Source organism: Epinephelus moara, chromosome 22 (genome assembly GCF_006386435.1).
Source record: "Epinephelus moara isolate mb chromosome 22, YSFRI_EMoa_1.0, whole genome shotgun sequence".
In the NCBI taxonomy this organism is placed as follows: Eukaryota; Metazoa; Chordata; class Actinopteri; order Perciformes; family Serranidae; genus Epinephelus; species Epinephelus moara.
This window is the reverse complement of record NC_065527.1, coordinates 17,220,132-17,292,220: the sequence shown is the minus strand read 5'-3', so window position 1 is coordinate 17,292,220 and position 72,089 is coordinate 17,220,132. Positions and strand designations below refer to the sequence as shown.

Below are 72,089 nucleotides of genomic sequence, written 5' to 3'. Positions count from 1 at the left end.
TCCCCTTTCGAGGAGGAAATTGAAGGCGCTGAGGAAAATGAGAAAACGGATTGTTTTTTCCTCACAGCTGCGTGGAGGGAACTCTCGCAGGAAAACCTTCGAGGCATGCAGTGAGGCTGTGTAACGTGCAGGTGTTTGCATAGGTGTGTATGTGTGTGTCAAGCAGTTAATGAAACAAACAAGCCATGTGAATATGAAAAAATGTGATCTTTATTCAACATCTCCACACATACTTCAAATATACATATTTACACCTTTTGTACAATGAATATATCTCATGTGTAACCTGTCTGGACCAGTAATAGCCTCTAGGTTGTGTCACAAATACATAATTCACAGTGCAATATGAAGTTTGTGCACCCGTGTCAGTTTACTCTACGTGTCACATGAATGTGTGACTCACTCTACATGTATAAACCAGGAACAAAAAAATCATAAATTACTCTTCTGTGAGGAACAATTCAGATTGTCATGAGTCTGTTCCCATCTGGTATCTCGAGCAGATGAGAGAAAATAATTAAAGAACTGCAACAGACGTTTTATTAGCCTGCTGCGTGACCCAAAAATTTAATGCACAGCGCTTCTCAGACATGCCAGATTTAGTACCGTCGTCGAAATTATTTCTGCCAGAGCGAAATAGCTGGCTGCAGATCTACAGTAGCCTGTAAGGATAAACGTCACTGAAGCGCCGCATGTGCTGTCACAATCCAAGATGAAACATCTTTTTAAATGTGGTACATCATGTCACTAACTATGATGAGTAGTCTCCATGGATCCACAGCTTTTAACGGGAAAAAAAAGAAGAAAAAAAAGGAAAGGGATGAAAAAATACCATTAAAGAGGTGAAACAGTCAGAACAGATTCTTCCAGCCAAGGTCAGGACCATTCTCTACAGACACGCTCAAGTGTTGAGTCATCATCAGACAACCAACATCAAATATCGCCTGACTGTGACTGATTCAGAGCCGTTCAGTTTATGAAACACAGTGATACGGGCACAACACTCGGCACGGCTCAGCTTTGTTAAAGCAACACAGCGTGACATAATGTTCCAACAGAAATGACCAAAAAGGGCTTTGCTGAGAAAGTCTTCATTTTTCTGTGAGTTTCTTTCTAACGTGACGGCTCCTTAACTGGATATTTGACACATTTCTTTAAAAAATACAAACATTGTTGGATTAAGAGAGAACTCAAATTGCGTCAGTAGGAAGGATCATTTGATTTCTTTGTGTGTTTTTACTTCTTTGGCTGAAATCCTGCTTTAGCATGCCTTTGGGCGTAAGATTTATCCAACCATCTCTGATGCTGCAAAGGCATGTGACCACGTGTTTGAAACTAGAGTTCCTTTCAGCGGTTTACCTTACACCAGAAGCATTAGTGTTTAGCTGTGGCTAATTGCACACACGGCATTTCAGAACAGATGGATCACAGTCAAATTTGCAAGGTCACATCTATTAAAAGACTTTTCCTGTTCTGATGCAACCTGTATATGATACATCAAGGTTTCACATCTTTAAAACAAAAAGGCAAATGCTTTAGTTTCAACCCTTAAAATTGAGAAAATAACTGAGATTCTGTTTTAGTCATTTACAATGACTTCTGTTAGGCCAGTGCCACTGCTCATTGTTGAGTGTGTGTGTGTGTGTGTGTGTGTGTGTGTGACAAACTCTCCCTACTTTTCTGTGAGTGTTGCACCAGTAACACCCTGCCTTTCTCAACCTTCTGTGCATGGTGTGAGATTTGTAAATGCTCTCCATTTGCTGAGACGTTGCCAGATTGGCAGCGAGACACCTCCGTAGCGTCCCCGCTGAGTGTGACACATCAGTCCTCGGCTAAGCATCTTTCTCACTCTATGACACCGCCTGCTGCGAGACGTCGAGCTTGTGCTAGGCCTTCCTCGAAGCCGGTCGGTGAGTCAGCCGCCGGAGCCTCCAGCCTGGTCAGAGAGTGAGAGGAACAACATCACATCTCTTCGCCTCCTGTGCAGGATTTGTCTCATGCTTTCTGAAGCCTTGTGAGTCCAGACTGAGAGCAAGTATCGGTGACAAGTGTTTGCCGGGGGTTCGTTTTGTGTGATACACTCATAGTAGCCTGCAGAGATTATTTTGTGAACATTGTCTGGCAAAATCTGAGTCTGTGTTATTTCTTTTAGCACCAAATAATTTCAAAAATGTACATATAGAAACACAATGAGTGATCATTGTGAAAAATGCCCTTAGCAAGTAACACATATACAACAACAAAATACAGTACAGTAAGTTTTTGTAGAAAGCTTGAGGGTGTATGTACACTCGACAGTACACAAATGGGGTTCTAAAAAGTGCCAATGTAAAAAAACAAAACCAAAACAACAATGGATCCCTCATAGCGATTTCTGTTTTGGTCCCTCAGCCAGAATCAGCTGAATCGAGTCCGTCAGCAGAACAAATCATCGTCCTCTTCCACGTCAAAGGATGGCACCATCTGTTCTGCCGAGCTCACTTCCTGTTCACCCAGCGCCATTTCCTGCGACGACGGCGGCTGGTGGAACCATGGGTGAGTGAGCAGCTCATTCGCCGTGAGTCTCTCCCAGGGTTCTTTCCTCAGCAGGCTCTGGAGCAGACACTTGGCCCTGGGCGACAAGCCCTCTGGCAAGCAGCACTGGCCTCGGCGGATTTTGGAAAACAGCATGGCCGGGTCCGGGTCGTGGAAGGGGTAGCGGCCAACCAGCATGGTGTACAGCATGACCCCTAAGCTCCACATGTCGGCCATCTTGCCGGAGTAAGGCGCGGAGCCGCTGAGGATCTCGGGGCTGACGTAGGCCGGGCAGCCGTGGGTGTCTGACATGGAGTCGTCGTTTGGGTCTTCTAGGACTCGACAGTCCTCGAGGCTTTCTAGTCTCACCTGTGTCCTGTGAAGAAAAAGTCAAAATAAGGTCAGGACAATTCAAAGGACTGTTAAGAGCATTGACAAAACTGAAAAATGACTTGCTTAGTACACTTCTTCCTGGTACTGTAGCTGCACGTTTACTCACTCCTTAAAATATGTGAGAGTACCATTTGTACAAGAACAGCAGGTACTAGTGAGAGCTGTAGTTTCACTGTTACTTGGCAGTGACATAATCTGCTATCTTATTGTGGTAGAAACCTAAAAACGTAATTTTCCAAATCTGCATTCCACAAACAGAACATGTTTTGCAAAAGGACATGTTGTTGAAGGAAATGACGTTCTCAGAGTTCCCATGTACTCCAGTATATCAAAGCAAAAGCCATTCCTTAATCTAGCTCACCAATGAGTGTGTAGTAGGTTTGGTGTGTGTGTGTGTGTCTATTTCTAACAGTGGCTTTGTTTAACACTATCAAACATTTCAGAGATCTGTTAAATGTAAGTCACTGATTGCATCATGGAAAAACAAGTATCCTTCCTTTAGCCTTAAGCTGCACGGCAGACAGACAGATGGACACACACACACACACACACACACACACACACACACACCAGTGAACTCACTCTGACCTAAGTGCACAACAGTGAGTCCCTTTTGAGGAGCAGAGCTGCCTAAGCAAATTTCCAATGACTTCCTGGCACACACATGGTCACATAAACACACATATAAATACACGACTCCGGCACCCTCCTCCTCTCCTACTCACTCACACAATGCTAAATTTAGCCATGTTAATGACAGGACATACGTTCAGTCCAGCACCAGAGCAACTCAGATTGTATTTGTAGAATCATGAGACATTTACTGCTGAGACCCTCTTCCAGAATGATTGATGGGAATGGGAAATGAGTGATTCATTTTCTGCAGCGACAGACTCGCTGTGTTTTTGATTCAAATTTAATTTGCGCCTCTCGAGATTTGCTCCAGAGACTAACACGGCGATTGAGGTTTTATCGAGTCAAACGCACACGAGAAGTGTGCTGCTTTATCTCACATTCAGAGGGTCGACTCTGCGAGACACTTCAGTTGTCAGACAGAGCGGCCTGAGAGAGAAAAAGACAGCCAGAGAGGGGATGAAAAAAGAGTGACAGCCAGAAGGACCAAGATAGAAGGCAACTGATATTTAAGATAGTGGAGGAGATAAGTCAGATGAGGAGAACGAGCGATGGAGACAGAAAAGGAAACAGAACAGAGAGAGTTAGAGGGGTGGAGAGAGTGACTCATTCTTCTGTTGAGAGTACATATCTTCTCTCCTCCTCTCTCTCTCTCTCTCTCTCTCTCTCTCTCTCTCTCTCTCTCTCTCTCTCTCTCTCTCTCGAGCCGTGGCTATCTGCACCTGGGTCCCACACTCGCGGCGCCAGCCATCCCATAATTACCCTCAAATGGCTGTTGCCACATCAGTGACGCACGGGAAGGCTGGCCCGGCAGTGGAGCTCTGCATGCTTCACAGTGCTAGTCACCTTCCTTAAACTGGCTTTTCCAACTGCAGTGTGTGTGTGTGTGTGTTTGTGTGTGTGTGTGTGTGTGTGTGTGTGTGTGAGAGAGAGAGAGAGCAGGGATAGCATTTGTCAAATTGTTGTGACTTTCTCTGTCTCTGGCTCGAGTGCTGCATTGTTGGCCGGGAATTGCATCACAGCGGGTTTGAAAGATGCCTGATTGTGAATTTGGAAGACCGTATGACGGGATAAATGAGGTCATGCAGAATCGCAACATTTCAAGGAGACTTTATGTCGATGCGCGCTGATCGAGGCAGCTATCTCAGGGCGTACAAAAGCCAAATTCCACGCTATCTGCGAAATCTGCAGCCTTACAGTCACATCACAGAAAGATCATTTGGGGTGGCACTGCAGTATGTCGCCATCCAAAGTGTAAAGAGAAGTTAAAAACGAAGATGTCATCCCACAGCTCCGGGGTCAAGTGGGTCTACCAGCATCAGTGTTGCAATGCTGTCAGCCAGCGAACAAAACACAAATCACAAGCAAAAAAAGGCATCCGAGCTTCCTCTGAATGTGTAACCAGCACTCAGACAAACATGCATGTATGGACAAACACACACACACAAAGAAAGAAAATGAGCTATGCAGCCTCCCCCTCCTCTTCCCCTCTGCACATATACACTGTGACTCATCGCTCTGCAGCCATATAGCTATCAGAGGGACACAAGCAACTTCAACTTCTCTCACTGGCTGTCTGCTCTCATTCATTCGGTGTGACCCTACAAACCCAGAGGTCATGGCTGGAGAATGTTACTGTTGAAAAGTCTCCATGAAAAAGGGCCTTTGGAAAGCCGGAGGAGGGGGGGGTTGTGCGACATTAACCGGCGCTTACAGGAAAGAGAGTGACGCAAGGGCAAAGAGGCGACAAATAGTTTTGTAAGCAGGGGTTTTGTGTGTCTTCCTGAACAGAGTGTGTAGAGATGCAGACATTAAGGCATGTGTTTGTTTGTGTGTGTGTGTGTGTGTGTGTGTGGGAGCCAGTTCAAAGCAAAGCGCTTTAAACCACTCCTTCATGCATGGATGAAAGTGTATTTGAATGAATCCCTGTTGGAAGCATCACTTATTCTGCAGCATAGTTCTGATGAAATGTATTAATAAATAATGAGGCATAAATATATTCTAAGATATAGACTGCAGAGGGGGACGATTGTCTCATTCACCAGCCTCGTCTCGCAGCTCTGCCAAACTACCACCCACTACATCCGTGCACGCACACGCATGCAAAACAAACACACAGCACGCGCACAAAGAGACACATCGAGAGTGAGAAAGGGAGACAGACAGAGAGGGTGAAAATCTGGGAAGCTATGCAGCCGGCCTCCACAAGTACAGAACCTCCTACTCTATCTGTGCCCACATCGATATCTGCACACATGGCCTGTGTGTATCAGCTGCTGCCACGTTTGCTCTGTGCCTCCATTGGCTCGTCCCACTACACTGCATGTATTTCAGTCTGAGAGCATCCAAATAAAGTTAACTGGTACTATCAGAGCTAGTAAGTGTGAGTTGGTTTAAATGAATGTGATGCTGAACAGGTGGGCAGTTGAGAAAGTTTTTCCGGTGCCATCTGACACTGAGCACCAAGATTTTTAAGCCTTGTTTCCATGAGAGTACCACAAGGGACGTGCTTCTCACCTTTTCTCATCAGCAAAGACAAACTTTCGCAGCTTGAGGTCACCCAGCACGATGCCAGCCTGGTGGCAGTGTGCCACGGCCAGAGCCACCTGACGAAAGAGCCTGCAGGCGTGCTCCTCATCCAACCTGCGGCAGCTCTTCACCAGGGTGTGCATGTCCCCAAAGTCCTTGTCCAGGAACACGTAGGCCTTGCGTTCACCAAGGATGATGTCCCTGATGCCAGCCACGTTCTTGTGGGCTGGCAGGATCCCGTAGGCTCTGATCTTTTCCTGGTACACCCCCATATCAAAACCCTGAGAGAGGAGAGAGTAGAAGAAGGGAGATGGAAATTAGGGAGATAGAAAGGGAGGGGAGTGTGTGTGTGTGTGTGTGTGAGGGGGAGGAGGCAGTGGGTCAGTGTGTTCTTAATGATCATCTGAGGAAACAAGCATGCAAAATTTGGCAGCGAGTTAAAAAAAGGAGTAGGATATGCTTTGATTCCGGCTCAATACGCTGCTTTTGCAAGAGCATGACAAATGAATCACCAAGGCATGAAGCGATTAACTTTATTAATCAACAAAGCCAAACGCCTGCAGGTCTATCGTGCAAAATAAACACATGGATCTGGAGCAGCGGAGGGCCCTGTCCTTATCAAAGCAGATCCTTATCAAGAGACTCTTTCTCTGCCTCGCGTGTTTGCATTTTCTGTGTGTCACACCGTGGCGTATTGCGGTGACGTGTATGCAAATGAGGCGAGTTGACAGTCAGACACGGTGTGAAGCCACAGTGCCAAGGATAGGTGGATTTCAGTAGCTCTCACAACACGGCACAGACTGTGATGTAGCCTGGTGTAAACAGATTTAAAATAATCAGATAGTTCTGGATTTATAGGACCATGAAGCAACACTCGCGTTATTACGCAAAGTGTGACACATTTCGCGTGAGAATGACATTCGGTGAAAAAGTCGGTGAAATACTGATGACATGTCAGACAGGCTATTAAGCAACGCGATGTCTTGAAACACCATTCATTCAAAGAAAATTGCACAATGACAGGATTGCACATACCTTGCACAGCAGCTCATCGCCAGTGTCGGTGTTCATCGCGCTGTGCACGCTCTCCCGGTCAGCCAGAGGTAGAAGCAGGAAGGGTCCTATCCTGGATGGCCCCTGGTGGGTCGCCGGGACTGGGGTTGAGACGGGGCTGACCGGGGACCCGGGAGAGGTGCCGAGGAGTCCCTGCGTGTCCCCCGCCTCGGCGCTCAGCCTGGCGCATTTGGCCGGCGGCTGATCGTCTGAGTCCAGCCGCTTGTGCGCGACTCTCCCGGTGCGGATGCAGGGCGCCGGGCTGCTCCACTGCAAGTTCATCCTGATAGACCGATTCACCATGAGAGCAAAAACGAGACTGGTTTAGGATGTGTCCTTTTTTTTTGCTAAAATAGGCTACAAACTGCGCACTCCATTCCTCCGTGTCAGATTCATTTTAGTTGAGATATGAATCAAACTTCAGCGGATTCAGTGACGGAAATAATCCAGCCCACGTCCTTTTGTGGAGGGTGAATGCTCGTGGCTCTGAGGTCTGTGTACTTTTGGTTAGAAAATCCCGATCCCTCAGAGTCCAGACAGAGAGATAGAGAGAGACACAGAGAGAAAGAGAGACCGCCTCACACTCAGAGAGAGGCAGAGAGTGAGTGAGCTCCGGTGATGTTGAGCTCAGAGCTCAAACACTCCGCCCGACCAGTCCAGCCTCCTGGTGACACAACCATTGAGCAATCCTGTAACGGCACCGACTCTAGCACAGCTCGGCTCTGATGAAACTGCCTGCTCTGTTACCTTTCACACAAGACTGCGTGAGCATATGGTGAAAATATTAATGGTATTTTTTTTTCCTGTGTTTATTATTATTATTATTATGGTGTCGTGATTCTCAAAATTCCTGCTCTGAGATTTTGCTGATACTGGGGGAAAAAAAACCCCGAGCATGTGAGAGAGGAATGAAGAAATCATCTGCTACTTATCATGGCTGCTGCCTCATCAAGCATGCACATGTTTTAGACAATAATTAACAATCTTTAAAACTCTTTCTGACTCAGTTGTTCCTTAATGTTCAGCTCTTATTGCCATTTATAACCAGTTACGGCAATCCACAGGTCTAGATTTCAATGGGGACGCAGGGGACATGTCATGCAACACCAAAAAAACAAAATTAAAGACATTTGCGCTATATAATGATGCAGAAAAGGCACAAATTGGTGCATAAAGGTTCACCAGAATGCAAGAAATTGAGTGTTTAATGCTACAAATTTTCCGGCTGAGGATCCCCAAACCCCCCTTTCACATATGCGCCCCCCCATGTTGAAACAAAACCTACAATCTCTCCACAGACCTCCTGTCCAGCACCTGAGCTGTTTGCTCTCCAAATGTTAGGCCCCGAGTGTGAACGAGCCTGTACAAAGCTCCAGTGTATGAGCCTTAACTCTAGCTTTAACATCACCGTGATATTTTCCCATGCTGGGCTTGTTTGTTATGTGGATATGACTCACCCCCATAAAGCCTTTAGTGGTGCTGGGCTATAAGCATTCACATAAAATATGCCAGCGCGGCTCCGTAAACAACATCATAGCAGCTGGGCTCCCAGAGACACTGATCCCAAGTTAGAAGTAGTTGTATACACAAACAAGCGAGCCAATACTGTGCAATCAGTGTGAAAATTATGCAATATTCTTGAAAAAAAAGTATAAGCAGTGAACTGTTACTTAAGAGTGTAAGAACCAAAAAACTGAAGGGTGAAGTACAGTATGGAGTCAAAAACATTCCTGGGATGATGGGTGTCGAGGTGATTATAAATGTGCATGTTTGTTGGGGTGTGTACACACGCATGACCATGTGCGTGTTGCGCAAGAGTTCTCTTTTTCCACAGCTTTATGTTGCACTAAGCATAGTGGCTGCACTGAGCGTTCACTAAAACACAGAGCACCAGCTGGCCTGTGTGTGTGTGTGTGTGTGTGTGTGTGAGCACTATCACCCCTCTTTTGCACAACCCCTCCTGCCAAACAGAAGCATGCCGTTCCAAACAATTTCTTTCCACATTTCCAACACAGTTCCTTCCACAAGAGGTCACACACTTAACCAGGTCACAGCAGCGCGGCTCAGCTTGACTCAAAAAGGTCATGTGAACCTGTCTCTGCAGGCCGTCCAAACATGGATGAGCTGCAGATTCCATAGGAATGATGGCTGTTATTTTTAGGCCTCGCATTCTTTCTTTGTGCAGTGGTCGTCCTATGAATAAGGTGACTCACCAACTGATTGATGTGTGCGTGCGTGTCTGTGAGCAAGTGTGTTTGTCATGTCGTCGAGCAGGCACAGGAACAGGTTTCCTCTCTCTCTCGCTCTGCGGTGGCTTGCTCTCTTTTGAAGGAGTTCAAAAAGCAGGATGAACAGTCACTGTGGGAATGGGCGGCAGAGCTGTGGAAGGCCCAGAGCTTTATTGTTATCTGACAATAGTCCGGAGCTGATGTGTCAGTGCATCAAAGTGATGATGCATGTTTGTTGATTGTTTATGTGTGACACAGTGCTTAGGTGGAGTAACCGACTTATGTGTGTTGGCTGTGATAAACACAATGTGTGTGATGTGACAGTTTGTTAAAGTGTAATAGTGTTTATGTTGAAATCATTACACAGGGTCACACTGTATCACATGTGTAGGCTGCAATTACTCTTATGCAAGCTAGTTTATGTCGCTGGACTGTATAATATGGCTGGTCGGCCAGTGCGTGCCAGTGGGAGTGTGTAATGCGTGTGTGCATACAGCACCTGTGTAGGAGTGTGGCTGCGTCCCCATGCCAGTGAGCTGGAAGAGAAAACAGTATTCAGGGCATGCTCTCCCTTGTTATAATTAGCGGAGTCACTCACCACCACCAGCAGTAAAGAGAGGCTGGGAATTGATCTGCTCTGAGAATAGTTCAATCTGATCTGGCTGACAGCCAGCCATCGCTGTGAATTATTCTCCATTTGAGCTGCTCTGAGCAGAGCGCAGACTTTAGACTCGAGTCAGACGTACAGTTACTCACAAAAAATTAGGACTTGTGACTTCACTGCCTGCCTCAAGACTGAAACCCCAGTGAAAGATTTGGTCACAAATCTGTCTTTCTGGTGTCTATATTGGATAGTGATGATGGATAAGATGCCTCATGATGACATGAACTGCACATATTCTATCAGCTCTCCCAGTTGGCACAAGGAGAAAGCAGTGAACATTTTTTCTTATGTTCATTCCAGCTTTTGCTTGCCTCTTTTTTTTAACTAGCTGAATTGTCTTAATGTTAAAGGTACAGTTCACCCCATAATCAAAAACCTGTATTTTTCCTCTTACCTATAGTGCAGTTTATCAGTCTAGATTGTTTTGGTGTGAGTTGTTGAGTATTTGAGATATCGGCCGTAGAGATGTCTGCCTTCCCTCCAACATAATGGAATTAGATGGCACTCAGCTTGTGGTGCTCAAAGTGCCAAAAAAACACCTTTGAAAAGGTTAACAGCTATGTCTCCTTCCAAAAATGATGATCCATGTACTCAAGATAATCCACAGACCGTGTTGTGAGCAGTTTGAACTATTTTCTTTCTACTGAACTACACCCTACGACTGTATCAGCACACAGAAAGGAGTGTGCATCTACTGCTAGCTCACCTAGCACCACTGAGCTAGCAAACATTGCAGCTCAGCTGAGGAGGACGCCATTAATGCTAACATTTTGCGCTGTCAAAAGCACAGCCTCTTGTCCATGAGTAGATGCATGCTTCCTTCTGCGCTGTGATACCATTGGTGGGTGTAAAACGGTGTTCCTACATGAAATTGCTCACAACGAGGTGTGTGGATTATCAAGATTATCTTCTGATTTTTTTAATTGTCCTGAAGATACGTACTGGAAGATATATGTCTCTGGGCATATCATCCCCTCAGACGTTTTCATCCCTGCAAGGACACAGAATCAATATTTCCGTAACTTTGCAGAACTACGGCAAACATGGTAATTACTGTAATTACAGTTCACTTTAGCCTCATTTCTGAGCTTCTGAGAAAGCTCGCTTGGAGAAAGAAGGAAGTAAGGATTCTGTATGCAACAGTAGTCCTTTTACAAGTCCATCATCTTCCTCTATTGGTATTATACTGCCACTTTTTCTTTTATGAATTTTGCGAAGTAGAACTTGTTTTCAGCAAATGTCTGGTCGTCTGCCATTACCATTATGTCTTTGGACAGCTGACAATTTGCTATGAATGTAGAATTAGAGAGTGGGAGAAAGAAGTGGGCCGCTGGATAGTCAACTATATGCTGGCAATAAAAAAATATTTTCTATCATGGTATAAATTCTGCCCATAGAGCAACAAAGACTGTGGTACTCTGGTCTACTGCATATCTTAACATATAAGCTCCTAGACACTGTGAACTGTATGAACTCAAGTGTTGAAGTCTCATCCAAAATTAGTCATCAGCCCACTATAACCATCTCTACTGAATATGCTCTGTATTTTCACAACCTTGGCTGACCTCAGAGACCATCAATCAAACCAGGAGCTGAGATGGGGGATTGTTTCATGTGGATGGACTCCAGACTGTAGTCTGGCCAAAAATGTCTGCCTTCCTTTGCTAGTTATCCCAATCTGTCCATCAATATTTCTTTGATCTGTTAGGCTGAGTCAGGGTGGGTTAGACTGTTGGCAACACAAATGACTTGTGCAATTCAAAACCCAGTTTAATACATACTTTCAATATTTACAATACGCTGTGCTCAGATGTTACAGCACTTGACCACTAATGTTTTCACATGGGAACACACACCTACACATTGTTCCCCATTGATTGAAAACATTCGTTCTCACACAGAGTAGTTGTCATGTTTGCACATACTCAGCACATAGACTTCCCCAAAGGTTTTCTGAGAAGTTGTAAAGCTTTAGCTGAAAATATAGCTCTCTGTTTTTTAATGAATATGGTGGTATGTGGTGACACATGGATAATAATGCATTTACTGTATGTGGAGGGCAACCTGGTTGGTTGATGAACTTGATGCTTCATACTGACATCAGCGCAGGGAAATTTCACAAATGCAACACTAGATGCTCTGTGGTCTTTCAATTTTTTTTTTGTTTATTTAACCTTAATTTAACCAGAAAAACCTTCTTGAGAATAAAAATCTCTTTTTCAAGAGTGTCAAAGTTTGAACACGTGGATCCTTTAGGGCCCTGACACACCAAGCTGGCGGTCGGCCATTGGTCAGTGTTGGGCCGTCAGTGAGTGTCTGTCGCTCTTGTTTATGTAGTGTGTCACACAGCATTGGCAAATTGGGCCTTGTTCCCTGTTTTTTCAGCATGCTGAATTGGTGGTGGAGTTTTCAGCTTAGTGGACGAGAAAAGAAAGGAAATGCCTAAAGTCAAGAGGGCGTAAGATTGAAACAAACTTGTAATATTAGGGAAGATTATTTTTTTAGCCTTTGGGCTCTTTGAGCAGAAATGGTTTGTAAGCATTGTGTTATTGTTCGATAGCGCACAGTAAATATCCTTTGTCCTTTGAACATCTGGTTGTGTTGTTAATGTGCTAACTGGCTAACTAGCGTCTTGATCTCTGTCCTGTCGGTCTTCCGGCTTCTTATTTTGAATGATGAATACAGACTGTCGCCACCTGCTTGTATGGAGAGGTATCTCCTCTCACACAGGTGCAGAATGTACATGCTAGCTGGCTGTTGGCTGTAGTCTTTGTGGTGTGTTCAGGCGCAACTTTTTTGCTGAGATACAGGTAACGTGAGGTGAAACAACAGTAGGCCTTCGTCGCCACTGGTTCTTTGGTGTCAGTTTGCTGTGTCTAGGCCTTTAAATGTTTTTTTTATTTTATTTTAAATCAGGGATTCATTTTGCCTTAAAAATACAAACCTGAATTTTACTAGATTAATCAATTTCGCTAAACTACTCCTATCGCAAGACCTTAATTACTGTATTTGGGGACTAAGGAAACAAACATTTCATTCATTTTGCAGACCCTTTTGTCCAAAGGGAATTAGTATGAGTGCGCTGAAATTTAATATGAATAAGAGCTAGATGTCATCAAAAACAAATTTTTTAAAAATAAACAACTGGCAGCTTGTTCAGGCTTTTTTTTACTCCATGGGGTGTGGAGATGTAGAGGGCAGATAAATTCATGAAGTACTGATCATACAGCTGTTCAGTCATGTTTTGAGTATTAATACAGGCAGCAACAGGATCTGTACAATGGATCTAAGAAGAGAGCTAGACACAGTGTTGGAGGCATTGCCCTGTTTATTCCTATGAAAGTTGCTCAGTGGCGCATGAAGCCAAAAAAAGCGCAATTACTGTGGTATAAAATTACCTGCATTTTCTGCACCGATGGCCTCATGAATTTACAAATCCTTGGATAGCAAAGGGATGGCCCACCTTACTGTGCCTTACTGTGCTCTGTCTAGCTAACCCTGACGTTCTTATCCTAACCCGAACCAATCCCATTCCTCTTGCTTAAACTTAACTAATCCAACCAACAAAAGCAACGAGTACTAGCCAATCATAGGGAAAGTAGAACAGGTCATTCCTTCGCTATCCTAGGATTCACAAATTTGCCTGGAGCCCATTAAGCAAATGCACTAGAAACTCATGGCAGGTGAACGGTTGACTTGTGGTTAAGCCTTCTGCTAACCTGAATGGGGATCAAATGATTTAATGACTTTTGAAATGTTATCTGACCGAATGGGTCAAATCCGGATAGTCAAACGAGTGATTTTGTGAGAGTTGTGGCGCTCAAAAAAATGTATCCACTGATTTACAGACTTGTCTTTGTCAGTGTCTATGGGGAAAAGCCTAATTGGGCCCTATGGCATCATGTGACACACCTAGATGTTGTAATTCTATGTTTGACCACTATGTAAATTAAATTGGCCTCAAAGCCCAGTGCTGTTCCTGAGGGGTTGATCTATACTCAAAAGAAACAAACCAAACAAAAAAAAACCAACAAAGAAAACAAACTGATCCATTTGACGTAAAATTACATTCTGGGCTCCGTGCAAGCAACTCTATTGGCATCAATACTGAATGATTCTGACCTTGGTAGCACTATGTATTGGACTGTGGTATTGCCCACCCTGTGGTCCACCACAAGCCTCCAGAGCAGCCTCACTGCCCCTCAGCAAAGACTCAAGGATTTTCCATCCTGTTGTGTTTTGATTATAGTGGGGAAGAGTGCTGTCTGCTGTATGAGCCATAGGTGTTCATACATTATTTAATAAAATGGCCAGTTTGACCAATTAGATTATTGTATTGAATGATTAAAGTGTTTCTGTACTATTACTCTTTATCACAGATAAAAACGCAATTGATTTATTTCCACTGTGGTCCTTTAACACATAGACAATTTCACTGCCCCCCCCCCCCCCACACACACACACACACACACACACACACACCGGCCTCCATCAGCAGGATTTCATTTGAAAAGATCAACTCACTTCCCCTAATGTCCCAAGAACATCATTTCATAACTCCGTCTTTATCCGTCACTCATCAACGCATGATTTCACTGAAATAGTTCGCCTTACCCTCAGAGCTCTACTCTGGGATGACTCAAGGGGTTTCCTGTTGCTAATGGGAAGTGGATGGTAATTGTGTATGCATGCATGTGTGTGTGTGTGTGTGTGTGTGTGTGTGTGTGTGTGTGCGCGCGCTGTGCCTCACAACAACACACACGTCACCACCATACTGTCACCAGCACATCACTGAGGTTACACAAGCTGTCTCTGCTCTGCTGGGTCAAACCTATGATGTCACTCTCAGTGGAATGAGAAAACACCAACTGAGAACAGGAAACAAGAAGTGATTGTCATTTATTGCTCCGCTGAGAAAAAAGAAAACACAGGGAGACTGTATTATTTTTGGTGACCATGCACCTTTTTCAGATAGTGGGACAGTGGGGAGGTCAAGGAGAGAGATTTTAGATCAAAGTGAATGATAAGTGTAGTTTCTTAAAGGGATGAAGCTGTGAAAGATTGTGGAGTTTGCAGTCATGATAGTGCCAGCCACTTGAGCTCTGTGAAGCTGTAGGCTACTTTATGCACAGCTGAAGGAATATGTTGAGCTACATGCTAATGTCAGCAAGCTCACATGCTAAATAGCCCTTGTTAGATCATGCTATAGGGCTGCTACGAGGCCCCTTCTTTACACTGCTTTGCATTTTTACACAGGCATCATGGACTCAAAATCAAAAGAGGCGTGATGTTTACTACAACAGCATAGGCTTCTAATGTGGAATGTAACATGCGTCGGCAGTGCTTTATAAAATACCAAAGGCATAACATGGCAATAACCATCATTTACCATCTTTGTCATGTTGTGGCTAATCTCATCCTCTGTGCGGAGGGTAAGGCCCGAACCTTATTGTTTTTACAACTGGAGACATTTTCAGCTGCTGTTCTTCTTTGAGTTAGCAGCTAACTGCTACAAGCAACTTTAAATCTCCTGCAGTTGGTTGTGCATAACATGTCGTCAAAACATCACACCCATGCCCATAATCTCATCTTGCTAGCTGTCCCGTTTATACAGACCTAATTTCAACGCTGTTATTACCTCTTTTTCCTGGCTCAGAGGTGATAAAACTTTGTGCCACCATTTTGTGACTGCGCTGTTTACACAGCACTGTGAGGTGGAATAACAGGGGATATTCCCACCTTGAACAGGTAGTGTAAAATGGGCTAATGTTTCAATGCTAACAAGCTGATGTGTGGCAGGTAAAATGTTTGTCATGTTTACCACTAAACTGTAGTGTGTCAGCACGCTAACATTTGCGACATAGCACTAAACACAAAGGACCATAGACTGTATAAATAATGGACATAGCTTCCATGACATCACTCATTGGTTTGCGGACTCCCGATTGAAGACTCAAGTTTGCCTCAACATGTTAATTTCTGCTGTAAAGTTGGGCATTTTAACATGGAGGTCTATGGGGATTACTCTTGTTTTTTTGGAGCCAGCCTCAAGCTGCCGTTCATGAACTGCTGTTTTTGGCACTTCATATTGGCTTCATTTTTCAGGCTCGGAGGTTGCTGCTTGGTGATGATGCACCGCGTCGCTTGTAGCCAGTTAGAACATTCCAGTAGAAAACAATACAGTCAAACTAATGCGCCCTTGGGTTGCATTTAGTTAGGACACCGTGTTAGAGTAAACAAAATCAAATCAAATAAAGTAATTTCTGTCAGTAATCTATTTTTAACACAACTGTATGCTTTCATTCACGTGATGGGTATCGAATGATGTAGAACAAAAGGTATCAAATCAAGCACTCTATTGGTGTCAGTATCACTTTAAGGCTACTGGTATTGTAATAAACAATACTCAGCCCTACTGACTGAGCAGCTGACATTCCCATCTATAGAATAACGCTGCTAGCGTGGCTAAAAATGCATAAACAGTTTTTCCTGCTTGTTTTTTCAGTTGTCTGTTCTCTTCTTAATGTTTCCTCTCACACAATTTCTCCCGGTTGTCAGTTGCTTTGATTTATTTTACCGGCGCCATTAAGAATATTCTTTTACCAACACCGCCTTAGAGGATGTCACATGAAAGTGTCATCCAACATTAATCTCCTCCGTGCTGTTTGATGGAAGATAAGCCACAGCAGCTGTTCAAAAGGGGTGTCTGCTTTTAACATACCTACACTAAATTATATTCTGAAGTGAGCAGATTTTCAGTCTCTCTTCATTTCAGTAAGTGAGGACACAGAGTACATCCTCCAGCCAAAACATGAGCTGTTGGATCATCACTAATGACACTTCTAGTGAGATACTGACACACATCTACAGAGAAAAAAAAGTCTTATTTGTTACCAATCCCTCTACAAGTCCCATAACCCCCAACCTCTTTCTGGAGTGAGTCAACCGGTAGTAAATTTATCAAAGCGTGCGAACACGACAGGGAGAGAAGAGCTTAGCGTTTGGAGAAAGCAATTAATTGCAGGATAATACCCCATGTAACAGGATTTCAATGACTGTTAGCGCTGCTCCGCTCCAAAAGGAGATTTATTCTCATAATCCCGTGATGAAAGGGATGACCAATTATTTCCCATGCATTGGAACACACTGCCTGAACCAGGGCGAGGCCAGCGGGAGAAAGAGGAAGCGGGGAGCAGGAGGAAAAGAAAGTGTTTGTGTGTACACATGCACACGTACTATTCAGGCAGCAACAACAACCTGTCACTCTTCACAAATTACCTAACGCAGAGCTTTTAATGATATGATTGCACTACAACTCACGGGAGAAAGATGAAAGCCGAGCGTTGCTCCATTAACTGCAGACTCCGTGGCTGCTGAAAATTAGGCCCCGCGTTTCTTGGCGTTTCATCAGTTTTGAAGGATGTGGAAAATGTGGGTTAACATTCATGAAGTTTGTGTTTGAGTTTCAACAGCAGAATGTCATCATAAAGGAGTACACATGATGTTATTGGAACAGGCACTAAAACCTTTCAAAGGAATTCATTCATAGACGTTTGCCCCCACTGAATCGTGATAGTACAACTTCCTAATTAAGGGGAGATAGTAGAACCGGAACGTGGCAAATCATTTCTTAAAAACATCTTGAACTGTTGAAAAGCTTTAAACTGTTGATCCAGAACTTGTTCAAATATTTTAAGACTTTTTGCAAGACATGTTTTCTTGTAGTCTGTTGGACAGTTTCCTCACACTGCATCAGATACACCCTGATACATGGGATGTAAAAGGACTTTTGTTTGTGGTGGTCATAGCAGTGAGAACTAACATTTGTAAAACTCTGTGACAGAAAATTGCCCAGGTTGCAGTAAAGAATTTCCAACAACAACCTATTTTTATTCGCATTTTCAACAATTGCGAAAAAAACTTGAATGGAAACGCCAGAAATTCGAAAAAAGGCTGAAATATTGCAAAAAAGTTTTTACGCTTGGAGGGGGTGGAAAAGTCAGCGTATCGATATTAGGAAAATGCGACTTTTTGCAATGGAAACAGATTTAGCGAATAAACAATGACGTAGGCTACCGAATCCTACTTCTACTTCACACACAAGCACCACCTTCTGCTCGACCTGTTGAGTCCCAATACTCGCAAAACAATAATGAATGGAAACGTGCATAATTTCACATTTTCTTTTGCGCATTTTCACAAAATTCGCTTAAAATTTGGGATACATTTGGATGGAAACCCAGCTAGTGACAGCAAAAAAAGTGTCCTGAGGAACGGGGACATTTGGAATGGATGCTGTTACTTTAAATAAAACCCTTTTTCACATCCATTTTATTGGGTTCAATAAAGATATCAGTGATATGGATGTGTCTGTCAGCTTTTCTGTTGCTTCAGATTGATTCATATCATTGTGGACTACCTCAAGATAAAAATATCCAATCTGTTTGCAGTGTAGGACTTTGATTTCACCAACTAGTCACTTCATTTCCTTCACATTATTAAAAAATGATCACCATATTCTATAGTCATCCCACACAGCAGGGGTGCGCTAAGATTTGACCATTCCAGCAGTGATGCGGGACAGGATCAGGTTTTTTTTTTTAAATAACACACAAACTTAGCAAAAATTCAGAGGTCCCATTAGTACAAAAAATGTCCCACTAAAACCGATAGCACAATTCTGTAACAGCCTATTATCCCAAAAACAAATGATCATTCCTCCATAGTCTTGTTTCTCCGACAATACACTCCCTGCAGTTGGACAACCCAGTGGCAAGGAAAAGGTTTGCATTGTACGGCTCTGTAACCAACAGATTCATTACGATCTTGTAGCAGATATGTTGAAACTACATTTCTCAGAACGTGTGGTGAATGTGTGGTTGGGATTAAAACACCCACATCTGGTGGCATAAAAGCTGTTGGAAAAGCAGGGACAGGTCGGTGAAAAACAAACAAGTTCAGTGGCTCAAATGGTGCTGGGAAATGCTTCAAAGGATCGGCAAAAACACATAGCATGGGTGGCTTAATCTCAGGCCGTCAGAACAATGACATGGCACCACCACACCTACCGATACGTTTGGGGCCAACTTCATGCATTATAGTGGCAAAAACACCCAGTTTTCTATCTTAATACAGAGACAGGCAATGTTGTTGGTTGAATAGATACAGATATAATGACGTCTTAGTACACATCCATCAGTATGCTACAACAGAAATACTTGTCCGTGGGTTAAACAGCATATAAAGCCCACCCCTCCACCTTCCTGATATCTGATCATTTTTTTTAAGTTTTGCTCAATCTGACATTCACTCCCACTTCACGCAGTGATTGGCCTGCAGAGGAGAGAACAATGGAGGATTTGATGCTCTCATTTTTGTTTCTTCACACAATTACTTGTCACTTTCCGTATGTACAAATAAGTGCAATGCTATAAATGCCTCTGAGGAGAGATTGTCCTGAAGTGTGAATTGTTCATCGTCCATATTCAAAGAATAATCTCAACGTTGAGCGTGACCATTCCGAAAAGCTAAAAAACACTTTTGCCTTAAGATGTGGTTGGACCACAGGCTGTATAAACAAGTATTAAACAAAACAAGACCTTAAGGATTTGGGGATTTTCTACCAGTTTTTAACAACAGCATACACAAAACATGTGGGTAGTTGTGTAAATGAACTAGACTTATGTTAGTTAGTTACCTCAGTCTCACCAGCTCCCAGATCTCCTTGCTCATTTCTCATTTCAACACGTCATCCGGCGGAATTTCTCTGGCTCTTCGGCTGTTTTCTCAAACTACAGATTGTAGTCCCGCATTTTTGTCTGCCCACCACCACGAACACAAGGAGTATAGAAGTGGATTGAGAGAGACCAAGAATATAAACCAAGAGTCTGTTACTGTGTTGCCTATTTCTTGCCTAAAATGTCTTGAGAAGCATATTTTAGTGCACTGTTTGGCTGTTTTATGAGAATTTGTGAACAGGAAGTGGACGCCATACTGTTTCCTGTATTGTAAAAACCAAGGCTCAAAATTCTGAGATCAAACAGTAAAACTAAGCAGTGCTTGTAAAATAAGAACCAAGATTCTGTCACTGCGTTGCTTACGTCTCCCCTAAAATGTTTTCGGAAATATGTTTTAGCTGTCTGTTTAACTGTATTAAGGGAGTGTTTGTTACCACAAGTGGTATGCAGTGCATTTGAATGCCACAGCCCTTTTCTTTGAATTGGTGCTACAAAAACCAAACTTTTTATGAAAAGACCACCTTTCTGCAGTGAAATAAGTCAGAAGTGACAGATATTTCAAAACTTTGCCAAATATATCTGAAACTATCTGCATGGATTAATACTTACAGGGCAAAGTTGGGTTCCCATCAGTGTGTGTTTCCTGTTTTGCTCGGCAACACTATCAGTCAAACATCAGATAAGGTGGACAAGGTGCATGAGGATTGCAAATTAGGGTTGGGTCAATGGACGATGCCACCGCTAGACATTGCCCAACCCTTATGCAAATGTTCATAAACATTTACTTAAGCGTGTCAAACTCCAATCATCACACACCTCATCAGTATATAGTCTTTTACTGTAGATCTCAGCCGTCAGGTCAGAAGTCCCTATTGAGAATACAGTCATGCACAGTTTTGTTGAATGGTGATTCATTGCACCAAATTTAACCCAGTCATTCAGACCTGCAGGAAACAGGTTTTGTCTGAGTCAGTGTGACAGGATCACTATGGCTGCGTGACAGTCGAGTGAACAGCAAGTCCTGCAGTGTGTGTTCAGGCACAGACAGCTGCAGCAACTTCAAGTACCTCGTCCAGTGTTATGGGTGCTGTTGATGTGTTCCCTCCGCAGGGAGAAGAGTGTGTGTGTTGATGTGGTAGAGTTGGTGCTGACTGAAGGTTTGTACGTGTGTATTTGTGTGTGTATAGGGTGTGGGCGGAGGTAATTAAGGTGTCAGGAAACATGCATTATTAATCGTAACACGACGTAATAATGGAGAGGCAGCGTGATCTGTCATGCCCGGCTGCTTTAACAGCCCTGGGGTGTGTGTGTGTGTGTGTGTGTGTGTGTGTGTGTGTGAGTGTGTGTTTCTCATGTTTTTGTGCGAGTTGGTTTTTCTGTAGAATCAGAACGACGGAAAAAACAATGTATGCTTTTGTAGATGTTTATTTTTATGATTTTTGTCAAACAGACAGTGTTTCACTGAGAATGAAACCACAAATGCACATGTGACCCATTTTTACCTGCTTTGAATGATATGTGTCCCATTTCTGATACTATCTTGTTTTTCTTGCATGAGGTCATTCTTGTCTTTCAAACCACAACAAAAACATGCTGTAAGGGACACTCGGGGAGCGTAGTCGTGACAGGGCCATCACAATCACACAAATGAGGACGGAAATCATCTATTCGTGGCTCAGTGGGCTGAAGAGGAGCCATGCCTGTTTGTGATACAGTGTTGAGGCAGGGCTGAGGTGTTAGGCAAGTTACCAGGCTGTGACTCAGTGTTTAGTGTTGATTTTCCCTCAGTGTTGGGTGTTATGTCATTTTCCCACAGGGTAAATTCTGAAGGGGTTAGGTTGATCCGGTCCTTTTTTAAATCCAGGTTTAGCAGTGGTATAACAAATGGAATGAGAGACTTGTGAGGGCTTAGGGAAAGTTGTTGTCACAGATAACAGACCAGGCCAAAAACCACAGAGAAAAAGGGGCAAGAATTAGTCTTTGAATTAGTTTAAAACAAAAGAGAAAGTGGATTAGGATTTTAAAAAAATCTGCATTAAGTAAATCTGCAATTCTTGCACATAATTAAGCGTCAGTGTCCACTGAAGTATTTTTTTCCAGGCTGAAAACACCAGGCCCTTCTCAGGAAATGCCCAGCTGGGAGCACTTTTGAAGCGCAGTGCTTTTTCAGCTGAGATGCTTTGGTTGCATCCGGTTGCCATGACACGGTACATCTGCCGTAACAAAAGTAAAAATGTCAGCATGAGGTAGAGTACTTGCTCTCGATGAAGAGAAGGCCGAAACACATGGGGAGAGAAGAAGGACCTGCCATGTTCACGAGAGGAAACATTAATATACACTCACCGGCCACTTTATTAGGTACACCTTGCTAGTACCAAGTTGGACCCCTTTTGCCTTCAGAACTGCCTTGATTCTTTGTAGCACAGATTCAACAAGGTGCTGGAGACGTTCCTTAGAAATTTTAGTCCATATTGACATGATAGCATCACGCAGTTCGTGCAGAGTTGTCGGCTGCACATCCATGATGCAAATCTCCTGCTCCACCACATCCCAAAGGTGCTCTATTGGTTCAAAGTCACTTAAATCACCTTTCTTCCCCATTCTGATTCTCGGTTTGAACTTCAGCAGGTCATCCTGACCATGTCTACATGCCTAAATGCACTGAGTTACTGCCATGTGATTGGCTGATCAGCTAGTTGAACAGGTGTAGCTAATAAAGTGGCCGGTGAGTGTATATACAGTGTATTGACATATTTCCCATCTATTGTTGTTGTTCAGCACTTCTACCTGTAGATGTGATGGTTGATGGATGTGTATTTGTCCCACAGCTCCCTGACTGTGATTGGACGGAGTAGTGACAGTTACAAGTGCAGCGTTTTACCCAAACTCTTAGCGCTCAGAAAAAAAAAAATGCTAACAAGCAATGCTCAGCGTAGAGCAGACGTTCAGCGCCTCGCCAAGCTGCTTGTGTCTGTAGCATAACATAAATACAGTCTGCGTAAATATTCAGCACTCATTACAAAGAATTAAAAACAAAAACACTTGTCTCAGGGAAAAATGCTTCAGTGGACATGTGGCCCTAACGCTCTGCTCATTCCTATGCATGTTGTATTGCAGTGACATTGTCAATCATACAGTATATTAATGTTGTGTTATTAAATTTCCCTTGTCACCACGACTTACCAGACTTGTCTTTCTACTGTTCATCTGTGAGAACGAAATCAGATTCCTTAGAAAAACTATACATGCAATACAGCTCTCACTTTTTACAGTCTGGGACAGCAATGACAGACGTTTCATTCAAAATCTTCTTGATAATATAATAAATCTCTTTGTGGTAATACAGAAGTACAGTTAACTCGTAGCATAGCAAAGTCATTATGAGAGTTGCACCTCTGTTTTTTTTTTTTTCACTTGTTGTCCCCTGATCCTGAGCAGTAGGCAGGGGTCCTGGCACTTAATAAATTCAAGAGCACAAATCCTGAAGTGTTTTTCCAGCCCCAGGCGTGTTCCATTTTCTGTGGTCTGTGCTGTTGTGAGCTCCTTTGACATGTTATTATTCTTTACCGCGCCTGGCTGTGCATCTGAGAGAACAGCTAAAACCTGCGTGGAGGCTTGCCTGGAAAAGATGGGCAAAGTATTCACGGTGTGTGTGGAGAGGAGGAGGAGGAGGGAACAGCTGTCTTTAAGCATTTCTGCACCTCAGTAGTAGCTGCTGAGGTTCTGAGGAGTATGATTCAATCTAAGCATGTCTATAATGTCAGAAAGGTCCAGTTCAATTTGAGAGAAGAAACAGCCCTATTTCCAGAAAACCTTTTTGCACAAAACCAAGGAAACAGATTTCAAGCTGTGGAAGGGAAACTATGTATTTGTGGCTGATTACAGTTTGTAAAGACCACAGTGTAGATACTGACTGTAGCAGCAAGGCTTAGATTTTTAGATTAAAACATTAAATTAGCATTGTTGTACTGGATTTAAAAAATGTGGTGCTTTTAGTCCATGATGCTTCACTCGCCAGCAGCAGTGGTGCAAATTCCAGACACGTGCTGCCACAAAAAAACAAAGGAAGAAGGTGAAATTGTTATATAAAAAATACTGACAAGCTAGAAGTAAACCAACTGAATACATCTTGTTCTTTGGTAGCTTGTTAATATTTACTGTCCTGTATGCTGAGAAATATTTTGTTTCACTTAAAGCAGATACTCGCTTTGCCAGCAGTCACTTTTGCAAAATGACAGGAGGTTAGGGCCAGTTACAAATCCAACAATAATATTTATCAGATAAAATGAATAAACAAGGAAAATCCAGTGGCAGCAGCCCTGCATGGATCAGGTGTATGCAGTGAAGTTTCTAGGACATTTGAGGCTTAGCGCAGACCTGTGTTGGGAGGTCGGGGGATCCCTCCCTGGCACATTTTTTGATTAAAAAGTAGCTCTATTTTGATGTTTTTTAAATGAACTTTTTAAATGAACTTTGGCACCTTATTTACATTTGAAGTAGAAATGAAGGTCAGCAGGCCACCCAGCAATGTATTGTGGACCAGATTTGGCCCGCGGGTTGTACTCAGGGCCGCACCATCAGGAAAGGCAAACCAGGTAAATGTTTGGCCCCCTCAAAACATTTTGGAAAAGTGGCCCCAATGGCCACTCTTATTGGCAAAGTTTGCACTGATGGCTATAACCCCCCTTTAAACATCCCATAGAGGCACCATTCAGTGCACCACTGCTGCCCCAAAAAACCCTAAGAGGGGGGGGGGGGCTGTTTTAGCTACCATATGGCAACTGTTGTACATATTTTTGATGTAACTGTTAGCACAATAAAACAAGCAAACCTTTCTGGTCAATGGTGACGAGAGAAAAACAAGAACAGGAGGAAAAATTACACTAGGGCCCCCCCAGAGTCTACGATCATCACTGGCCCTACATTGAGGACAAGCAGCAACCTCCAGGGCTCAAAAATGAAGCCAACACGGAAGTGCCAACAACTGCAGTTTTTTGAACGGCCACTTGAGGCTGGCTCCGAAAGCCAGTCAATCTCCAGAGACCCCCATGTTAAAATGCCCAACTTTACAGCAGAAATAAACATGTTTATAGTCTGGTGCAAAATACAGTTTTGGTCTCTATAGCTGATTTTTCCCTTCATGACAATTTTATAGGGAGTGAATACATCTCACCAATTTACATTTTGTTAAGGGTTAAAGTTACGCATACGCAAGTAAGGGCCAGCCACTTTGAGTGACAGGCTGTCTGCCGATAGTGTCCTCAGCTTCTCAGTCAGACCCACCCTCTTGCCCAAATATGGTCATTTCTGGCTCAGAGAAAACAAGATGGCGACGGCCAAAATGCCGAACTCAAAGCTTCAAAATGGGAGTCCACAAACCAATGGGTGACCTCACAGTGGCCACATCCATTATTTTTACAGTCTGTGGTTGAGTATCCAAGTCTTAACGTAATAGTTTGACATGTTGGGAAATAAAAGGATCAATACATCTCTCATGTATGTAAAGTGAATATAAAGCCACCGCCAGCAGCGAGTTAGCTTAGCATAAAGACTGGAAACAGATAGAAATCAATCAAAACGGCTCATGACATGAAATTTTCTTGGCCACGCTGTAACTTCCAGGAGCCTCAGCAGGCAGCTTTAAAATTCTTGTTTTTACATTTCAGTTTTTATATGGGCGAAGTAGATGACAAATATTGTGTTAATAAGAAAGCTTTTGAAATGCTGGTAGGCAAACTTTGTTACCTGTGGACAGAGCCAGGCTTGCTGTTTCACTTTATTCAAGTCTATTTACTGTGCTATCAAACTTCTTATTTAACTCTCAGCAGGAAAAATGACTAAGTGTATCCCCCCCAGAATATTCCTTGAAGTCATTTTTAGGATTTGAGGGGCTGTGAGGTCAGTGACACACGCCGAGGAATTCATTTGATCACTTCACAGAAAAGAATGTTTTCTTGACTCTGATATATGTACATATTGTGCCAAACTGGCAACCCTGCGACCTGCTCAGGACTCCACTGCTGGCAGGTGGCTGAAAGGCATGGCGGTCTATGTAAAGCCTTTAAATAGCCTCATAAAACCCTGGCTGACTCTTGATATTCATGATCTTTCGCAACTAGGTCTCTATGAAGCAATACCTAAACCCAAATCTGAATTTTGACAGAGACTGCTGACAGAGACTGCTGACAGTCACGGCTATGAAAATCTTGTAAGTTTATTATTTTTATAATTAGACACAAATGAATTTATCACGTCTGTGTCACAAGAAAAAAAACAATTATAGGAACATGATGTGAATCCTTGGAGAAGACGATTAGATCATTAACAGTCCTGGACTTTCTGTTTATTTGAAAGCTGTCAGCACAGAGACTTACTCAACCATGTGGTTTATACTGTGAACTGGTTCACGGTCCGAAGGTTGGGTTTAGTATGCGAGAGGCTCACTGAGGAGACAAGGGGAAGGATCACAGCCAATTCCCCAGCACGAGTAGGAGGAAGACTGTATACACATCGTGTTTCACCTCGGAGGTTGGTGGTATATGTATGAATGGGAAGCTTTCCACCGGTGGATCCTCCCTGCATGTGAGTGTGTATGTACATTCATAAGAGAGGGGGAAGTATAACAAGAAAGTCCTCCTACACATACAGTACACACACAATGGGGAGGTCCATTGTGTGTGTGAGAGTGAGTGTGTGTGTTTCTCTGCTATTTGTTGGGATGCTTTGTGGCTTGTGTGTGTGTGCGATTCACCACAGCCGACTTCCCCTGTGGGAGAGCACAGACAGTGAAACAATAGACTTCTCTTATGATTATCATTCTCTGCCACACACACACACACACACACACACACACACACACACACACACACACACACACACACACAGTGAAGCTCCTCTAACACAAGCCAGATGTCTCCTGGAAACAGTGTCGGAGATGGAAAGTTATCCTCTTCATTTTCAGGAGTAAATATTTTTCACCGGCTGAAAGGTAACTGGAAACAGCCGGATCGAGGAGAGGGAGACAAACGCAGATAGAGAAACAACATTCTCCTGGAATTCATAAGAATACAAGAAAATAAATGTAACACTTTCTCACCTGCTCATGATAAAAGAATGAGCCTGATAGTAAAACCAGACCACCATGATCGCTCAACTCACCCCCACAGGCTTCACTCAGTATCACACCCCGTCTTGTCTCAAGTTTTACAAGCTTTTTGACACGTCCTGTCCTGTGCCAGTCAACTCAGCCCCGCATTAGATTTATTTCACAAGTCTCTCCTACAACATTATGCTTGTTAGCATTTAATGCACACAGTAAATTCTTTTAACATTCAAAGGACTACAGCACTGTATGGCAGTTTTTAAAGGAGCACTTCACCCATAACATGATCATTTGTAAATCAGTTACCACATGTTAGGCTGAGTTCGTAAAAAACGTTGCTTTTCACGTTTGCCTCCAGGGTGAATGATGGATCCAAAAACGGCGGACATTCTTGATGAACTGAAGTCATTGGCGACTGCGTGTAACAACAGCAAAATTACATCAGAACATCCGTTTGCAAACTCTGACGCAGCTGGTGCAGTATAATCCAAGTCTCATGTATCCAGTTTTATGCTCAGAAATTCCAAAACACATGCAGTTTCACTCAGCGTACTTTAAATTAAATGTTTTTTTCTTTTTTTTTTTCAGAAAATACACAGATTTATGTACAGTAATAACATGTTGGATTCATGTTAATGTGTATTTTCAGACATATTTTAATAAAAAAAAAAGTAAAAATTAAAGTTTGGGGTAAAGCAAAAATAAATATGTGTAATAAGTGTGTCTGACCACAGAAAAATGTGTCATAACCACCCAGCCAAATTTAAATGATTAAGAGACTGAGAGAAAGGTTGAGCCGCTGTGAGGCGACAGACACTCATTAGCAACTAATCTAGTAGCACACACTGTCTATAGTAGCACAGCACATACCCCAACACGAATGCCACTTCATGGTGACAGACTCTTGTTAGCAGCTAACCCATTAGCACAGGAGCTGCTGCGTAGCTGTAGCTTCTCCTTCAGCAGCCTTCAGCAGCTAACATTATCACAAAGCACACACCCACAGCACTGAGAGGTAACTGCCAACAGGCCGGGTAGCCAGTTTGGCCAGAAATAATAAAAAGTATGTCAGTGACAGCTATTTGGCTTGTGCTCATATGATTGTGACATTTTGCAGAGATGTTTATTCATGTTTTTATTAGACTGAAAGAGCTAAGAGAGCTTGTTGGACGTAGCGAACTTGCTGCATTCACAACGAAACAACACTGTGATGCTATGTGCTCTTACGTTAGTAATGTAGTATTTGTATTGTAGGGGAGGTGTTATGCTAAGGATGGCTCCAGTGTGTCATCGGGCACGCTTTAAGGGTCGCCCAAAAAATCCTGGACACAGAAATGGTGAAAAACAGTTTAAAGTCTAACTAGACAGTTCAGTACTGCACAGTTCGCAGTCTTTTCACATGTTTTCAACAAGTATTTTCTAACCAGTTTAACGAGTTTAGAAAGAAATCACTGATTTTACTTTAGCCAGACTTTAAAATATACCACCAAACAACAATTTGGCAGTCCCCATGCAGTAGCTCTGAGGACCACCTAGAGGTTACAATTACCTGTTGAAGACCCAGGGATTAAATGATCTACACCACTATATTTGGAAGTAAAATTGAAGGTTAGCCCCCCTGAAATCAGACACATAGACTTTAAGACTTTTAGACACAAGAACTTTTAACTTTACTCAATCTAAAAATCAAGGACGCAAGATCAGTTTATTTCTCAGACTTAATTACCACTAATAAATATAATCCCCGAGCTTTGTTTCGCACAATCAATCAGCTTGTACAACCTGCTCCCGCTACTATCTCTGCCACCTCAACTGAAGACTGTGAACTGCATTTATCATTTTTTGTCAACAAGATCAATAGAAATAGATCCACCATTGTGCTCCCATCCATCACCTTTGATCCACCTGGTAGAGTTCCAAATTTACTAACCCATTTTGCCCCCATTACCATGCAAAACCTTATACAGACAATTTCTCATCTGCGCCTGTCTTCCTGCAATCTGGATATCTTACCCCCCAAATTCTTTTTAGAGGTCCTTCCTGTCATTGGCCCTGCTGTACTCACTATTATAAACATGTCCCTCACCTCTGGTTCTGTCCCTGATCAGTTTAAGACAGCCAGTGTCCAGCCACTCCTAAAACCTGATCAGTTTAAGACAGCCAGTGTCCAGCCACTCCTAAAAAACCCCGGCCTTGATCCAACCGTTTTGAACAATTTCAGACCCATCTCAAAATTACCTTTCATTTCCAAAATACTGGAAAAACTGGTTGCTGAGCAGCTTCTCCAAGTTGTTGAAGGAAATAATATCTTTAATAAATTTCAATCTGGTTTTCGACAAAACCACAGTACTGAAACTGCTCTGTTACGAGTCATGAATGACATCCTTATGCAGGCTGATAAAGGGGAACTCTCCATCTTGGTCTTACTGGACTTGAGCGCTGCTTTTGACACCACTGATCACTCCATCCTCATCAGCCGACTGAATACATATGTTGGTATCTCAGGGAAAGCCCTACAATGGTTCAGGTCATATTTGTCAAATAGATGTTTTTCTGTCTCCATCTGTAACTATGTGTCCTCGCCCACTCCGCTGTTATATGGGGTGCCCCAGGGCTCAGTCCTTGGTCCCATTCTTTTCTCATTGTATATGCTTCCCTTGGGCCAGATAATTAGTCGTTTTGGTTGTATATCCTATCATTGTTATGCCGATGATACTCAGCTCTATTTTTCAGTAAAGCCAGATGATCTTAGCAACCTCAACACTCTCCACAACTGTTTAGCTGCGATAAAGGACTGGATGTCTGTTAACTTTCTTCAGCTAAATTTTGATAAAACTGAGATTCTCATTTTTGGCCCTGAAAATAGGCATCTTTCAGCATATTGGCCCACTTGCCCCCTATGTCAAAACTAACGCTAGGAATCTTGGCGTTATATTTGACCCAAAATTGAAACTTCAACAACATGTCAATAAAATGGTTCAATCCTGCTTTTTTCAACTCACAAACATTGCAAAAATGAGACCGTTATTGTCAGCCTCTGACTTGGAACATATCATTCATGCCTTCATTTTTTCCCGTCTCGATTATTGCAACTCCCTTTTCACCTGCCTTAGCCAAGCTGACCTGTCATGTCTCCAGCTTGTACAAAATGCAGCAGCGAGGCTATTAACTAGGACTGGCCGTAGATCCCACATCACTCCTGTTTTAGCCTCACTGCATTGGCTGCCAGTGAAGCTCAGGATTCATTTCAAGATTCTTTTAATCACCTATAAGGCCTTACACAGTTTAGCTCCCACCTATATCTCCGAGTTACTCAGCCCATATACCACCGAGCGGTCACTTAGGTCTTCCAACCAAACCTGTTGGCCATACCACGTGCCAAACTAAAAACCAAAGGTGACTGTGCTTTTGCTGCCCTGGCACTAAAAACCAAAGGTGACTGTGCTTTTGCTGCCCTGGCACCCAGTCTTTGGAACAACCTCCCCACTTCCATTAGATCAGCTGAGTCTGTTGACTGGTTCAAAAAAACACCTAAAAACCTACTTTTTTAGAATGGCTTACTCATAACATCTTATCAATTCAAGTGTGTACTCTGGATGATGACTGCATGCTCGCTGTGCTCGTATATGTGTATGTTGTCTGTATGTGTTCTTGAATGTGTCTTTTATGGTCTTGGGGCCCTCTTTTCTTTGTTTCCCAATGTCAATGTAAAGCACTTTGTAACCTGCGTTAAAAAAGGTGCTATATAAATAAAGTTTTACTTACTTTTACTTACTTACTTAATCAATTAATCAATATAACTGGTGTTAATGGAAGCTGGTTGTCACTGTAACAGCTAGACTGAGTCTTGCTAACTTTTCTCTTTGACCTGTGCAGATGTTGATGTGGGACAAATGGAGGAGAGAATGAATCAGATAGCCTGTGTAATAATCTGTTTTGTGCTCACCTACCTACTTGTAATCCAGTAGAATAGTAGCTGCCAATGTTTCAAGTTGACATGAATGATATGTCTGTCATGTGGAAAATGAAGACTTGGACTTTGGCGATGCTTCTTGTGCAGAGGCAAGTGAGTGAAACTGGTGTAAGGTAAAAAAGCTCCATCTGACTATATGTTAATGTGTAGAGCTGGTTATGTATCATATTTGCAAGCTTTATGAGCCTTGCTGATCAGTAAACATCAGATTCTGTATAACGTTCTCACTTTCAGTTGTTGGCAGCCGTCAGTTTGTCATAATTCAGTTTCGCTGTGCAGTTTTGACTTTGGATAGAAAGTATAGTTTTTACTTTATTTTCTGATAAGTGAGTCATTGTCTCGATGATGACTGCTCATGTTTCTTGTGTGCATGGTCAGACTTATTTTTAGGGAAGTGTCTGCATTATCAGATCTCAGCGATTCATTTTATGACTACAGTGTCATTATTAAAGGGAACCTGTTTTCAGGTTTACACTTGCATTTCTGGTTTCTCCCAGAACATGTTTAAATGCTCTAATGTTCAAAAACCACTTTACTTTACTCATACTGTCTGTGCGAGAACACCTGTATTCACACTCTGTGATGCTTCATTTTAGCGCCTGTCTCTTTAAGCCCCCCTGCTGAAAAGCCTAGTCTGCTCTGATTGGTCAGCATTTGCAGGTCTTCTGCAAGGCTATTAAAAGAAGGCTGGGACACAGTCTTTGACTCCATAGGAGCTATGAGGTATGATGCATGCGCCGTGTAACTGGAGCTGTGATGTTGGAGGGTTACAGCAGACAGCGCTAGAAATAAAAGAGATGGTTTTTGCTCAAGTGCTCTTTGTGTACGCTTGAATGGATGGCAGCTGATTTTAAAATAGAGGAGGGGTACACCCTGGACAGGTCACCAGACTATCACAGGGCTGACACATAGAGACAGACAACCATTCACACTCACATTCACACCTACTGCCAATTTAGAGTCACCAGTTAACCTGCATGTCTTTGGACTGTGGGAGGAAGCCGGAGTACCCAGAGAAAACCCACGCTGACACAGGGAGAACATGCAAAGAGTAGCGGCACTGTCTACCCTGAAAAATCACCAATAAAATCTAAACACAACCAGACATATTCCAGCAGGATGATACGCAATCAGGGAGAAATTTACAACTAGATTATACGTTTCCCCGATGTACGCATGTAGCTACATGTAGACGACATAATGTACACACTTGCAGTAGCATGCCTGGAGCAGCCGACCATATAAAGATGTCCGTCATAAGCTGATGTCATCTTGTAGCCAAATTAAAAAACAACACCATAGCGACTATACTATCAATGAAAAAAGCCACAAGGAGGCTGAGTAGGTTCGTAACTGTGACTCATTCAATAAAATCCATGCTGAAGTCCAAAGAGGTGTTTTATGGTGGTTTATTAAACAAACAACTAAATAACTAAAGCAAAATGAGATGAAACAAAATATAAGTGATATGATATTATGGTCTTTGTCTAAGAGCTGCCAACACCAGTGAATAAACAGGTAAAATAATGTGAAACAATGAAGATTAAATACACATTTTGGCTTCAGCCTGAGGTTTTTACTCACAGGGATTACTTTTACAACTTTAATCATGTTTAACATGAACATCAGACATTGTAAGATCATACACATCACAGAAAATGTGGAAAAACACAATAGGTCCTTTTTAATGATAGGGAGGATGGCTAAAATACAAAGTATAAATGTAAATAGCTATACTTGCACTAACTCATGGTGAAGCTCTAGTTGTGGAGACAGACGATCGTCTCTGGAGTAAAGGACCTGTCCCACACAGCACAGGAAGAAAGATATTGTATATTGTATTTGGGATTAATCTGTCCAGATGTACCCCCCTGTATCCTGTCCAGCCCAAACAAATTCTCTCCCACTGGGAGAACAGGATACTCACCGAACCTCTATCTACCTCTCCGTCAGGATCTTTCATTCTGGCTCGGTGTCTCTCTCTTCCTCCCTCCCTCTCTCTCTGGTTATCATCTGTCATCTCTCTTCTTCATGCATTTATTCTCTCTTTCCTCCTGTCTCTCTTCCTTCCGTTCGCTCGCTCTGTAAAGGGCATTTGGCAAAAACGTTATGCTCAGGGGATGTTTACATCACTGAATGATTGATGGGGTGTAATGAAACAATCTAACCTTGAGTAGAGAGAACATGTTCCAAGCAGCCATAGATCAAACGCATGCATCTCCCTTCAGAGTCGGGGGGCATTGTATAATGTTACATTATTGAGGAGACAATACAGGCAAGAGTGAAGTAATCGCTGAACTCATCCAAAGTAAAGTGCCGTGCTGAAGTGTTTAAAGACATCACCTGCAAAATATCCAGGAATCTTTAGCCTTAATGGTTTAACTGCCTGTAGAGTCCCGGCTGAAAGTTCTTTGTAAGAGAAACTGAAGATGAATCTGGCTACATTAACGGCAACAGAGCAGGTTGTTTATTTAAAATGTAACCTCCAATAATCATGTGACTTTGATCCTGTCTTGATGTTGATGTTTCCATATATCACAACACACAGTGTTTTAGACATACTGAATCTGTTCTTACAGCAGGGATAGGAACAGTAAAGATGAAACCAGTGATTGCAGGACCCCTTCTTCCAGTTTCTTATAATGTTTCTTGGGAAAATATTTCAGGTATTTTTTTCATCCAGTCACTTTGAATAGTTTATGACTCAGTGTTTGATGTATGAACCTCCTAATGTGAGCTCATGGAAATAGAGTAGACACCTGCACGTTTTATCAGTTTGTATTTTTAGAAGTGGAAATGTTAGGCCATGGAAATAGAGAAGCGGATGACTGAAATATATCACGTGCTTCTCTTTTAAATGTATCAGTTTCATTGGTATGGGTATGTGGAAAATGTTTAAAGAAGGGCTGATATATATTCATATAATGATATCGTGACATACCGTCTTAGATTTTGAATATTGTAATACTGTAAGTGTCGTCTTTTCCTGGTTTTAAAGGCTGCATTAGAGTAAAGTGATATAATTTCTGAGCTTACCAGACTGTTCTAGCTCTTCATTTGCCTTTGCCCACTTTGTCATTGTACCCATATTAAAAATGACTATTTATCAAACATGTCATTGTATATATATTTTGTGAAAGCACCAATAGTTAACTCTACAATATTGTCGGCAATATCAGTATTGAGGTATTTGGTCAAAAATATGGCGATACTTGATTTTCTCTTTATCGCCCTGCCTCAGTTTTAATGGAATATATCTTAAAGCTCAAAGATGATGGGGCATCTAGTGTTGTGTTTGTGAAACTGTTCAACATATCCTCATACAACAGTTTGTAGGATATCTAATGATTCGATGCCCCATGAATTACGTTACGTACTCAAGGTAAAGCTACGCACTTAGCTGAAAGTTATGTTGGTTAGGTTTAGGAAAAGATTTAAAATATAAAAGTAACGCACATCAAGAATTATAACGAGGTGCTGATCACTGGCAGTAGACTTGATTGTTCAAAAGTGTCGCACACACAACAATCAACAATCGTCGAATGATTGTCTATCTTGAAGAAGGCCCAAAGGCTTAAACGTCGGCCCAATCCCATTTCTACCCCTTGAGTGCCCTCGTTTGCGAGATAACCCTTGATGAGGGAAGTGAGAAATATCAGGGCAGAGATCTTTCCCTAAGAAATGAGACACAACTTCATGCAAATCGGTGTGGCCGACGTGCTGGCATACGTCACGTGTAGTAGCGACGCAAGATACCAGTAGTCATTCAGGTTAGAAAACGCTGGCTCCAGCGCTTGTGTTGTGACGTGTGCTATGTTTATTCTTCTCCGTCTGATGAATCAATGGAAAATAAATGCTGAAAACAGGAGGCGCCTACGACGTCTTCTAGTTCTGATCAATTTTGTTCGGGTAAGTCAATTTGTTTAAATATTTTTGACGCTGTGTTCAACCGAGTTGCTGATGAGTTTACGCTAGTCCAACCATCTGTTGTTTGTATGGGCTACATTCCGATCGTACAGTAACAAATTGTTTTCCAAAACTTGTTGAAGTTGCTGACCTCGCAAGGTCTGCTGGGAAATTTCATCTTCCACTTCGTTGAAAGTGTGGGTCAGGGCTCCCTTGGAATCTAGGGATTTTAAGTGTTGGAAACCACTTCCACTAGCTCAATTCTGTTTTGGGACACCAACTAACCTAATCGTGAACGCGCACAACCAAGTGCAAATGGGTATTTCTAGGGGAAGTGTGGGTACTGGGACAAGCCCGTCATCAAAATGACAGAAATACATATGGAGCCAGAGTGTGTGACCCTGGTTTGGCATAATCAGGTTTAGGAAAAGAAACATGGTGACAACGTACCTTAAAAGAACTCAAAGTTCCCTTGGGTTCACATGGTTATGAATGCTGGTGTCCTCGGGGAAAGTCCTGTGTTTGAAAGTCTTGTGTTTTGTGACTCATCCACTGTCCCAACTTGCCTCCGTACGGGGACTCCCTCATTCTTTACTCCTGTCAGCACATTGGTCACATGATCACAGCCTGCCTGATTACATGGGCTACTCATGAATTACTGGATATATATGAACTATGGTGCATTACCTTTTGTAGGTATGCACACTAACAGTGCATGAGAACAGCCTGATTTTTTTCATAATTGTTATTGTTGTGCAATGAAAATATCATTCACTGAATAGACTATCAACACAAGTGTAAGAGCTAAATAGACTCCCTACGTGTCCTTCTCCAGGCTACTACAAATAAATATTAGAAAATGTTTTGATTACAGCAAACAGTTATTAATGTAGTGATGAATGCAGTGTATACAGATACAGCTGTGATTCTGGTAAGGAAGAGGCAGACAAGTGTTACTGTAAGAGGGAAACCTTTACCAGTGTCGACCCCGTAGGAGTCTCAAGGCTCCCGCTGTAGTAAATCAGCTGCTGGTGAGCTGAAATAACCTATTGTTTAATGTGGCTTGCCCCAGCTCTTAAAGATCCTCTGTCCACCTCCTCTGTTGTACACAGGACAGCATTCCATGCCTAATATAGGCTGGAGTTGTCAGAAAAATGTTTGTTATGACACATTTGTCAAGATAAGATATCTAAAAGTAAAAGTGGAATGTGTAATTCAAGGGATGAGCATACTTTCCACTGTTAATATTTCTTTCCACATTTATTGTCCAAGAGCCATGGCAGAAGTGTTAATGTCTGAGCTGGAGATAGACTGACAAGAAAAGGAAAATAAAAAAAAAAAAGTCTGTCTGCCATGTAGCCAAAGCTTTTATTGTTAGAAAGGGACGTATTTATGACTAAAACCTTGTTTTATTCATGGGAAAGTGCTCATTTAGCTTTGTGTAGAATTACGTGTCTTGTTTTTGTGTTCAAAAAAGAAAAGTTTTGAGCTACAGATTTGTTTGAACTGCAACTAAAAGCCAAATGAATGATTTCACACGGCCGTGTAATGAGGCCTCGGAAAACCAAATGCTCCTTACAGCCAGATAATGAATGTAATTTTCAGTGATTTTGATGTTGGGAAGTAAATGACATTCACTTTGAAGTAACCATCCATACACAGTCGCCTTGTGATGTGCTATGATGATTCAGACATGCCTGTTTTCACAGAGACTGCAACATGAATATGAATGAAAGGAAAACAGCCTGTTTCGACCTGAAACATGCTTATTAAGGAGAAAAATTCCACCGCTCCCCCACACAGTGTGTGGTCTGGGGCATTAATCAAACAAAAAAAAAAAAAAGAACATTTTTACATTTCAAATTTGCTGCATTTCAAAAGCTCCACTGTCTGTGGGTTATGCCTTGTATAGGGCTGGCAGACAAAGGATTGCACAGGGCGAGATGACTCAAGTGACAAACGGGTGGTTAGGAATTTGCTCAGCTTGGAAACCCATCATTACTGGGAATATGAGAGCACAGCCAATTAAAATGTGACCTTGGGTTTCAGTGTTGGAACGGATTCCATATGAGACACATTTTGCATCATATGTTGAATAATTGAAAATGTGGTGACCCTGAGTTGAGATGAGCCACTTGCAAATAATTAGCATTCTAAAAGGGACTTTATGGAAGTTAAAAAAGGGCACAATGTAAACAATCATAAACAAACACACACATACAGGCAAACACCCAAGAACAAACACCTCTTCATTACACAACATATGATTTAAACTGGTTTGTCTTTACACAATAATTAGAATGACTTAAAGGAGAAGTTTGTGAGATTTGGTGGGATTTAGTGGCATCTAGTGGTGAGGACTGCAGATTGCAACCAGCTGAAACTTCTCCCAGCTAGCATTCCTTTGGTGTTCATTGTTCGGGAGGTTTATGTGTTTGTGTCAAATTATGTGCAGGGGTCTCTTCCTCCCTCGACCATATGGAGTGATTTAAACTGTAAAAACACTGAATAAAGCAGTTTCACATAACAAATCAGTGTTTCCCTGATCAGCATGTTGAACAAGGGCCGCTAGCCCAGCACCAGCTAATGTGCGCTCATCTTTTCTCTCTGGTAACCCAAGGTCCAGATATTCAGGAGGTGTATATTAAGAGCTGAATTATTGACAAAACTCCAAAACAATTGGACCTGGTGATCTTTCTTTTACTTAAAGGCGCTGTATGTAAGAATGTGGCCAAAACGGTTACTGCACTCAAATTCAAAATACTGCCGCGAGTCGTGTCCGCCCCCCCTCCCCTACAGATTCGAGGTTGCTGGACAGCGGCACGCTGGAGACTGATTTGTTTGCCCACGGGCGGCTGCCATGGCAGGGTCGTGTCGCCGCGTCCTTGATCTTCGGTTTTCCAGCAGACCATTCGAGCAAGTCCAGCTTCTCTGCTGCTAACACTGCTGCCAGGATACAGCTGAGGAGGAGCCGGCTGCTAATGCTATGTACCGGGACACTGCTAATGCTGCTTGCCATGCTGCTGTAGCTCAGTCGTAACTGTAACTGATGCTGAGACTCTACTGACTGTGTGACTGGTAGACGGCGGTGGGTGGCGCAACAGGCCAAAACACAAATTCAAAACATAAACATGATTTGCAGACCGTAAAATATTTTTTTAAATGCGAATATTCTGGCTGTACTATTGTTGTCGGTGAGATCAGTATGTTATATGAACATTATTCCTTAGTCTCTGTGACGTATTGGGATGATTTTACGACTATTTGCTTTAGATTTCTTACATATAGCTCCTTTAAAAAAAAGATCTACGGTTTTCTGACATGTTAACTATGGTGGTCGGCGTTAAATGCGAAACACAAAAATACAAATGGCTTGAGCCAGTGTTTGTTTTGTCCATTCTGGGCTACTGTAGAAACTTGGCAGTACATTTTTTGTTTGGTGCAGATGCCGAATCATCCACAGAGGTCTCCTCCTCTCCAAAACAAATGGACCCGGTCATTAAAACCGGTAAAAACACAAAATCAGTGTGTTATTGGCGCTGTTTGGTGGGTCATGGAGAGGCTGCTAACTACAGTGACCAACCAGAAAAATGAAAATTGTCCCATTTATAGCCAGGTTTTGGTTTGTCCATTGTGGGCTACTGTAGAAACATGGTGTTGCAACATGTCAGACTCCATAGACAAGGACCTGCTCACTATGTAGAGGCTCATTCTAAGGTAACAAAAAATAGGTGATTATACACTGTAAAAAATACTTGCATTCCATCTCTGTATATCCCTCTAAATCCTCCCCACTGGACCTTTAAAGGGCAAGTGATGTGTATGAATGAGAAGGAATTCATTCTTGAGTTTACATGTTTTACAACTGTGCAGATAAAAGACGTAAACCAACAGAAAGTTGTGTTTCCCCTCATAACAAACATTAGGTTTTATGTCGTGCAAAACAGACAGAGCAAACAGCAGTGCTGCTTTCAAAGCCACATTCTATAATTACATTGCAAAACCACCATCATTTCTGCACTCATTCTCTCTTCTTATTCAGCGCCACAGGACAGTAATTACGGACATGTGATGATTAAATAGGACGACTTTCCAACAGCATTAGACTGGGCAGAGGAGAACCACTGAACAGATGACCGACTTGCATCCTGATTATAGGAGGAGCAGACATCCGTATGTCACCGCATGGGGAAGTGCACTGACTAACAGGCTGACATATGTGTGCTTAGTGACTGTGAGCAATCTTGGTACCAGGCACTGGCTGGTGTTTGTGTGGTCAGTAAACACAGGATTCCCATTGGCAAAGGTAATAACAGTTGCGGTGGCTCAGGGGGAAATGTCACCGCTTGACACAGACCTGGAGTCAGTGTGCCCTCACCGAGTTTTCACAACAGGAGTGGAAATTGAAAAAGTCATCTGAAATCAGAATCTGGTTGGTGTTCCCCCACACTCCCACACATACACCTCCTGTAATCAGCCCTCTGGTAAAATCCCTCTGGCTGTGGCCCTGTCAGTAAACACACTTCTACCAGGAAGGCTGAGAGGATATTACCCTGTCATGAGTGCACACAAACACACATAAATACACACGCTCGTGCATAGTTCATTGTTGACTTCTGTGCTGGCAGGGTTACCTTGTTACCGAAACATCTGTTTCATCATCCTTCATATTTGTCTTTCGACACAGGTGTTCCGCTTTCCTGTTTGCTGCGGTTGAGACAGGTTTTCCTATAAGTCAAAATAAATTCATGCAGATATCATGCAGGTTTATTGCTTTTTAAATTATTTTTTGTAGAATGTACATCAGGAAAATACAACAGCTATAGGCTAAGAGTTTTGTTGTTATAGTTTAGTTAATCTGTTTTATATAAATGTTGTTTTGTACAGGTTAACATTTTGCACACAGTGTGAATTTTTGTCATTTTGTCCCATAGTTTAAATTTTTACCCCTCAGACGTGTGAGCACACTAAAGCTTGAGGCTTTCACCTGGCAACCCGTGGCTTCCACAGGTTATGGTTGTGCAGGAATGCAAGCAGACTTACAGGCTCTTACAAGTTGAGCCAACACCTATTTAGCAAGGCATTTGTGCAAACCAGATGACCTTTTCAAATATCACAAAAACCAGCGGTGGCCTGTCATTTCAGGCTATGATTAAAACACTATTAAAAAGGTTCTGCAGAGGATTCATGTGCCCCGGCACATTTCAGTGAGGTGTTTTTAAAGGAGTGCCACGACTGTTTGTGACCTTTATCAATGTGTTGCTCAACATCAAATGTAACAGAAAATTGTGCAAGCCCTGCAGATTAAACGCGAATGACATTGGTAGAAAACAGAAAGGAAAAAAACATGCGAAAAAACCTTCGCTAAAGCACAACCCCCCCCCCTTTCCTCTTTCTTAGAATGTTGCTATTTGCTTTGGGCAAATGGGCTGCAGTTGCACAACTGTGCAGCCACCAGCGCTTCAAAACTTCACACACACACATACACACACACAAAGTGCAGTAAACACTGTTTGGAAAAGCTAGCCGAGGCAATCAGCTGCATTACAGGATTGTTTTTCCATTCAGTTCAACTAAACGGACCCTCAAATTAGAAACACCTTCTTTTACTGCAGTGAGCCACCTCACACACATCTTCCCATGGTTTTATTGAATTGTAACACAAGGAGCCCTCAGTTTCATAAGAAGTCCCTACTTACTGACCCCCAGAGCTTATGAAAATGCATTATGGCTTCAGCGGGTTATGTATCTTAACTTACATCACAGGAATCTCTGACGGATAAGCTCTTGTTATTCATCCTGAAATGTGCATTTGAGAAAATCTGGTCCAGATTAGCTGCATTGGGTGGACCTCCTCATATCCAGTAGCTTAATAATGGGTGGTCCTCTGTTCCATATCTAATACCCAGTCTTCAGATTCATGGAGCTGATCTTAGTTGTTGCTTCAGGGGATACACTCCTCCTGATCCACCTTGGATTACTGAGAAAGAAATAAAAAAAGTGAAGTTGCTTTCACAGCGGCTCTGGGAAAGTCCACACTCAAGTCACGGGGCCTACCATAGCTACGAAGTCTGGATTCCGTGTAATGGCTTTATTCATGGTTATGATATAAATAGCTGAAGTGTTGTTGCGCCATTTTACAAGCAGGTTCAAAGAACACACCCAGACACAGTAGAAAACTATTTCACTGGAAATCCCTTGCAGATCACATTCTGATTAAATTCAGAGTATTTTGTGTTCAGAAAAAAACGGCTGTCACACTTCCACTAGAGTCAGATAAAGGTTCAATCCCAATACACCACTTGCCCCTACCACTTAGCCCTTACCCCTCTGTTGTGGGTGTTCACGTCTAGGGGAAGGGTGTCCCAGTTCTTTTTGGGATACAGGGATAGGGTGAAGTAAACAAGCAACAAAAGACACCCACAAATGTATTGTCTTCGTTAATAAAGATTTACAAATTAAAATAACCATTGTTTAATCTTATTTTAATGTCATGCTAATGCTATCTGTATATCTTTAGAACAATAATACAGAAAGCTGCCATATCTGTGTCTTCTCTAGAGATTACATGCTCACCCTCATATCCACCCCTCCACCCTTCACGCACAGTCCTGTCCTTGGCCAAAGTAGGCAGTTTCCCACCCCAGGGCTTGGCCATATGTGAGTGTTGGCTCAGTCCCTCATGTGAAGGTCAGCCCTGATGGGACGTGTGAGCCCCAGATTGTCACCCCTGGGGTTGGGAAGCAGGGCTAATTGACTTTAAACCAGGCTGCATGACACGCATCAGGACACAGTGACTGAACTACTGACAAAGAACACACTCACAGAGGGATGTGGTCACCTAGTAGAACTTCCTCAGTGTAAAACCGAATAAAAAGTGACTGGATTTCAGTGGAATTAGAGTCATGATAGAACACTGTGACTACAACAAGATTAAAATATAGCCTAAGGGTTTATTCACCAGGAATCCCCCCTTAATATGCAACTGAAGGAGCAAATCTGACACTTTGGGAAATGCTTTCTTGCAGAGAGTTAGAGATCAGTACAACTCATTGCTGTTAAATATAACGCTACGGCTGTCGTTTTTACCCACCCACTTTAGGTACAGCTTGAGTTTATCAATGGCTGTCAACACCGCTTTTGCACCCTCTCATCCCTGTCAATAGAGGCAGAACGTTGATTTTCGATGCCCCTCCTCCTTTATGTTTCTATGTGTCTTATTTACATGTGTTTGCCGAGTTCATGCTACTTCATGCTCTTATCTCATTTTGGGACCCCTGTCAGTGCGTCTAGTCTTTTGTCATGTTGGAGTGGGCATGGTTTCATCTGAAGTGGGCTGAAAACATTGTAGCCAGAGGATGGTTAGCTTAGCATAAAGACTGGAAGCAAGGGGAAACAACTAGCCTGGCTATGTCAAAAGGAAACAACATTTTAATAGTACTGTTAAAGCTTTCTAATCAACACATTATGCCCCACTTATAATCCACTACTGTGCCCAACTATTAGCTTTACAGTTGCTTGTAGGCTAATTCAAAGCCGGGCTTGTTGTTTCCCCCTCATTTGAGTGTTTAAGCTAGTCATGTGCTGGCTACAGCTTCTTTTTTAGCACAGAAATACGAGAGTGGTATTGATCTCCTAATTGAAATCTCATTATAAAAGCATATAAACATATTTCCTAAAATGTTTATTGGCTGAAGTTTTATTCATTTGGGTTTTATGCACACAGAACGTTTGCACAAAGATTGTCAATACAGTAGCAGCAGATCAATCAAGTAAAAAGTTAAAAAGTTCTTCATAAAGCATTTTTGCCCTGCAAAATGAAACAACCCAATTGTGACCACACACACACACACACACACACACACACACACACACACACACACACACACACACAGTAATCAGTTAACACCTATCGGTTCTCTTAAGCTCCAAATCAAAACCCATTTCAAACAGTAAACCTCAGCTTTGTTAAAGCCTCAAATGATCCTTATTGCTCTGCCTTCCCTCCACTTCCTGTACTCCTTTCATCACTGTTAGGCCATGTACGGACAAATCATTGTGGGGAGGTGACTGCATAAATGGTGGTTTACGTGGTGTTTGATTAGACGTCCAGTCAGGGCTGCCCGCTGAAGGAGACGAGCCAGGGAGAAGCATTGTGCAATCAATGGGCTCGGTTAATTACAATAGATCAAACACAAGCACCATGGCAACCCCTGCCACATTTTCCAAAACAAAGGCCCATGAGGCATTCAGCATGCGCGGCGGCTGTGACATGGTGTTGCGCATGGCTGACACAGGGACGATTAGCAGCGGCCCAGTGTTTATTTCTAAGGATGGGTGCACAGTGGATGCACACTGTCATTTTTCCGGTAGTTGTCAGACAATGCTATTTACCATTAATGAAACCTGTCATAATTTACAATAACCAGACCACAGCACTAAACAGAGAGGCTGAAAGTATACAGTAGTATATACCCCTTTTTGAGCTACACTAGAGACATGGCGCCCAGAGGATGACTCTATATGATATTAGTGATCCCCTCAGTTTTTATCCAGTGCCACCAGCAGGTCGAATTTCTTCAGATTGCTTTGTACACATATTCCTAGATAATGAATCTTAATGTCTTTGGTGATCCAACGACTTTTCCTCTGGTGTCACCATGAGGTTAACATTCAAGGATTTAAATGTCTCAGCATCCACTGTATGGATTGTCATGATACAGTCCAATATGCCTTCTCCAACATTACCCTTCTCCTAATTACTAATAAAACAAAATGCATGGTCATCAACTGGAATTTTCCGCAAGTCGCCTATGTCAAACACACATCAGCAAGCTGCTCTCCAAAGTCAGAACAAAAATCAGTTTCGTCACCCACTCTGCAAAGCACATCTTGGTTCCAATCCTGGTTTATGGCGGCTTAATCTTTAGTTTATCTACAGAAGTATTCTCAATAAACTGGACATCACCTTCCATACTGCCATTTGCTTTGTCACTGGTGCCCCTTTCAACACTATAACCTGTATTCTTTAGTCGACCGGCCATCAATCCATGCAAGGCGGCAGATCCACTGGTTTCATGTCATTTATAAAACTATCATGGGCAAAACCCCCCCATATAGACACTCACCACTCAGTATTTCCAATGGTACAGATTCCTTAGTAGGGTCATTCCTAAGGTCAGTTTGCATTTCCTAGTAAGTGGAAAGAGTTGAATAAGATGCCAAAACTGCACACCTTCATTCTGTTACCCTCTTTTAATTTTAAGTTTCCTTTGAAACCTGAGCAAATTGGCTTGATTTCTTTCAAAGACATTGGAAGAAGGCAATGAGCAATGGAAGACAAAATGACCTCCAAAAAATTAGCAAGAAATTAGTAAAAAGAAGAAGGAAAAATTGAAACAAAATAATGACCTGGAAAGAGTGCCTAAATATTACAATAATTCTGTAACATGATTTTACAGTGAAATAATAGTAATAATTATAAATACAGTTTTGATGAGCTTTTTTCTTTTTTTTCCCTGAAATTTGTTTTTCAGAGTTTTTCTTTTTGCAGTTTAGGACATTTCTTACCAAGTTGCTCATTGCCTTTTTTCCCATGTTTTTGAAAGAAGCTGTGCCGATTTGCTCAGGGTTCAGTGATTTAAGTACTTGCAAATGGTGTCTGAAAGCAGCACAAGAAAAATAACATCGCTCCAGGTTTCCAGGAGATAGTTTCTGAGTATAGCAGCTGTTTTTGAATTTGCTTCTTTGGAACACTACATAGATCTTGGCTGTTGAATGGTATATATTGTGATGTTTTTGTCTGTTTCTGTGCTTTAACGCCTTGTATCAACTTGCCTCCTGTTGCTGCCTCTTGGACAGGTCGTCATTGTAAATGAGAACTGGTTCTCAATGAACTTTAAATAATAAAGGTAAATTGAAAGTAATTTGATAAATATTCAGGATGATTCAAAATTTGACCAAATACCTTCAAAACTACTGCCATTCCTATCAACCTCAGCTCTTCTTTATGTTTAGCTTTTAATGGTGGAAATACCTGGGACACCAGTGCGGTACGACACATTTGCTGCAGCATATCCACAGCAGAGTGTGACCACCCTACCTATGGTACGTGCGAGTCTGTGCACCATGTATTTCAGCAGTAGTTGAGCAAATGTTAGCATTCTAACATGATAAACTAAGATGGTGGCCATGGTAAACATCAGCATGTTAGCATTGTCACTGTGAGCACGCAAGTATGTTGAAGTAAGTATTTAGCCCCAAGCACCAGTGTGCCTGAGTACAGCCTCACAGAGCCACCAGCATGACTGTAAGCTCTTAGTCTTGTCCTACCAGTGGTTTATTCATCCTTTTATACACAGTCTGAGCTCCATAATACAGTCTAAACATCTCACAAGGCAGTAATAGAAACTGTAAAACTGACACAGTCATTATGTTTTTGAATTTCTAAATTCAAGCACTAAAATTTAGTGTAGTTTATTTTCAAAGTTGAGCATAGTCGAGTTTGTGTACTTTAAAATGGTGTCTTCATGGGTTGACTACGCAACTACTGGTTTTTCAAGAAAACATTTCGACACACACTTATAAAGAAATCCATCTCCAAGTTTTACTTTCTCTCAAGAGTGAAGAAGTCGCTCGTGTGTTCTCTGAGGAAGTCGTGACAGAGACGGACACACATGCTGTCCGTCTATCAGCTAGCAGCAGGCACCGTCAACAGGCCACCGGCGATGGGGTCTGTCTGCTTCAGACACCAGATCTGTTCTAGTAAACTCACTGAAGTTGGCTCTCACATCCAAACTGCGAGCCAATCGCGAGAACAAATGTTTAGCGCAAATAAAACTCTGAGATTCAGATCCTCATAACTTGCTGTCCTTGTCTCCCTGTGTGCTCTTTCTCTGACCCTCCTGTGCCCTTGTTTATTTATTCCTCCGTCTCATTCTGTTTTCTCAGCCCGTTCCCCCCTTCTTCCTGCCTCTACCCGCTCTCGTCTCAAATTAGTGTCAAATTCCCCAGCGTGCTTGTTATGTTTGCTTCTAATGCAGTACCTACCAAATTACAAGTGTCCTATTCTTGGATGCCTTCTATCAATTCTCATTCATGTGTAAGAGGGCAGCTCTCGGACAGTGAAGTAGCACTGTGTGTGTGTGTGTGTGTGTGTGTGTGTGTGTGTGTCAGGGCAGGTCAGTCATGAGAGCGGAGGGCCTGCATTCCTCTGTGCAGTACTAAATCCTCATGGGATAGACCTCATTAGTGGACTAGCTGTTCCCAGGCTGTCTTATAGCCACTGCTACAGTGTGTGTGTGTTTGTGTGTGTGTGTGTGTGTGTGTGTGTGTGTGTGTGTAGGTGAAAGCATTTGTTTACATGTTCACACATTTTTGTGTCTTCTTGTGGCTGTTTGTGAGAATCTCTGTGTGTCTTCCTCTCTGTTTGTCATTTCGTGATGCTCCTATGATACCCTGTGTCGGTGTGTAGTTTCAACAGGCAGGTTAGACCACTGTATCAGGCTTCCTGCCTGTGTTTTGACATGTTGTGTGATACTCAGTAAGGGAGCATGGGGAGGTCAGCAAAGACCACAAACGGATGAGATGTACTCAAGGGACTAGCTTGCCCAATGGACTCTTCTCAACCTTGGAGAAATCGTAAATGCGCACATACACACTGTCCTCTCCTTTTTCCATGCTGTCATGTACAACAGTGTCCCTGAGAGACACTTAACACATCACTCAGTGACTCTGTGGTTCCAGACATAGCTTTGACCCCCCATGGTTGACCCGAGCTGGGCCTGACAGCTTCTCATGTCACATTCGGTCTTTGGTTTCACTTTATTTTTCAGCCTGAGGAGAGCGAGAGGACACGAGGGGGAGGGCGTACAGCGTCGTTCAAGGGAAACGCTCCGTTCAGAGTTTTCAAAATGTGGAAGGAGAGAGCTGTCTTTGTTGTGCAATAGGGCAGGCAAATACTTTTTTTCCATTTCTCATGACCTGATGTGCACATTCAGGCAGTTCACACTTTCTTGTGAATTGTAACTTACCTGAGACACAAGGACTGTAGCTGCCTCTGCCTTCTGCTTTCAACGAAACATAGTTGCTTGTACTGTAATATCTGACTTTAAGAATGAGGCTTCTCTTTGAATAATACATGCTGTATATTGTGTCACACATTCTCACTCCCAACTTGTCAAATCTGACGCTTAGTCAGTGGCCCTACACTGCTCTAGGTCCCCTCCAGTGTCCAGTGACATTCGGGGATAATTTACCCTTGTCACATGTATTGTCTCTTTTCTAAACAAACTTCTGTTTTCCACAGGAAGTGTCCAGTTTCTGTGCATTAAATACATACAGACTCTTTTCAAAATAGACCTACAATGCAGGTAAAAAAAAACTTTCTTAGGTTTAGGCAACTAAAGCATGTGGTTAGGTGTGGAAAAAACATCACAGTTCAGCCAAAAAGACTTTTGGTTTCACATGGGACACAAACAGCAGGTTTCCGGGTGAGTCCTGTGTTTGTTTGACCTACTTGCCATATGTGTACGTTCTTGCTCTTTATATTGCTGTAGTTGCCTGAAGCGTCAAAAATGCTGCTGCCTGGTGCGACTCACTGTAGCCTCTTTTACACTGCCAGATTTTCGGCAAATGTTGGGCTGTTTTGCCGGGAAGCTACGAGCATTTGGACACACAGAGCCGGAGTAGCGAGTTGATCTGAGGTGCCCAATTTTCCACCTTGTAAGGATAAACATATTGGCGGAACCTTTTTGGTTTAAAAAGAACGAGGCGCCTTCCACTTCGGGAGGAGCTATTGATGAGGCTGCACGTGCGAGCCACTGGTGGTGGATAAACAGGAAACAGCTGATAGCAGGGATTAGCAAGCAGCTAGTAGCAAGAGGGAAACGCAAACCTGAAAGACGCTGTAAAGATGAGCAACTGGGGAGACAAGGAATTGCACACCCTCCTTGTCCTCGTAAACGAAGAGGCCATTAACCGTCAGATGACGGGGACGGTGAAGGACGGGCCGACTTATGAGAGAATCGCCGAAGGACTGACCAGCTGCGGCTTCCCTCCCACGTCACTGTTTACGTTACACCCTGAGCTACACTTTTGTTACTTGCTCACGCTCATTGCCCCAAAAAAGGCGCATTCTGTATAAACAAAAATAGGCAGGCGACATTTTGCCGCATTCCCCGATTTTGTTTTTATACTGCCAATGCTGAAAAAAGACTGATTGGGCCTTCCTGCAAATTTGCACAATTCCTGTTTAAAAAGGGCTTCTGTTGTTAAATGGTGCCTCTGTGGGTTTGTTTCTTACACTGAGGGCCACTGACCAAGCAGTGAGACGGGGTTGTGTCACAATACTGGAATTTATCGACATTCAATGGCATTTTCAATATCACGTTGAGGTTAAAAAAAAAGATAAATATAACAAGGCTGTAACATGACAATGACTTTTCTTTTCCTGTTAGTAGCAGAGAACAGCAGAATGAATATCAATACTGCAGAATACGACAATTTAAACAGTTTCAGATATTCACAATCAGTTATCTATTGATAAACTGATACTGTAAATTTGAGTAATATGTCTCTGGTACCATTGTATTCATCATATCTCTTCCTTGAGTCAGTCCCGGCTCTACTGTGAATCTAAGATGAACAACAAAGAGGAGTCACCATGTGTTCTGCCTGTCTGTTTGTCTTTCCGCTTCACATCTTCTGCTCCTGACTCACATGACGATCCATTACTAAGTGGGCAACAAGCACCAGGTGGCTGCAATCTAAATTGCTCTAAATAAATACACATTTTGAGAGCAACGCAAAGGACAGAGAGGTGGCAAAGCAGAGCTGAAGTGACTCTTTGCAGCGATACTGAACAGCAATAACGGAGTGTATCCCTAATGCTCTTTGTTATTGTTGTTTTTTCTTTATCAGCAGTAAAATAGCTCTATGATTAAATTAATCTGTGGCCAAGGTTCAGAAATTGTTTATGGAGTTAAAGTTCATAAAAAAATGATTTTATATTATAATGGACTGTGGCACAGATACAGTAAGGCTGATAGGAGTGTAGTCAGTAGAGCTACACGCCAAGGCTGAAGCGACAGTGAGCTCCTAATCGGGCCGAGCCAAGGCCTCCCTCGCTGATCACAACACAGCTCGGTCTGATAAGCATCTTGCGCAATACATAGATGCAAGTGTACACACATGCGCACACACACACACACACACACACACACACACACACACACACACACGCGTGTTCTCTCCCTCTTTCCAATTCCTTTGAAAGCGGCGGATGATTTCGACATCATTAACAACAGCCATGGGGTGGGAAAGATTGGCAGCGGGAGTATGTGGCCCGAGCTGGATATCAGGTCTAACATGTAACAGATACACACAAACACACACGAATCTGAAACATGTACAGTAAACTTGACTTAACACACATAAAATGCACTTGTACACACACTGTGCGCTTGTGTTATTGTGTGCCAGATGAACTAACTGGATAAATAACTCTTTCTAAATGCATGGCTGGCCTTTTCCAGGCCTTTCACTTCCATAAAGGATATCTGACTTGATATATAACCATACATCAAAAATCGGTCTGCTGAGAACACACACCCACACATATCAGGGTTCTCACTTCCCTCTTGCTCTTTGCAAACAGTGATTTATGCTGAGCGGGGATATCCAAGTGACGCCACTATCAGGCATCAGAGAGTAAATAAGAAGTCACTTTCTGCTTTATCACCATCAGATGATATACAGTAACCGAACACGTCGGCACATAGACACACACAGCTACAGATTTATAATACCGTACATTTGTTTAAAGCACAGACATCCTTTGATTTACGTTTGTACCTGTGATCCTGGAATGCGGGACGGATACTGTACAATAACTGTTATGACTTACTGCCCTTGACAGCAGGTACACTGCCTTTCATGTCAGCGCATAAATCAGGGAAGTGGGAGGATAAGCGCTTGTTGTATACTGTACATGTTGGCAAGACATTCCAGAGCAGCTCGAGGTCTCCCATCCTGGTAATAGCAGACACGTGACTGGAAGTGCACTAACACCATGCAATCTAGCTTCAACACACACATGGACATCAACAACATCCTTACGAGGAGAGAGGATCTATGTCTTTACCCTTACCCTACCACCAAGGGTTTATGCTTTCAGATTTTGATCTTAAACCTTTGCAAATGTTTATCATTTAAACCCTTTTGGGCAATATATTATCATTGTTTTCCAGTTTTCTGTGAACTATTTTTCTACATAGTATTTTCTATGTCGTTGTTATCTTTTTGATGATTTATGTAAATTATGTATTGCATTTAACTGAATCTATGTGATGTATTAGATTTAAAGGCACAGTGTGTAGGACTTAGTGGCCTCTAACAGTGAGAATTGCAGATTGCAACCAGCTGAAACTTCTCTGATGTGCCCAGCATGATGTCCTGGTTAGAATTCCTTCAGCGTTCATTATTCAGGAGGTTTTTACTGTGAGCTGAATTATCCGCAGAGGTCTCTTACTCTCCAAAACAAACAGACTAGGTGATTAAAACTGGTAAAACACAGAATAAAGCAGTTTCATGTTACAAATTGGTGTTTCTCCGATGCTGTTTGACTCCTCGCAGACAGGCTGCTAGCCCAGCACCTGCTAAGGTGTGCACAGCTTTTTTCTCTGGGAACTTAAGATTCAGACGTTCAGGATGTTTTTACTGGGAGCCAAATTATCTGCAGATGTCTCTTGCTCTCCAAAACAAACAGACCTGGTGATTTAAACCAGTAATAACACTGAATAAAGCAGTTTCATTTTCAAATCAAAATTTTTACTACATTGCATGTGATGGAGGGGGTGCTAACTATGGTGGCTGACGCGAAAATGCAAAAACGTGAATGGCCTTATCTGGAGCTAGTGTATGTTTTGTCCATTCTGGGCTACAGTAGAAACATTCCTTGTCCATGGGTGGAGGGGACGAGGACCTGCTCCCTACGTAGATATAAACGGCTCATTCTAAGGTAACAAAAACACAACAGTTTTTACTTTCAGACACATAACACTAAATAATACACATTATACAATAAAGAAAACATACTTATTAAATTTAAATCAATTTCTCCAAATACATCCCCCGAAATCTAACACATATTGGATCATTAATATGTTATCGGCAACAAGTTCTCTTTCCCAGATTGTCAAATACCGATGCTTTGTCACGCCCTTTAGCGTCTGATACCAATGCACAAGGCACCCTTTAGCATTTATAGGAGACACACCAGGCTTTCAACTAACTCCACTCACCTGCTGCAATATTAGATGCTCAGAACAACTGACAAAGTATTAACTGCGAGAGAGTCCGCACAGGGAGAAAGTAGAGGTGAATGGATGGGTCAGACAAACGCAGGACTTTCACCCAGGAGGGCGCCGTTTGTGTCACATGTAAGACCAATAATCAACATTATTTTAACCCCAACCATGATCTCTTCCTGAACCTAACCAGGTAGTTTAGTTGATTAAACCAGCATGCTCTGTGAACACAGAAGTTTATTTTGAAAAGACACTACATACATGGGGTGACTGGAAACTGACGTCCAAAACTGACACTAGAGGGGTACCTAGAGCATCATAGTTTGAAGCAAGGGGCCGCGGACCAAGCTGCATTTGATGAGAAGTTATATGTGATAATGTTTTGGTTCTAGAATAATATATTTGGCATATTTTTTGTACTTCTGCTCTTTCTATAGAGATCTTGTTTTGTGCCTTGTATGGGAGTATCAGACATCTCTGCTCTGATTGGTCAAGTCTGAGAGTAGATTGACTTAAATTCTAACCACCTGAGTGTGTATATATAGATGTATTTATAGCTCTGCTTTGTGATGATTTATTTAAAAATGGCTGAAGAGGATCCACAAAGATCGAAACATTGCTCACTTAAATTAAATTTGCTGGGAGCTATCAGTGCAGTGTGCAGATCTTTTCCCCGACCACTGCACATGCACAACACATATGTTGCCACAGGAAGACACACACACACACACACACACACACACACACACACACACACACACACACACACACATATATATGTAACCTTGTTTGCTGGTGTGAAATCCAGGGATTGTGGCAGGGTTCAGAGTTCTAAGAACACCAGCAACACACAGTGAGTCTGCCAGAGGAACCACAGAGTGCGAGACACACACACGCACCGAAACATACACACGCCATGGCAGCGCTGTCAGTGAGTCAGTGTGTGAGTCACACTCCGGCTATGCTGCCTCTCGATTTTATAACAGCCGCCAGCACGGCACTGTATTTAATATTCCAAACAACTGTACTGCAGCACTCTGTGGCACACATGCACATATATTAACATCAGCATATACCGTACTTGTATACATTCACATACACACAGTGTTTCCTCCGGCCAAATACGCCTGCACAAACTAGATTTAGGAGTCACTCACACATAAACAGCCAGCACACTTTCATGTCTTTTCCTCCTTCATTCAAACCCACACAGATGCAGGCTCGTAATTGGGGATGACTGCAGATGAGTCAGAGGGGGAGTGGAGGGAATCCTTACCTCTTTGTAAGCCAGATCTATAGGAGAGCCAATGATAGGATTCTGCACCGTGGATACCGACTCCATTAGGTCTGACCTATGAATCACCCCTCTATACATTCTCACAGGAGGCTGTTCACAGCTTAAAGTGGGAGAAAATATGGGAAGGTGTGTAGCTGAAATTACATGTCCAGACATGTCTTTATATCCCTGTCAGATTCTGAGGTGGAATATGGAATCCCCACCTGTTTCCCAGTGCTAAACTGGCAAAGCAGACACAAAACATTGGCTCCTTCTAGCACTAATATGTGGATTTTATATGGATCAAAAGGACTTGCATGTGGTGCTAGAATCAACCCAGGCTTTGTCAGTTTACATTTGTGATTGTTTGCAAAAAACTGCACTCTCATAAGGGTGGAGGCCAAAATGACTCAGGCATTCAGTCAAGTTTTAAGTGCTTAAAATACATATCCGGATGTTTTTGTGTCGCAGTTCAAAGCTCACTTTTGTGGCTTTCAAAATGCAATCAGTCTGCTTCTCTAGAGAGGTAACTGATAACAGGTGACACACACACATACACACTTACACATAGGCCTACACACACACACACGTTGACAGAAGCTACCCACAGGTTGAAAAGAACACAATGTCTCCATATCACAGTTTCCCAAATAAAAGAACCCAGGTAATAAAACCTTTAAACATCGCCCTCTGGTGGTGTCTTAGAGGACGTGAACAACCTCAGTAACTGCCAAAGCATTTCAAAAGGATTTTTTTTTTCAATCCCAGCAAATAAAACATTCATTTGTTTACTTGTTACTGTTATTGAGGGGATTCCAGGTGCAAAGAGTTGCATTTATTGGTAGTGATGGAAGACATCTGCAGAATAAACTCACAGTTTAGTTTGAAGTTCAGAGGAAAAAAGAAACCTGTGGTACACAAGAAGACTTCTAGCAATGCAGATCAGTGGCATGAGGCTCAAGGGAAAGGTGCTGCATATAAAAGCAGCTGCACGAGGCTGTGCAGCCTTTGACGTGTGCCGTGGGTGTTGGATTTGATGGGAGTGGCGTGACGCTGAGGGGCAATGAGTCAGAGTCAACGATAAGGACCTGGGGTTGTGACTGACCTCTCTCAACTGCTCGCCCCCCTCCTCCTCTTTTCTCTTCACATCTGGTTCTTTGCATGGGTATCCTTGTTTGTCTCTCTGTCTTTGTTTTTTTATATTTGTTTTTACAGTCAATGACTCATAAATAATTCTTGCCTCCCTTTGTACCTTTGACTCCTGGCTAACATGAACATTTGCTTTTATCACTCGCCTCACTTGATTCTTTCTTTTCTTTCAGACTCCTTTCTCTCACTGGTCAACGTCCCTTCTTCTACCCTGTGATCGGGCAGTGGAGCCTTTAGGTTTATCTGCCATTGGAAAAGCTCTGACTCACACAAACACACTTTATAGGTGATGACTCATTGCAACACAGGCCATTCACATCCACAGTACGCCGAAGCAAAACTGGTACGTGCCAGTGTGACTGTGTTTGCATACACATTAACCTTTATATGCATTAAGGTGCTATTGTGCAGAGGGCTGGTGACACACCACCTACGCAGCTTTTATCTCACACAGTCACGGAGATAATCAGTGTTGCTGTAAGGGAGGTTTTGTTAGCCCTCATATCTGTTAGACTGAAAATCTTGTCACTTGCTGGGCAGCTCTATGAATTTTTGCGTGTGTGTAAAAGTGTGTATATTGTCAAACAGATAATGATATTAACTCACAATATGTGTGTGCGTTCGTATGTACAAGTCCAAGGCTGAAAAGTATTCATCATGACACAGGCAGATGAGGAATGATAAATGTGTTGGGTGACTCATGCAAGACAGACACAGGAGCCATCAGCTGACACAGTGGCAGCAGCAGCCTCCACTGTGGCAGACAACACATACTGTACCCCCCACACATGCATATATATCCTGATAAACAGAGACAGAGTGGTGCAAAATGTCCCCGGCTTCATTTGTACAACTTTTGCATGTCTGTGGAAGAGATGAGTCATTTTCAACTGCAGTCGTCACGTAACTACTGTCACTTAGGCTGATTCACACTCTGAACAATTTCTAAAATAATAATCAACCCCTCTGCTGCCTTTTTTATGCAAAGTGACTGAGGGTACACCATGTACTTATAATAGAATGGCAACTCACTGGAACAACGCAAAATGTGCAACTTCTTTATTTATAAAGATGAATAACATATTAAAATGCACTGGGAGCTCCTGTACAGCTGAATATGTAATGTGCATTTTGGCATGAGCTATATAAAAATATGTAAGACATGAACTGGCTGGAGTTTCAAACACACGTTAGTAAAGAACAGGTTCTCTTACAAAGCATCACACGACGGCAGCACGCTGACAATACAATACTGCTCAGACCACCAGTGTGAGGTGATTTTGGCAATGACACGGCTTTTCATGAACATCATAAAACAGTACTACACACACAGATAGACAAAAACTAAGGCAAATAAAGAAATTAATGTTCATCTGTGTCCTCCTCTTCGTCCTCGTCTTCCTCCTCCTCCTCAGATTCATCTTCATCCTCTTCGTCGTCCTCTTCCTCCTCCTCTCTTCTGGTCTGCCGACTGGAAGCTCTTTGTTGCTGTGACAACAAATAAACATGCAACTAAAACACTTAGCAGGTAGTGATCAAGCACAGTTTGTGCTCCTGTGGAGTTGTTTTTGTTCTGAACATGTCTGTGTCTTACTGGAGACAATACAGGTAAAGGTGTAAACACACCCTTAAATGCATCAAATTCCTGAGGTTACATTTGCATATTGGTGGTATTAGACTATGCCTACATAAAAATTGCCCATGTCGAAGGACTGCCAAGTTCATGTCATGGTATGTGTATAATCTAGCAGTTTTCCTCTGTAGTTTTATCCAGTATGCAAATGAGGGCTGCGGTCAAATAGTCCTATTGTCTTTTCTTCAACACTTTTCCTTGACCCTGATAGAAAATGTCATGGCGTCAAGGAAAGATGTGAAGGAGAATTCATAAGGACTTAGGAAAAGACAGCCATGGTGCAGAGAAAATCCAAATGCACTTACACTAGGCTACATAATTATGCGACAATACATGTTGACACAGGTTTTCTGATGTGGTAAAACTACAGAGTTCCAAAGATGAACTACTAAAAGCACAACGTAGTTCCCCCTGTGCATTCTCCCCATGTTGTTTTGTGTAGGCTTCATAAACGTTGGCAAAAAAATATTACTTTGATACCAAGGTTGGAATTGAAATAAAAGAATTAAAGGCTACCAGTGACAAAAGTGAAACAAAATGGTTGTCATTTTGAGAGTGGTTGCTCACGCGAACTCTCCAGTCCACTCATATTTATCGACATGAATCATGAACCAATAACTATGCCTGTGTGTATTAGTATGAAGATAGGTTTATGTTTGCTTTTATAAATGGCCAAATGGTGCGTCGCTTTGTGTTGCTGCCACAAGAAGTACTGGGACAACATTATCCCCTTTCCTTTGGTAAAGGATGGTCCAGTGTGCCCTTAAACTTAAGGAATTGAGAAATGAAATACTTACTGTGTTTACATGCAAACTAATGTTCCACTATTATTCCAAATACGACAATACTCTGAGTTTGATGGGGTCATATAAACGATAATCTGTTTGGATATTCCTAATTAGGCCTCTTCCCGAATTTAGCATTTTCCAATTAAGACATATGGGATATGCTGATATTTTTCAGGTTTTAATAGCACTGTTTGGACGTGTATACACCACAATCTGAATATGCGTCTCAAGTGGGGTCTTCACTGCAGTTTGCAACACACTGCCACTTGTCTGTTTACGGTCATGGATATGTTGTACACGCACCAAGTAACCAACAGTTTTCAAGGCTGGGGGGTAAAGATGCATGCCCAAAAGAAAAGCGCACATTTCTGGTTGGAAGGAGAAACACACCTGCTTTCAAACATTATAAAATACTTGGACAGCAACAGGTTTTTTAATATGTGCAAATACTGCAAGGTGGCTGAAGGAATATAAGAGGGAGGCTGTGTTCGCACACTCCATCAAGTCTTCTACTGGTGGTTAACGTTCACGTGATAAACGACACATCAAAGTATGCACGGCTGCACGTAAACAGGAGTGTTAGTGGAACATTCAGCCATGTAAACGGCTTCGTAAGAATATTGTCTTTTTCACAATAAGGGCAAAAACAGAAGTACTTTGTGTATGCCAGAATAGTCACTGAGCACCTTTCCATGCATTTAGAGAACTGGACCAGTGCGTCATGGCTGCTAGTTCCTAGGTAGATACTTCCTAAGCAAAAAATACCATTTGACAGTCCCTGCTATTCTAGCTGCATACCTGACATGCAAATCTCTTTTTGTTAAGTAGCGACTACAGATGACAGATAAAATCAAAACTAATCAAAGCAAAGTATTTCAAGTTGTGGCGAAAGATACATTTGAGACACATTCTCGTGACATGTGCTACTTACTTCTCAGCAAGCTACAATCTGGACATCTCTAGATACAAGATATAATGTCTGAAACTACCCTTTGAGACCTGAGAAGACAGCTCTTCAAAGATATCAAATGATACTCCTCATTTAGTGAGAGAGTGAAGACTAGCTGTTTGGACATTTAACAAGGCAATCCTTTAAATTTACAAGTTAGAGCAGTACCACTGAAGATGCTGGGGTTACTGGATGAAGGAGGAAATGCATAATGTGACCTGCATGCAATGACGTGTGAAGATTCAGACTGAATGATGGCTGGAAATGATACTGCGATATAAACTTTGGCACGATTGATAAGACTCAGACTGTTCGAGCACCAGCCTCTACTGGCATGAGGAAGACTACTGGGTTCAAAAAGGGAAGAAGGGGATTTTTTTTTTTTTTTTTTTAATTACATCATCACAATGACATTTACGTAACTGTCAGACAGAAGAAAGCAATTCCATAGCAGAGACTTAGTCAAACAGGGATCTTCTGGGGAAATTCTAGGTTGTGTATTACAGCATCTATGCACTGTCTGTATCTTACCTGTGAGGTCCCTGATGTACTTAGGAAGGGCCCGGTCCGATCGAGGGAGGTTTTGGAATTAGCTCGCACTATGTCTAAGCGTGACTGGTAGTCAGGGGGGTGCAGCGAACTCCTGAACACCTGCCAAAGACAGTAGGCGCTATATTTTTCCAACGAGAAACAGGAGAATGGAAGCAATGCCTACACACACACACACACACACACACACACACACACACACACACACACACACCCATCCATCTGTAATGTGCTCACTAAACATAATGCAAGATTAGTTTAGTTATGCTACGTAATACTTGGGGTATTTTATATAACAGTTATATACAACTTGAACACTCTACAATCTAAAACTTCCAGCATGTCACCAACTGGTAATCTTTCGTCTGGTCACACGTAAACAAAGCAGCTCAGCAGGTATGTCTCCGATAACACAGCAAACTGCCATTTAAGCCACACCGCAAATAAATTCCACAAGCACTCTCAATCAGGATTATCTTCATGCCTGTCATTGTGCCTTTTTTTCGGATGATTCAATCTCCCATGCTTTGTGCTATGAGTCACTGAAAAACAGCCTTGTCTGGGTGAGGAGTTTCGCTTCAATATGAATGGAAGAGAGATGATTCAGTGCTAAAACACACAGATGAGATGGCGAGGGGTGGAGGAAAAATAGCACAAGGGCATCTGCAGGAGGAACCTTGCTCACTGCATATCACTGATCCTTTGTTTTCTCACTACAGGCTTTGTCTCTTAAAATAGTAAAAGCAAACCTCTCAGACTGAACTGCAACAGAGGACAGTAGCTCGCATGACTCTGAACTGTGGAGAGTTCACCGCAGGATAGTTCAAAGTTACCACATGAGTTGGAGGGTGTGGACTCAAGAGTATGTGTGAGTAATGAGTTGATGAGTAATGAGTGCGTAAGACTACGATTTCTTATCAAACTTGTTGAATATAACTAACAGGTTAATCAAGTGCACAGCAGAGGGTGTACGTGGAGACTGATCAGCTTTTAGCACTACTACAGTGACATTTAAATATCCAGAGTGTGTGTCAGTGTCAAAGTGATTATGTCAGGTCAATAATTACACCTAAATTCACATTTTCAAATATCTCCCACGCACAAACACAGTAGCAGGCTTATTAGAACGTCTGGGCCATCAGCCTACCTCCAGGTCTTCCTCCTCATCCACACTTTGAATGCTCTGATAGGCCAAGGTGTACAGCTCCAAGGCCTTCGCGTGGAACGACATCTCCACCGTCACAAACTCACAAAAGATTTTCTAAAAGGGGGAAAGACATGGATAATATTTCAGTCCTGAGTGGGCTTTGAAACTATTTAAATGAATCACACAACTACCTGATGGCCACAAGACATGACAAAGAGTTCTGAAATGACAAAACAAGAATAGCTTCAAACAACTGGAGGAGGATTGAGAGGTGTGGGCAGGTGTCAAAAACGACTGCCAATGTCATCACTGTCTGGTTTCACTTCACTGTCACCCACTGCTTCAACAGACATGCAGTATATTTCCAACCACTGAAACTGAAGTTCTTAATTTGAGGTGGGTAGGAAGCTCAGCGCAGCAGACCTTGATGTCGCGAATCTTCTGCTTCTCAAACTCGTATATGATCTCCTCCAGCTGCCTGGTGATCCGTGTGGCATCCATGGTGGCTTTCTGGAGCTCAGTCTCAGCCTGAAGGAAGAACAAGTTTGAGAAAAGCAGCAGAGTATATTAACATAGTATCAACAGTATTCCTTTGTGCTTGTTGATTTAAGCAGTTAGAAAATAGATATGTGATACCCAACAAAAAAAACAGTGCAATTGATGTGAAGCACCTGAATGTGGCCCTTCAGATATTGACATGCTGATGTGCTCCTTTAACATGAATGGAAAGTAATAGGTAGACACTTCTATCTCATGTGTGCAATTTAACATAATTACCTCGGCCAAGGAGGTTATGTTTTCGCCGGCGTTGGTCTGTTTGTTTGTCTGCAAAATAACTCGAAAAGTTCTGAACGGATTTTGATGAAATTTTCAGGAAAGGTTGATAATGGGACAAGGAACAGATGATAAGAAGTGGATAAAATAATAAAATGGCGGGAAATCCGAGCTGCTTGGTGGAGGTCTGCGCTCTCCGAGTGCTCTAGTTTAATATAAAATGTGGAGCTGCAATGATTAGTTGATTGACAGAAAATTAAGTGGCAACTATTTTAACTTTTTAAAGCAAAAAGACAAACACTTGCTGGTTTCATTGCTTTGTTTTTGTTTGATGACGTCACCTTGGGCTCTGAGAAATTACCCATTATTTACTATTTTTTTCTTTTACATTTCATTTACAATATTAACCAAGAATGAATGGGTAGATTAATTGATGAAAATAACTGTTTGTTTTAGCCCTTATAAAATGAGCTGCTTCTATTACCTTCAGTATCTACAGGTGCTGCAGGTTGGCATGTGTATAAGGCCGGAGTTATACTTGGTTTTTATCTTTGCGATCACATGCGCTAGATCTGTCTGCATCATTGGCTGTGCACATTGTCAGGAATGAATTCAATGTGTTCGCAAGACGCAATATGCACTTGAACAGTAGGGGCAGTGTTGGCATTACAAGAGGAACATACTCGCTTTGACATGATGTGTTTAATACATACGATCTATGATGGCGACACTGTTGCCTTTTCTGCTGTGATCTGCTGGGAACTCAGAATTAACAATATAGTAACCTCCTCGAGTGTCACCATGTTTATTGTTTACTGTTTACATCATGCAAATCTGGAATATCTATTTGGTCTGAGTTTCTCAAGCATGCCCTCTAATGGTATCCTCCAGCAACATGCCTAGTATGTAGGCAAGTGTGTGAACTATCCTGTTCAAGACACAGCCAGTTGTATTCGCAAATGCTTGGTGTAAAAGCAAGTATACCTCAGGCCTAACTGGTCCGAAAATGACTAAACACCTTCTTCTTGTGGAGAAACTGGAGAGGGGTTTTGTGAGTTTATAGGTTTGTGATAGAGATAGAAGTCATTCCCATGATGGGCTTCACATCTAATTAAGAGTAATGTTAAATCATTTGTAGCCATCACTGCATTTGACAACCACACATTCATTTAACTGTGGTCAAAACACAACTTTTAATATTTTGGATGGTTTCCTCCATTTAAAAGCAATTCTGAAATGTGTTTAATCTTTGCGGTCATACATCACCAGTGATGAGATCCACAGATTACATGGGACATACCTGGGACTGAAAGCTTGGTCAAGGAAACACCCAAAACATATTAGCAATGGGGTATGAACTGTTATAACATCAAATGGATAAGAAGTTTATTTTCCTCTTGCAATATTAATTCTTATCTACAACTAACAAGGAATTACGCTGTATCCAATATGTCACCTGTACTAGAAAGTACACAGGTGGTTCTTGTGACATTAGAAGTCTGTTGTGTGTTTGATATTAGAGTATTTGAGAAACAAGGCAAGGATACAATGATATGCCTGTCTGAGGGGTTCCTCTGTCTGGTCCTCTCAAGCTGAGCCATCTGTTTGGCTTCTCTGTCTCTGGCACTCTGAGTCATCTTCAGATCCTCCTGCATGGATGCACGAACACACAAGGACAAAGTGGTCATTATGAGAATGAGAGTCAATTATTTAAAAATTTGTGTCCGGACATAATCTAACAAACGTTTGGTGTAGCTCAGTGTTTCTGGATCAGGACCTCAAGTGCACCCTGTTGTGCAGGTCTTTGTGTTGCCTTTACGCTGAAACAGTTTGAATGAAATAATAATGAAGGATATATTGTTTCACCATTGACAAAATCAAATACAGCCAAGTTCACTTTTTTAATGACTAAATAGCTTCATTTAGCTAGACCTAATTATATTTTGGCACGCTCACTCTGCCTGTACAGCAAATGATCAATCGGATTGTTTATTTTAAACAAACTAAGATGTGTCTTGTGTGTATTTTGGCACATACTTTAAATCCTGGCAAATCTGCAGTTTGAAAGTATTGTAGTTTTAACAAAAAGATGACAAAAAAGAGGCACTTTTGACAGTACTTTGCAACAGTGGTCCTCTCAAACTGAGCCATCTGTTTGGCTGGACAACACGAGGCTACATGAATAATTTATGGCAACACTATACGTGAGAGACTCCAAAAGTCACAAAGAAACAATAGATTTGATACGTTTTTTTAAGAACTCTCTCTTTAGTGATGTACTATGCAGGATTTTACTAAAATGCAATGTGTAGACTCTTACAGAAGTAATCCCTCTCAGTTATCACTTATGACCCACTACAAGTGTGTGGTGGTGTATTTTTTTGAAGAGACTCTGCTCTTTGCCTGTGTTTTATTATTTTCTTCTTATTTTCTGTGTTTGGGACATTTATGAGTGTGTACCCCCACAGCGCTCACATGAGGTCAGAGCTTTATAAAAGGGTAGTGACCAGGTGCCAGACTGTAAGAGACACACAAGAGTTAATTTGGGGTCGGCTTTTACTTTCATTGATGCGTGGCTTTACAAACAGTAGCCGACAATCCTGCGCAGTATATCTGTCATCCTGGACAAAACAAGAAGCTGAGAGGAGGGATACTGACAGTGTCACAAAGAAATGCAGCTGTACCAGTGGGATATTATCACCAAATCAACACCGCCCTCGTGTGGCCTACAGTTGTAATAACGGACAGTAAATTGCCTTATGACCCAAACTAACCCCTTAAACCTCATTTCTCACTTTGGTAACACAGTGACTGCATCCTTATAGGCCAGAGCACATTTAATCTTGAAAAGTGTAATCCAAAAATCTGCAGTCATTTAGATGGAATTCAAACACAGGTTATATGAAGAGGGACCAAGGCAGGAAGGAAGGTAAATAATGTCATCATAAAGTTTCTCTTTGAGGAGTCATTTCCCTAACATCAGAATAATTGTAACTGGAATATGGATTGAACTTTGTCATTGTCATTTGGCTCATTCGGAGTCAGTGCAGACATCAAGAGCAACACTCACCCTTTTACGCTTGACCACAGCTCCATAGCTTTTTAACGGCTCTACGACTTTGGCTTCAAGTCTTTCCACCTGTAAGGCAAGTAACATCACATTAGGTTCCAGCAAATTCATACTGTAGATGTGAACGTGAAATAATGATTAAAGTCAAAGAAGCAGGAAATAAAATACTGTAGTTTTACCTCAGCTTGGCGGTAGTCTTGAATTTTGGCCAGGTGGTCAGCAAACTGCTTCATACCCCTCTTCAGGTCTGGTGTTTCTGTGTCTGCGTACATACCAATCTCCTTAACCAGCACATCCGACTTGTCCCTTAGCCTGGCTGTTTTACGCACATAGGCAGCAAACAGTTGGCACATCTCTCCAAAATGTTTCTCCACATTGGTGATGTTTTCCTGGATCTTTTTGGTCTGGTTGTCCCTGGAGAATGACAGACAACAATCACAACAGTAATCAAATACTGTATAGGGAAGAGATTTTAATTGAGGGTGTTTTCACACTTGGTCCTTTTCGGCCCTCTGAACAGACTCAGAGCTGTGACTTAGCATTTTCTGCACATATGTGAACACTATAAGAGAACTCAGACCCCTCTGAAGCAAATGATTCGGTTTGCTTCAAGTCTGTGGTGCAGTTCACTTAACCTGTGCTTGTGAATACAAAGGGCTCCGGGTTTGCTTTGCTCTTTGCCACTGTATTTAGCCCTCTAGATCACATGCTGTTGCACTGGGATGCTTGAAAAAACAGACAAAACCTCATCGGCCTATAACGCTTGCAAGGACGCAGGATGAAGAGTAGTTTGGTCCACAGAAGATACTGCACGTCTCCAGATGTGGAATGTAGAATACATCAAATGGCAACAGTCTACAGCACACAGAGACACAAAGGTTCTCCTCCAGTTTTAAGTTCATCTGAAAGTGAGGGGCTTCATAACCACAGTGCAGTGCCACATCAAAGTAAAAACAAAACTATATCAATATACACCGATAAGCCAAAACATTAAAACCATTGGTGGGTGAAATGAAGAACATCGATCATCTTGTTACAGTGCAATATTCCATTGGGGAACCTTGGGTCCTGGCATTCATGTGGGTTCAACTTGATGTGCTCCACCCACCTGAAGACCACTGCAGACCAAACAAACCCCCTCATGGCAACGACACTTATTGATGGCCACGCCACAAAAAGTTTTTCTGGTGTGGCATGGCGTACTGTCCTGCTAGGGGGCCACTGCTGCTGGGGACTGCCGAGGGTGGTATCTGGTCTGCACTGGTGTTTAGGTGGGTGGAGTGTGCCAGGTGGTATCCACATGAATGTTAGAGCCCAAGGTTTCCCAACAAAACATTGCGCTGTAACAAGATGATCAGTGTTGTTCACGTCACCTGTCAGTGGTTTTAATGTTTGGCTGATCGGTGTTTATTATATTTGGGCTATAGTGTGAACAGAAAGAGGACTGAGGCCCTATCAGAGCTGAAGTTGACCAGAAAGAGAACTGAGTCCTCTTTGAAATTAACTGTCCTCTTTGAAAAGTCCCTTTTCTGTTGGTCCACTTTTTGGTCTACTTTCAGAGGACTGAGTTCAGTTCATTTAAAAAGGACTATATGAAAACACCCTGATTTTTCTTGCACAGTAAGTCAAATGAGTTTAAATAATCTAACTAAAGTTCATCTCTGTGTAGCAGCATATTGTGGATGTGATTTACAGTGTTTGTTTTCCAGATTTTTTCATCATCAGTAATAACACAGACACTAAGCCAGCTGAGTGTATTAAACCCCTATTTCTTCAGGGTATCGTTAGCATTTGAGCTTTGTTCTGAGGACTGAACTGAATCCGTTTTAGCGGCTTGAGACAAGTCCGTTTGGGGATCATAAACACATCATGGTCCTCTAAAGGCGTTTGGTGTTTACACCTAACGTTACTAATATAAAGAGTTAACTCGTTTCCCAGCTGTATATGCAATTAGTATAGAGCGTTAAAATATAAGTTAACTAACTATGTAACCCATGATATCGTCGCTGCTCATGTGAGGTTCGTTTTTGTCAACGCTAACGGTAATTAACGGCAGTAACTTAGTCCTCTTGTAACTACCGTTAACGGACGATTTAGTTTAACGCAGTGTGTCTCTTACCTCGCTCTTGCATCCGGTGTCCGGCTCATCTTCGCAGAAAGGCAGTAAATGAAATGTATTCTGTGTTAAGGCAAGTTTATCTGGAGCCAGATTTAACGCAAGCTAGCTTACTGTGCTTGTTTTTCAAGCTAGCACGCCAGTCTGCCGTTTCCATGGAGTTCCTGGCATTTCCGCTCGAGCAATGCATTCTGGGAGATTGAGTCGTTGGTTGACTTCACCTTTTTCTCCTCTTTCTCAAGCAAACAAACAAACATTCAGCTCTGAGCTCAGTGTGAGGCAGCACAGTTTGTTTTGACAGTTTTGGTGTAATGAGGCAGCATTGGAAGGTAATTAAATGCATTTATTCAAGTACTATTGCCAACATACTTAAATAAATGTAGGCTATGTGACTGTGTACTGAATTTTACGGCACCATACCTGTGTTACTCGAGTTCTCTTATTTTATGCAAATTTACACTTCTACACCAGTACCTCAGAGAAAAAATACTGCACCTTTTACCCCACATTCACCAGAGATCTTTAATTAGTACTTTCTCAGCAGATCAGGATTATACATACAGAGCATATAATCAACATTATGATGATGAAGATGATGATGATGTATAGTGATCGATTAAAACAGCCAACAGTAGGGGAGACAGGGGGCAATTGTAACATTTACCAGTTTTGATGCCATTACTCAAACACCTCTTAAGCTACATGAAAACATTTTTTAATGTAGATAACTTGTATCTGTGTTCAAATCAAATCAAATCAACTTTATTTATATGGCACTTTTCATACAACAGTAACACAAAGTGCCTCACAGAGGTTAAAAACAACAAAGATCCAAAACAGAAAACAAAAAGAAAAGAGAAAACCCAACCCTCCCACCCCACATAGAGATACGTAAATATACATATACGCACACACACACACACACACACACACACACACACACACACACACACACACTAGCTATCACTAAAGAGACATGGCCGAGCACCGAGACCCGAGGCAAGGAAAAAGCCACCTCTGGGGGCCGTCCACACTGAGAGGGCCCACGGTCCACGGCCACAGGGAGCGCCGCCATAGAGACCTCCCCGACCCGGGCAGACATGAGGCTCCACACCGAGGTGCAGTGCCCTACAGCCACCCAGGTCAGAGCGGTCTCCCGACGGCACCCCCATCGGGAGACCAGGAACAACTCTCAGTGTGGTAGGCCCCCATGAGGAAACACTGGAGCTAAAAGCTGAGGGACTAAAACAGTAAGATAGGATAAAAGGTATAAAAAGAACCAAATAAACAAAAAGCTATTTAGCTCATAAAATTGAGTTAATAGCTAGGTAAGAATGATCTAAAACAGAGACATAAAATGCATCAAAACTAAAACCTATAGGCTAACTAAAATAACAAAAGATAAAGGTTAAATGAGATAAGAACGTAAAAAGAGGAAGGGTAAGAATATAAAAAATAAATAAAAAATAGATAATAGATGGATAAATCGGTTATAAGAGGAATTTAAAATAGATAAATAAAGAGATCAGTTAAAAGCCTGATTAAAAAGATGAGTCTTGAGCCTCTTTTTAAAAACATCAACAGTCTCTGCAGCTCTGAGGTTCTCCGGCAGGCTGTTCCACAATCGGGGGCCATAATAATTAAATGCCGCCTCCCCGTGTGTTTTAGTCCTAACTTGTGGTATGGTTAAAAGGCCGGTGCCGGAGGACCTCAGGGTCCGCGAGGGTTGATATGGTAAAAGCAGGTCAGATAAATAAGAAGGCCCAAGACCGTTAAGACATTTAAAAACTAATAAAGGAACCTTAAAATCGATCCTGAAGCGCACGGGGAGCCAATGCAGCAAATTTAATGTTCTGCATGTTGACAGTCATCAGTTATTTACAAGCAATGTTAGAGTCATGTTACACCTGCCCCCACTTGCAAGGGCGATTGTAACCGCATATGGAGGCAATTCTAACAACACACTTAGTATCTTTATATGAATACCAAGGACAATAATAAACTTCCAAGAATGTAGATATAGATAAAACTATGTGATATCCACTGAACAATTAATTTCAGTTTAATTAAAATAGTAATCGTGTAAAGTATGAGACATCAGTTTGTACCAGACCATGTTGATTGGTGTAATTTGAGATGTCACAAGCGCCCTCAGATTTCCCTATAACGTAGTCAAAATGATGCACCATGATCAATACAAATAAAATGCTAACCAAATCATATTTTAACACTTACAGCACCTGTATACAGTATATGGGCCACTCTGTATACTCAGTACTTTGTTTTTTTAACTATTTTAAACTGGACTGTACTGTATTGATATAACATTTTTGTCCAAAACTCTTTACAATGTACTTCTTATTCACATACACAGGTGCTGGTGGAGCTGTCATGCAAGGGACTGGCTTAGTGTTCAGCGTCTTGCTCAGTGTCATTAGGAGCTGAAGATCGAATCGCTAACCTGCTGGGCAACAGGTAGGATACTGTACCTTTAAACTGTTAAATTTCAAATGCAGGACTTATATGTGTTATTTATTATTTTTACAGTGTGGTTATGTGAGTAAGCATCTGAATACTTCCTTTAGTTCTATTAGGAAATACCTTTGGCCCTTACTATGAAGTCCATACATACATATTGGTTAGTTCAGATTGTTTCAAGGAAATGGAGGGCAAGATAATCTGTGATAAGACTGACCAGACCAGAACAGTATAGGTGCAAGTCTAACATTCTCTGGAAGTTTGCTCCAGTTTTGTGGTGCACCATGCTCCATGTTTAGTTTGTGCTCTAGGAAACAGTTTGCCCTCTACCTGATGACCTGAGAGGCAGAGAGCTTTCATATGTCAGTCATAGACAAGCAGCAGTACTTTAAACTCTCTTCTCTGACACACTGGAAGCCATTGAAGAGACCTGAGAACTGGTGTATTCAGTTTTCCTGGTCTTTAGGTCTCTGGCACCAGCTTTCTGAATGAGCTGGAGTTGTCTGAGTCTTTTGGGGGAGACCTGAGAAAACACCATTACAGTAATCTAACCTGCTGGAAATGAAAGCAAGGATTAGTTTCACTGCCTGGAGTCATGGTGTTATCCAAGGCGTTGCTGTCAGTAGTCCAAGTTACTGTTTGGGGACTGAAGGCAATTGAAAGTGGATGATGATGGCCCAGATTATTGGTCATAAATGATCCTCCTGATGAAAGTTGAAACTAAATAAAAAATCCTCTCAATTATTTAGTTGTGACAGGGAGCCACCTTTTAAACTCAAGGGTTAAAAAGTAGTAAAATAATAGCGAAATAAAGCAAAGCAGATAGCATGGGGACAAAGCGCCTGCACAGTAGGAGAGCAGATCAAACTTGTCTTTGTTATCAAGCCAAAAAAGCTATAAAGCTGTTATGAAATCTATAATACTGTGTCATGCCCATTAGAGACTTTAACTAAAATATCAAACAAGTAATTTGATCCTCACCATGGTTTCTTTCCTGGGTAATAGCAAGTTAATATCCTGGCTGCTGGAAAAAAACAAATATTTGGCTGCTTTCTACGGCTTCTATAATTCCCCAAATAGATCAAGGTACATTGCCTACATTGCAACAAAGAGGGCCACAAATAGTCCTTTTCAACAACAGCTTGACTGCTTTTGAACTGGTGCCAAGAGCAGACTTTGTGATCACTGAAATGAATGGAGGCCTCATTGTAATTCCCTCCTCTGTGTTTGGGAATGCATGAATGTCACCAGCTGCCACGTCTGCTCCTCTGTGGAAAATGTCCAAAAACCTTAATTATCACGCTTAATCATCCATGGGATTGAAGCAGGGGAGATCCCACTGTAACAGATTGGCGATGTAAAACACGGTCATTGCATTGAGCTGTGTGCCTGGAATCCCAAGAGGATCTGGTTTATACTCTCTGGTGCAGCTGATGCTGGTATAGATTCAGTTTTTTTTGTTAAATACTTCTCATATAACCTTCCTCTGCTGTGGCTGATGGGTCATTACATTTTTGTCTTTGACAATTTAATAAAAAATACCAACAAATTGTGGTTTAATGGTATCCTACATTGCTTCTCACACAGTCAAGCTTGTGGTGCACCTGCAGCCCCGGACATCTAAGGGCATCACAGACCTGTTATTGCTCAATCTCGTGTGGCTAAACGGCACTTAACCCTCTAAGAAGTTGGACGCCAACCGCATAGGCCGCGTAACTAGTTAGCATGCCAGAGTCTCGTTTGTTATCGGAATTAACCAGACAAATCACTCCACCAACTAAGAACGGCCATGCATGCACCACCGACAGAATCGAGAAAGAGCTATCAATCTGTCAATCCTTTCCGTGTCTGGGCCGGGTGACGTTACCTATGTTGAGTCAAACTAAGCCGCAGGCTCCACTCCTAGTGGTGCCCTTTCGACCAGTCCTTTAAGTTTTAGCTTTGCAACCATACTCCCCCCCAGAATCCAAAGACTTTGGTTTCACGGACACTGCTTGGTGGATCATGGGAATAACACTGCCGGATCGCTAGTTGGCATCTTTTATTGTCAGAACTACGACAGTATCTGATTGTCTTTGAACCTCTGACTTTCGTTCTTGATTAATGAAAACATTCTTGGCAAATGCTTTCGCTTTCGTCCGTCTTGCACCGGTCCACGAATTTCACCTCTAGCGGCACAATACGAATGCCCCCGGCCGTCCCTCTTAATCATGGCCGCCCTGATGCTGAATAAAGAATGTTTAAATGAATTCTCTGGAAAAAAAGTTTGAGTTTTGATTCAACAGCATCAAGCTAATTTTCACAGTAAACTTTATTGTCATTGAAGACCATACATATGTAGAAATTATTTTTATGATAGTGTTGTCAAAAATATTGATTTACTAATATATCAATTCTGAATATTTGAAACAGTTTCAATACTCATTTTCCCTAGTATTGGTACTATCAATACTACTTGCTCATGCTCGCTCTCTATCTGGCAGCAAGTTCACACACACACACACACACACACACACACACACACACACATGCATCACTGCAGTGCCCCCACAGACCCGCCTCCTCTCACTCACTCACAGTGCTGTCTTCTTGTCACTTGTCTCATTCGCTCCAAGTACATAGGCTATAGTTTTTTTCAGGCACAGTTTTTTTTTTTTTACTTGCACTTTATTGCATTTTTAATGTGTGACAGTCTCACACTTTTTTACATGAATAACAACAAAATATTGTTGTTATTCATGTAAAAAAATTTTGATTATTGTGAATGTTTGCTACAGTTCTGCTTTTCGTTGATGTCCTGTTATAGCCTCTTTATAATTATCTTTTTACAAAAATGTATTTACATTGTATGCCCTCAATGTCAATTTTTCCCCCGTGTTGAAAATAGTATAGAATATCGATATTTTTTAAGGTGTTACTGTACACAACTAAGAAATACTAAAACTGTGACTAGAGGCGTCACATTATGTTTTACAGTCAAAAATTATCCCTCTGAATTTTTGTATGTCAGTATACATAGGCGGATTATGACACAGTAGGCCCCTGGGCCTCGGCGTGTATAAGCCCCTCCTCAGGCAGCACAGATACAACATGTGGTTTCTCCCTACAGAGTTGAAAGGCCCATGTTGCATAGAGGTTCTTAGCCCCTCTAAATACCTATAGATAAACTGAGGAGTTGGAAACACTCACTTGAAACGTATCATGATGGTTTCTTTCTTGTGAAATCTTAAAAGTGTTAAGGCTATTCTGTTACTGACATAAGCCCTTTGCACAGAAATGCCAAGTTAGCAACAGTGACTTTACACAGAGGTTCTGGCTTACGGGCCCCCTGAGCCTTTGGGCCCCTGGGTCTGGGCCCATTAGGCCCGTTTGGTAACATACCCATGCAAATACACAAGGCAGTACAAGTACAGTAAGCAGAGCCCACAGACAAAGCAGACCATCTCAGCATCTTCAGTGTGATTGCATTACTCAACCACATGGTGGCAATCTGCTTCCATTCGTCACTTCGCCTGAGCTCCAAGTAGATATTTGCATGGTTACAGGTGGACTCTGAGCTATTTGTGAATCATTCCTTCAAGCGCAAAAAGAGCGCACTGACTCACATCTCTCCTCACTGTCTTCATCATCATATGTTTACATTATTCAGCAGTCCCTGGCACTAACCCAGGATTAGATTCAGAATCCCCAAACATTATAACAAATATAACAGATGCCTGTCTAGCCGGTGTCCTGCAGGATCTTTGTGTTGAAAGAAGCCCGGGGCTGTTGAGTTATTTGCGTTGGCTGCTGGTAAATGTATTCAGGAGTGGTGGCATCTTTTTAGACTGTGCATCTGACTTTCTTAAAGAACAGATGGTGTTGTTTCCAAACTACCAATTAGCAAGGAGAGGGGTAGCAACCACTAGCAGCTCTCCCTGCCTCTTTTATGCTCTCTTCTCTGTCTCGCTCTCTCTCTTTCTGTCTTTGTCCCTCTGTGCCCTCTTGTTCAGTCTTCAGCTCTCTCTGTTTCTCTCTCTGCCCGACTTTCCCCTGCTGCAGCCCTCTACGCCACAGTACAACGCTGGAGAGATGTGTGGCCTGCTGAACAGATTGGGAGTGACATATGTCAGACGTGGGGGGACTTAGTGGGGCAACCAAGTATGTGTCCCCCAGCGTGCTTGTGTATGTGTATGTGTGTGTGTGTGTGTGTTGACTCTCCCCCTTCAGGTGTGAGTCCTGGTGTGAAGACTCCAGACTTGAGGCTCTCCTCCCTCACAGAGGCACTCATAGATTCACCGTTATTAACAAGAAGGAGTCTGTGGGAGGTGTGTGTGTGTGTGTGTGTGTGTTCAGGGATGCTGAGGATTATGAACAGTGTGATATCTTGTTTGCTACTTGGTGCATAAAATGAAATTACAAGCCAAGAGTCAATATCTCATCATGCTGATTTTGGCCTACCTCGCTCGCTCTCTGACGGCTGCATTCCTGCAATTTGGCAGAGGGACACAGCGCTGCTCCTTTGCAGAAATTAACCCTCAGATATCCAGTGGGAAATACATCCATCCTCTCTCTGTGCTTCAAACTCAGTTTTCAGTGTTGTAACTTTTAACTAGACTTTAAATTAAGAATTGATTTGTTTCCGGATACAATTAAATGCTCTTCTGGCGAGTGTCTGAATAAGAAAAATATCCCAAATCTATCTTAGTCAAGATAGTCAAGATGTCAGTCTTTGTAAACGAACAATATGCAATTTTCTGCCTCTAGGCATACAATAACAAAACAATAACAAAAGACGGAGTAATGCTGTCATTGCAGTCAGTTTGTTCAGGTTAGGATTCCTGTTGTGTTCATTGTTCAGGAGGTTTTTACAACTAGCCAAATTAAAAAACAGAAAAACAGACAGGGTGATTAAAACCGGTAAAAACACTGAATAAAGCAGCTTTACATAAAAAATCTGTAATTGTCCAACACTTTTCAGCTCACTGTGGAAGGACTGCTAACTCAGCTCTTGCTAATGCGCGCTCACCTTTGTTCTCTGATAACTTAAAGCCACGTTTCCACCAAACACTTTTTGTTTGGTACCCTTGGAACCAAAAGTAACCCTTCAGACATGGTACCTAGACCTTAGGTCCGTTTTGC

The 72,089-nt window shown here is 42.2% G+C and overlaps 2 protein-coding genes and 1 long non-coding RNA gene across 3 annotated transcripts; 1 reads left to right on the top strand and 2 right to left on the bottom strand.

The window, feature by feature from the left end:
• Positions 1-192: 192 nt before the first annotated feature.
• Positions 193-7,743, bottom strand: trib1 (tribbles pseudokinase 1). The gene is made up of 3 exons (XM_050034696.1): positions 7,105-7,743; positions 6,058-6,350; positions 193-2,890 (listed from the first exon to the last, which is right to left on the bottom strand). The coding sequence occupies exons 1-3, from the start codon at positions 7,423-7,425 to the stop codon at positions 2,416-2,418; spliced, it is 1,089 nt and encodes a 362-aa protein (XP_049890653.1). The 5' UTR covers positions 7,426-7,743; the 3' UTR covers positions 193-2,415.
• Positions 7,744-25,949: 18,206 nt separating this feature from the next.
• On the top strand, positions 25,950-54,836 carry LOC126383689 (uncharacterized). Its single transcript, XR_007569181.1, has 2 exons — positions 25,950-26,279; positions 53,638-54,836. It is a non-coding gene; the product is annotated as an uncharacterized LOC126383689 (long non-coding RNA).
• Positions 54,512-64,650, bottom strand: cibar1 (CBY1 interacting BAR domain containing 1). Its single transcript, XM_050034286.1, has 9 exons — positions 64,494-64,650; positions 62,554-62,788; positions 62,375-62,443; positions 60,852-60,953; positions 60,605-60,610; positions 58,954-59,058; positions 58,531-58,644; positions 57,366-57,485; positions 54,512-54,952 (listed from the first exon to the last, which is right to left on the bottom strand). The coding sequence occupies exons 1-9, from the start codon at positions 64,520-64,522 to the stop codon at positions 54,827-54,829; spliced, it is 906 nt and encodes a 301-aa protein (XP_049890243.1). The 5' UTR covers positions 64,523-64,650; the 3' UTR covers positions 54,512-54,826.
• Positions 64,651-72,089: the final 7,439 nt, after the last annotated feature.

Bases quoted from the DNA above. Each gene is read 5' to 3' on its own strand.
- trib1 (XM_050034696.1), bottom strand. From the start codon at position 7,425: ATGGTGAATCGGTCTATCAGGATGAACTTGCAGTGGAGCAGCCCGGCG. The intron at 6,351-7,104 runs GTATGTGCAATC...CTCCTCTCTCAG, and splicing joins GCGATGAGCTGCTGTGCAAG to GGTTTTGATATGGGGGTGTA. The intron at 2,891-6,057 runs GTGAGAAGCACG...TTTTCTTCACAG, and splicing joins GTCTTTGCTGATGAGAAAAG to GACACAGGTGAGACTAGAAA.
- cibar1 (XM_050034286.1), bottom strand. From the start codon at position 64,522: ATGAGCCGGACACCGGATGCAAGAGCGAG. The intron at 62,789-64,493 runs GTAAGAGACACA...GTCATTCTCCAG, and splicing joins ACACCGGATGCAAGAGCGAG to GGACAACCAGACCAAAAAGA. The intron at 58,645-58,953 runs GTCTGCTGCGCT...TCCCCCTTTTAG, and splicing joins AGAAGATTCGCGACATCAAG to AAAATCTTTTGTGAGTTTGT.